Source organism: Bombina bombina, chromosome 1 (genome assembly GCF_027579735.1).
Source record: "Bombina bombina isolate aBomBom1 chromosome 1, aBomBom1.pri, whole genome shotgun sequence".
Taxonomy (NCBI): domain Eukaryota; kingdom Metazoa; phylum Chordata; class Amphibia; order Anura; family Bombinatoridae; genus Bombina; species Bombina bombina.
This window is the reverse complement of record NC_069499.1, coordinates 99,403,883-99,475,971: the sequence shown is the minus strand read 5'-3', so window position 1 is coordinate 99,475,971 and position 72,089 is coordinate 99,403,883. Positions and strand designations below refer to the sequence as shown.

At 39.0% G+C, this 72,089-nt stretch overlaps 1 long non-coding RNA gene across 1 annotated transcript; it reads left to right on the top strand.

The window, feature by feature from the left end:
• Window positions 1-41,388: 41,388 nt before the first annotated feature.
• LOC128636371 (uncharacterized) lies at window positions 41,389-61,505 on the top strand. Its single transcript, XR_008398695.1, has 2 exons — window positions 41,389-41,504; window positions 61,031-61,505. It is a non-coding gene; the product is annotated as an uncharacterized LOC128636371 (long non-coding RNA).
• The last annotated feature ends 10,584 nt before the right edge of the window (window positions 61,506-72,089 follow it).

Below are 72,089 nucleotides of genomic sequence, written 5' to 3'. Positions count from 1 at the left end.
CAGTTAGTTGTGCTCACCATTTTATGTCATAGAATCGAGTCTGGGACCAGTACATTTTTACCCACAGCCTTGACCTATGTTAATTGTTTCATTTTTCATATGCTCCATTACATGCTCTTATTATCTTTGGTTTGACGGTGCGAAATACTGCGCCACCCTATGCAACTCAGACAACCGATCTTTTAAATCACACAGTCTCCTCATGTAATTACTATTTAAAAAGCTCTATGATCACCTTAGCCCCCCATCATTAATAACTAGAATGGGAAAGGTGAGAATGAAAGAGGGAGTAAAGGAGAGGGAGACATAGCCGAGTATAGCATAACCTGAGGCATATCTGAGGTTATATGGATTGCAGAAACTTCCCCACACGAGGTCATTCGCCCCTCAGAAAGATTACATGCGCAAGCGACTAGGTAGTCTCATATATTTTATAACATAGTACTGATTATAAATAGATCCCAATAGAGATATAGAGTACTGACACTAGGTATGAGAAGAAAGGGATAGGTGTGTGAGACCAAAAGGGAACTGAGATGCCCAGCCCACTAGAAAGTGTATAGGATTCCTAATAGCGCACCTTAGATACTATAGTTAGGCTATGGACAGGACTTTATAAGGAATATGTCCCTGACTCGATAAGTAAAGCTGAAGATATGTTTTGTTTATTGTTTGTCGTGTTTACCTACAAAATATAGAATTCTTAAGTATAAACCAATTGCTGAGAGTATAAGGGTTACTACCCCCTTTGATTTGTATTACTTGTTAGTAGAGATTCACTCTACACTCTTTACTTTATTCTTATTTCGAACTATTTCTGTTCTTTCTTCCTCCCTGCCTGAGATAGGGATATTTGTCTTCACCCCACCCACATACCTACACTCTGAACCTTACCTACTGCCTATATCCCACACTGACCACACCCAATCTTCTATTTAGCTTGCCCACCTTTCCCGTCTTTACTTGACTTCTCCCCTCCCCCTTATCCTCGCCCCCCTTTTTTTTTTTTTTTTTTTCTTTCTCTTCCCTCTCCTTCATTCTATTACCCTCTCCCCCCCCTACCACCCCCTGATCAACGCCTCTCCCCTCCACACCCACTTGCCTTATTAGCCAAACTAGGTGGCCCTAGAGTGCTCGCTCGATACAATGAGAGGTCCCGGAAATCTTACCATAGACCTTATTACAATCAATGTCAAAGGACTTAACAGCCCTGGGAAGCGGTCAATTGTCACTAGGGACCTTCAGAGGATGGGCGGGGACGTTGTGTATGTTCAGGAGACGCACTTCTCTAAATTTAAAGAACCGAAATGGTATAATCAAAAATTCCCAGTAGCACACTTTGCATCTGGCCCATCTAAAAAAAACGGGGTGGGAATACTATTCGGGACTAGGGTACCTTTTCGGATGGAGCAGACAATAAAAGACCCTGAGGGTAGGTTTCTGATGCTAATTGGGACGCTATATGGAAAACATGTAACATTTGTTAACGCCTACTTACCTAATGTGGCACAGGATGTCTTTTTTAAAAAGCTAACAAATAATATCCTGGAAAACCAGAAGGGCATTGTCTTCCTAGGTGGAGACTTTAACGTTTCATTCTGTCCTACACTAGATACTTCAGACGGTCTATCAAGTACTAAGCACAAAATTGTGAAACAAATAACTAAATGCATGAGGGACCTGGTCCTCCACGATATATGGCGTACAATGCACCCATCTACCAAGAATTACTCATTCTATTCTCATCCACACAGGAAATACACGAGAATTGATTATATTCTCACGGATCCAGCAGGATTATCTATTACCACCAGCAGCAATATAGGGCAGATCACCTGGTCTGACCATGCTCCTGTGAGATGCACCATCGAATGGCCGGAAATGCCTGTCACCCCGTTTGTATGGCGCCTCGATGAGGCCTTGCTGGATGACCCATTATTAAAGCAGAAGTTAAACTGCGCCATTGAAGAATACTTCTGCATTAACTCAGAAGGTGACCTAGATGATAATTTGGTATGGGAGGCACATAAGTGTGTCATAAGAGGCGTCTTGATTAGACACACTTCGATCCTTCGAAGGGAACATAGACACCGATATAACATCCTTCTTCAAAAAGTTGAGCAAGCTGAAACTGCACATAAAGCAAGACCTGCAGACTGTGCATTGCAGGAGGACCTTGCTGAAGCCAGGGCAGCTCTTTTGACCCATATACAGGCTGAACAGCAATCTAAAGCCCTTAAGCTCCGACAGTATTACTTCGAACAAAGTAACAAAGCAGGCAAACTCCTAGCGCGAGCACTAGCACGCCAAAGACTGAAAACATATGTATATGAGATAACTGACTGCTCTGGTAACAAACACCAAGAAGGGTCGGCTATTGCTGACACCTTTGGAAGCTTTTACGAAACCCTATATAATCTGCATCCTACAGTCCAAGAGGAGCGGGATCAAACTCTTGGGGATCCCCAGGAGAGAGCCATACTAGACTACTTAAATGGAATAGAGATGCCTGGGCTGACACAGGCAGAGGCATCTAAGCTTGAGGCACCATTCACGATCAAAGAGATCCAATCAGCGATCAAGCTCCTGCCGGGAGGTAAAAGCCCCGGCCCAGATGGCTTTGGCATGCGCTACTACAAAGCATTCTCAGACAAACTAGCTCCACGCTTACTGAAGATATTCAATAAGCTGTCAGAAGGGACCTCACTGCCCGACTCTATGCTTGAAGCGCACCTCACAGTCATACATAAACCAGGAAAACCTGAGACCCAGCCTAGTAGCTACAGGCCAATCTCGCTCCTTAACTCGGACATTAAAATCCTGGCGAAGGTTATCGCTAATCGCATTTCTAAGCTCTTACCACAATTGGTCCACACGGACCAAGTGGGGTTTGTTCCGGGCAGAGAAGCCCGGGACAATATCCTTAGGGTAATACAACTGATATCCTTCGCCCATAACAACTCAGCTCCGTTGGCCCTTGTGTCAACGGACGCTGAAAAAGCATTTGACCGGGTCAATTGGTCATTTATGAGACATGCCTTGGCTAAACTGGGTTTTGGTAACGGCATTATACGCACAATTTTCTCGTTATACTCATCACCGAGTGCTAAGGTGCGAGTCAATGGGATGTTCTCTAAATCCTTTAAGATCACCAATGGGACGAGACAGGGGTGTCCCCTGTCTCCTCTACTATTCGCAATAGTGATGGAGACGCTGGCTTGCAAAATCCACAACAATCCTAATATCTCGGGATTAGTGGTCGGGCAAAAAGAGCACAAGTTAGCCATGTACGCGGACGACGTCCTTGTGATGTTATCTGATACGTCTGCCTCATTGTCAGCACTATTGGCAGAGTTCGCAGAATTTGGAAAAGTCTCGGACTTTCTGCTTAATCTGACCAAGTCCGAGATTATTAATATCTCCATACCAGTTGATACTTTCAAGGAGACATGCACGCTCTGCCCACTTAGTGTGACAAAACATCGTTTGAGATATCTCGGGATCATCCTGACACCAGTGGTCTCCGACATTGTCGACATAAATTACAAATTGCTTAGAGATGCAGTGAAAGAGGACCTGACGAAATGGAAAAACAAGTCCATCTCATGGATGGGCCGAATCCATGCGATCAAAATGAATGTTTTGCCTAGAGCTTTGTATATAATGCAGGCGGTACCTCTTTTATCGGCAATACCTCTTATCCACCAGATCCAATCGGAAATGGAGGCATATATATGGAATGGCATACGACCGAGAATCAGGAAAAAAACAATGTATCTGCCTAGAGACAGAGGGGGAGCTGGAGTTCCCCTGCTGAAAATGTACTTTAAAGCGATAAATGTACAACGACTGGCCCACTGGTGTCATAACAAACCAGACAAGGCATGGATCGACCTTGACTGCGAGATCTTACAAAGAGGCAACGTAGGCACCCTTGCGTGGGTCTCGACAGAGAACCGGATCTCATTGATCCATCAATACCCACTATTGGAAGACGTTTTTTGTGTGTGGGATTCTCTGGTTAAGCAAGATAAATATATCTCTACCAAACCATCGCCCGTAACCCCGGTTTATGAAAACCCAGACAACGCTTTAGCATACAGAACACATGCCCCGAGACGTAAATATACGTTAGCAGAAGCGGCGGTTTCTAATGCTTTCTGTGACGGGAAGATCAAGGCCCAAGAGAGCCTGCAGGAATGGGATCAATGGCTATTCTCCTCCTGGTTCAGAGTAGCACAGTTTCATCACTACGTTAATGGACAAAGTGATATGGCTGCTTTCACAAGAGAGAGAACGCCCTTTGAATCAATATGTACAATGGCTCAACCACCGGGCCATCTGGTTTCACGCCTGTACAAATTACTGTCAACAGGCGATGAAGAGACACTGCCCTCTTATACAGAGGCATGGCAAAAGGATCTTGACTTAAATATCACCACAACAGACTGGTTACAGATCTTCAATAAAGCTAAGAAAGCATCGGTTTCTATGAAACTACAAGAGATGCATTTTAAATTTTTAAGCCGATGGTACCTTACCCCACAAAGGCTGCATAAGATCTACCCACAGACAAATGGAGAGTGTTGGAGGGGCTGTGGAGAACAGGGATCAATCATGCACATATGGTGGACATGTCCACGAATAGGTGTATTTTGGGAGGCGGTCTTCCGAGAGTGCAGCCGACTCTTGCAAATGATCTTGCCCCCAAACCCACAATACCTGGTCTACCATGCCATGCCTAAGATGGTGCTAGAGGCGAAACGTGCTTTATTTCTTTTGCTGCTGAACTGCGCTAAGGGCCTAATTCCAAAGTATTGGAAATCAGTAACAGTGCCAAGCTTAAATGAATGGAAACATGGAGTTAGAGATCTGCTGGGTTTGGAAAGGTATCACTACCTTAGATCTGGGAAAATAGCCCTTCATGAACACATGGTCATGATATGGGAAGGCAAAAGCATATAATAGATCAAAATAGAGACCAATATTCTAATTGATACGCTGTTGCAGACCCTGGAGATGCACAACCTGACTCGCTATAGAGAACACATCCTAGATGAAAGAAGTTATGAGAACTAATAATGTAATATATATGTCACATTAGGTGATGGGAATAGCTTACCTACAAGGGTGAACCCCGCTCCTGCCCATATCCCTCACTCGCTCCCGCACATTCATGATTCCCTCCCTCCCCATCTCTTCCTTCCTCTCCCCCCCCCCCCCCCCCCTTTTTTTTTTTTTTTTTTCTCTCTCTCTTCTTCCCCCCTTCATCTTCCTCCTTTCTTCCTTCCTGATACTGTTTACATTCTGGGTATGACTTAATACCCAAGCTTAATTATAACTCTGAAAAGACTGATACGCTTAAAACTATAATGTATAATAATACACTGAAAGATGAGAACAATGTACCAGATATTTGAACCAAGAGCAATGTTGAAAATACTGTTAACGCACTGTTTACTTGACTGTAACTCAACTCAATGTTAAATATGCAACTCTTGTTTATTTGCCAAAGATTGTTGGTTATTTCTGTTTATGCTGGACATTCAATAAAGCTTTTCAAAAAAAAAAAAAAAAAAAACATCAGAAATTGTAAATATTATTTGTGCCAATAACCAAACTCTGAGTTATAACTCTATAGTTGCACAGATAAAACAACTAAGCATTAAGGATATGTGTTCAACAATACACAGGCTTTGAAATAAACTAAAATACAAACTGCTCTTTTAAATCTCTCAACTATACTTTAAACTGCAGTGACTATGCATATATTTGTGTTAAAATATTAATGTAATTAATAACCTTTAGATATATATATACTTTACCAAATAAACAAATTGATATCCAATATTTCTTAACAGGCACAATCTCACCTCAGAATACCAAAATTGGGGATATCTACATATGGAGAATAAAAGATAGCTGTTTGCTTAATAATAACCGTAGCAGTTACTCCTTCAGGATTTAGCAAAACAGTTTTCCAGTCAAAGTTAGCCAGCAGCAGCCTCCTTTTTCTCTCAATGCTTGGGGTTAAATCATCTGATCTCACCCCTCCCCTTTTTTGATTAGTACCCATCATTGGTGAGATTGGAAACGCCCCATGGAAGCTTGTCTCGGATTGGATATCTGGGATATCTTATCGGATTGGCCCTGGAAAATTTCATTTTTAACAGCCAAAAGGCCTTCTGGCTGTAATTCTTGCATCACAACACCGGGGGTCAGCATGACAACAACACAGCAATACATTTCTTTCATGTAATTAGCAAGAGTCCATGAGCTAGTGACGTATGGGATATACATTCCTACCAGGAGGGGCAAAGTTTCCCAAACCTTAAAATGCCTATAAATACACCCCTCACCACACCCACAAATCAGTTTTACAAACTTTGCCTCCTATGGAGGTGGTGAAGTAAGTTTGTGCTAGATTCTACGTTGATATGCGCTCCGCAGCAGGTTGGAGCCCGGTTTTCCTCTCAGCGTGCAGTGAATGTCAGAGGGATGTGAGGAGAGTATTGCCTATTTGAATGCAATGATCTCCTTCTACGGGGTCTATTTCATAGGTTCTCTGTTATCGGTCGTAGAGATTCATCTCTTACCTCCCTTTTCAGATCGACGATATACTCTTATATATATATATACCATTACCTCTGCTGATTTTCGTTTCAGTACTGGTTTGGCTTTCTACAACATGTAGATGAGTGTCCTGGGGTAAGTAAGTAAGCTTATTTTCTGTGACACTCTAAGCTATGGTTAGGCACTTTTTTATAAAGTTCTAAATATATGTATTCAAACATTTATTTGCCTTGACTCAGGATGTTCAACATTCCTTATTTTCAGACAGTCAGTTTCATATTTGGGATAATGCATTTGAATCAATCATTTTTTCTTACCTTAAAAAATTTGACTTTTTCCCTGTGGGCTGTTAGGCTCGCGGGGGCTGAAAATGCTTCATTTTATTGCGTCATTCTTGGCGCGGACTTTTTTGGCGCAAAATTTTTTTTCTGTTTCCGGCGTCATTTTTTTTTACGGAAGTTGCGTCATTTTTTTGACGTTTTTTTGCGTCAAAAGTGTCGGCGTTCCGGATGTGGCGTCATTTTTTGGCGCCAAAAGCATTTAGGCGCCAAATAATGTGGGCGTCTTATTTGGCGCTAAAAAATATGGGCGTCATTTTTGTCTCCACATTATTTAAGTCTCATTATTTATTGCTTCTGGTTGCTAGAAGCTTGTTCACTGGCATTTTTTTCCCATTCCTGAAACTGTCATTTAAGGAATTTGATCAATTTTGCTTTATATGTTGTTTTTTTCTATTACATATTGCAAGATGTTCCACGTTGCAACTGAGTCAGAAGATACTTCAGGAAAATCGCTGCCCGGTGCTGGAGCTACCAAGCTAAGTGTATCTGCTATAAACTTTTGGTATCTGTTTCTCCAGCTGTTGTTTGTATTGCATGTCATGACAAACTTGTTAATGCAGATAAAATTTCCTTTAGTACTGTTACATTACCTGTTGCTGTTCCGTCAACATCTAATTTTCAGAGTGTTCCTGATAACATAAGAGATTTTATTTTTAAAATCCATTAAGAAGGCTTTGTCTGTTATTTCTCCTTCTAGTATACATAAAAGTCTTTTAAAACTTCTCTTTTTTCAGATGAATTTTTAAATGATCATCATCATTCTAATACTGATAATGGTTCTTCTGGTTCAGAGGTTTCTGTCTCAGAGGTTGATGCTGATAAATCTTCGTATTTGTTCAAGATGGAATTTATTCGTTCTTTACTTAAAGAAGTATTAATTGCATTAGAAATAGAGGATTCTGGTCCCTTGATACTAAATCTAAACGTTTAAATAAGGTTTTTAAATCTCCTGTAGTTATTCCAGAAGTGTTTTCTCTCCCTGATGCTATTTCTGAAGTAATTTCCAGGGAATGGAATAATTTGGGTAATTCATTTACTCCTTCTGAAACGTTTTAAGCAATTATATTCTGTGCCATCTGACAGATTAGAGTTTTTGGGACAAAATCCCTAAGGTTAATGGGGCTGTCTCTACTCCTGCTATATTTTTAGCGGATGTTGCTGCAGCTTCAACTTTTTGGTTAGAAGCTTTAGCGCAACAAGTAACAGATCATAATTTTATAGCATTATTATTATTCTATAACATGCTAATAATTTTATTTGTGATACCATCTTTGATATCATTAGAGTTGATGTCAGGTATATGTCTCTAGCTATTTTAGCTAGAAGAGCTTTATGGCTTAAAACTTGGAATGCTGATATGTCTTCTAAGTCTACTTTGCTATCCCTTTCTTTCCAGGGTAATAAATTATTCGGTTCTCAGTTGGATTCTATTATCTCAACTGTTACTGGAGGGAAGGGAACTTTTTTACCAAAGGATAAAAAATCTAAGGTAAATTTAGGTCTAATAATCGTTTTCGTTCCTTTCCTCACAACAAGGAACAAAAGCCTGATCCTTCATCCTCAGGAGCGGTATCAGTTTGGAAACCATTTCCAGTTTGGAATATATCCAAGCCTTATAGAAACCCAAAGCCAGCTCCTAAGTACCCATGAAGGTGCGGCCCTCATTCCAGCTCAGCTGGTATGGGGCAGATCATGTTTTCTTCAAAGAAATTTGGATCAATTCCGTTCACAATCTCTGGTTTCAGAACATTGTTTCAGAAAGGTACAGAATTGGCTTCAAGTTAAGGCCTCCTGCAAAGAGATTTTTTTCTTTCCCGTGTCCCAGTAAACCCAGCAAAGGCTCAGCATTTCTGAAATGTGTTTCAGATCTAGAGTTGGCTGGAGTAATTATGCCAGTTCCAGTTCTGGAACAGGGGCTGGGGTTTTATTCTATCTCTTCATTGTACCAAAGAAGGTCAATTCCTTCAGACCAGTTCCGGATCTATCAATATTGAATCGTTATGTAAGGATACCAACATTCAAGATGGTAACTGTAGGACTATCCTGCCTTTTGTTTAGCAAGGGCATTATATGTCTACAATAGATTTACAGGATGCATATCTGCATATTCCGAATTCATCCAGATTACTTTTAGTTTCTGAGATTCTCTTTTTAGACAAGCATTACCAGTTTTGTGGCTCTACCGTTTGGCCTAGCATCAGCTCCAAGAATTTTTTCAAAGGTTCTCGGTGCCCTTCTGTCTGTAATCAGAGAACAGGGTATTGGTATTTCCTTATTTTGGACGATATCTTGGAACTTGCTCAGTCTTCACATTTTCGCAGAATCTCATACGAATCGACTTGTGTTGTTTCTTCAAGATCATGGTTGGAGGATCAATTTACCAAAAAGTTAATTGATTCCTCAGACAAGGGTAACCTTTTTAGGTTTCCAGATAGATTCAGTGTCTATGACTCTGTCTTTGTCAGACAAGAGACGTCTAACATTGATATCAGCTTGTCAAAACTTTCAGTCACATTCATTCCCTTTGGTAGCCTTATGCATGGAAATTTTAGGTCTTATGACTGCTGCATCGGATGCGATCTCCTTTGCTCGTTTTCACATGCGACCTCTTCAGCTCTGTATGCTGAACCAATGGTGCAGGGATTACACAAAGATATCTCAATTAATATCTTTAAACCGATTATACGACACTCTCTGACGTGGTGGACAGATCACCATCGTTTAGTTCAGGGGGCTTCTTTGTTCTTCCGACCTGGACTATAATCTCAACAGATGCAAGTCTTACAGGTTGGGGAGCTGTGTGGGGGTCTCTGACGGCACAGGGGGTTTGGCAATCTCAGGAGGTGAGATTACCGATCAATATTTTGGAACTCCGTGCAATTTTCAGAGCTCTTCAGTCTTGGCCTCTTCTGAAGAGAGAGTTGTTCATTTGTTTTCAGATAGACAATGTCACAACTGTGGCATACATCAATCATCAAGGAGGGACTCACAGTCCTCTGGCTATGAAAGAAGTATCTCGAATTCTGGTTTGGGCGGAATCCAGCTCCTGTCTAATCTCTGCGGTTCATATCCCAGGTATAGACAATTGGGAAGCGGATTATCTCAGTCGCCAAACGTTGCATCCGGGCGAATGGTCTCTTCACCCAGAGGTATTTCTTCTGATTGTTCAAATGTGGGAACTCCCAGAAATAGATCTGATGGCTTCTCATCTAAACAAGAAACTTCCCTGGTATCTGTCCAGATCCCGGGATCCTCAGGCGGAGGCAGTGGATGCATTATCACTTCCTTGGAAGTATCATCCTGCCTATATCTTTCCGCCTCTAGTTCTTCTTCCAAGAGTATTCTCCAAGATTCTAAAGGAATGCTCGTTTGTCCTGCTGGTAGCTCCAGCATGGCCTCACAGGTTTTGGTATGCGGATCTTGTCCGGATGGCCTCTTGCCAGCTGTGGACTCTTCCGTTAAGACAAGACCTTCTGTCGCAAGGTCCTTTCTTCCATCAGGATCTCAAATCCTTAAATTTTAAGGTATGGAGTTTGAACGCTTGATTCTTGGTCAAAGAGGTTTCTCTGACTCTGTGATTAATACTATGTGACAGGCTCGTAAATCTGTATCTAGAGAGATATATTATAGAGTCTGGAAGACTTATATTTCTTAGTGTCTTTCTCATCATTTTTCTTGGCATTCTTTTTGAATACCGAGAATTTTACAGTTTCTTCAGGATGGTTTAGATAAAGGTTTGTCCGCAAGTTCCTTGAAGGACAAATCTCTGCTCTTTCTGTTCTTTTTCACAGAAAGATTGCTAATCTTCCTGATATTCATTGTTTTGTACAAGCTTTGGTTCGTATAAAACCTGTCATTAAGTCAATTTCTCCTCCTTGGAGTTTGAATTTGGTTCTGGGGGCTCTTCAAGCTCCTCCTTTTGAACCCATGTATTCTTTGGTCATTAATTACTTTCTTGGAAAGTTTTGTTTCTTTTGGCCATCTCTTCTGCCAGAAGAGTCTCTGAATTATCTGCTCTTTCTTGTGAGTCTCCTTTTCTGATTTTTCATCAGGATAAGGCGGTGCTGCAAACTTCTTTTGAATTTTTTACCCAAGGTTGTGAATTCTAACAACATTAGTAGAGAAATTGTGGTTCCTTCATTATGTCCTAATCCTATGAATTCTAGGGAGAAATCATTGCATTCTTTGGATGCTGTTAGAGCTTTGTAATATTATGTTGAAGCTACTAAGTCTTTCCGAAAGACTTCTAGTCTATTTGTCATCTTTTCCGGTTCTAGAAAAGGCCAGAAAGCTTCTGCCATTTCTTTGGCATCTTGGTTGAAATCTTTATTTCATCATGCCTATGTCGAGTCGGGTAAAACTCCGCCTCGAAGGATTACAGCTCATTCTACTAGGTCAGTTTCTACTTCCTGGGCGTTTAGGAATGAGGCTTCAGTTGATCAGATTTGCAAAGCAGCAACTTGGTCCTCTTTGCATACTTTTACTAAATTCTACCATTTTGATGTGTTTTCTTCTTCTGAAGCAGTTTTTGGTAGAAAAGTACTTCAGGCAGCGGTTTCAGTTTGAATCTTCTGCTTATGTTTTCATTAAACTTTATTTTGGGTGTGGATTATTTTCAGCAGGAATTGGCTGTCTTTATTTTATCCCTCCCTCTCTAGTGACTCTTGCGTGGAAAGATCCACATCTTGGGTAGTCATTATCCCATACGTCACTAGCTCATGGACTCTTTATGAAAGAAAACATAATTTATGTAAGAACTTACCTGATAAATTCATTTCTTTCATATTAGCAAGAGTCCATGAGGCCCACCCTTTTTTGTGGTGGTTATGATTTTTTTGTATAAAGCACAATTATTCCAATTCCTTATTTTTTATGCTTTCGCACTTTTTTCTTATCACCCCACTTCTTGGCTATTCGTTAAACTGATTTGTGGGTGTGGTGAGGGGTGTATTTATAGGCATTTTAAGGTTTGGGAAACTTTGCCCCTCCTGGTAGGAATGTATATCCCATACGTCACTAGCTCATGGACTCTTGCTAATATGAAAGAAATTAATTTATCAGGTAAGTTCTTACATAACTTATGTTTTTAATAATTTCTAACATTTAAACATATTTCTTTAAAATGTGTAATAAATGCCATAATTTTCTTACATTAATAAGTTATATGTTCATTTGTACTGGGCTAGATCACAATATTTCTTATGATTATTTTGATATGAAATATAGTATGTTTTTAACATTATATTATATCAAAGCAATTATACTGCCAATTATTCCAAAATTAATAGCATTTAAAAATCCTGATATATATATATATATATATATATATATATATATTCATACAAATACAGCATGTTTCACATTCAGTGTACTTCTTCCTGAATATATAAATTGATGCCCATGACCAATTGTTGCCTGCAACACAAAGAAATAATTGTTAGAAATGATTAAACATTCATATATCTATTTGCAATGTTTATCAATCTCAGCAAATGTTTATCTAATATGAACGCTATCTGTCACTGCTTCTTAGGTCCACAAATATCTACATTCATATGCTTAAAAACACAGAGGCTAAGACATTTTATGCTTTTTGTTTGAAGTATGTTTTACTGGAATCTAAGTGCAAGTTATTTTAAACAGTGAAATTTGAAATTATAATGCAAGCCATGTGCTTTCACTGTGTGTTACCTTCCCCCAGCCGTATGTCTGCAGTACGTATATTCAAGTGTCAGAGATTCAGTGAGCCATTGTGTTGTTATCACATATGTCTGTTAGCATATGTTTCTTTTCAAGTCACAAAGATTTGGGTGAGAGATTTCAGAGGGCTTCTTAGCAATATTTTCCATTCAAAACACAGACTATTGACTCCAAATAACAAAGGGGTTTCCTGTAACTTAAATACTATGCTTATCTTTTAATTAGGATAAACATGTCTTCACCCAGCCAAAACCATTTGGCAGGGGGGGTTGTTTTATAGTGGAATAGAACTCATATCCAAAATTTATGAGACACAATATAGATGGTTTCAGAGTAGAAATAGGGGTCAGCGATCATCTGATAGGGATTTTAAATTCACGCCTCAGTGGGACATATTTTGGAAACAGTCCTCTGTTTTCAGATGTGGAATACATAGAATATACAGATGATTATCTTTGAGGCAATCTGTCTTTTCTCTGAAATGGTTGTTTAAATTAAGTACACCAAATGTTTTCTCTAAGATTACTTTGAAAACATTTCTTTGTTCTACAAGCAATCCATTTGATGAGTGAGGGAGGGGGCTGGTTTATATACAGTGTCACATAAAAGTGTTAAATTGGATGCGCCTATATTACGCTATAAGTGATAAACTGATAAAATATCAAATGTTTAGTGTCTAATACACAAATGTGTCACCTAAAAGGGCCGTGTCAGTGTAAACAAGTAAATGAAAATATATAAAACAAAATGCACAATAATGTTAAAGATACATTTCAGTTTTTGGCGTTAAGCACTTATTCCTGTAGAAATGTCCTTGTTCCAAGAAAAGAGAGGCTTTCACATTCAAAGAAGTATACTTTGACATCCCAGTGGAGGGTAACGAGAAAGCTGTGGCAGGCTGCTTCTTTAGAAAGTAGTTGGGGTACAATCCTGCAGGTTCAAAGATATAACAAAGAAAGAAGGCGCCACAATAGTGCAGGGTCAATGATGTTATGAAGATCCCCACTCTAAAATCCCGTACTTACAGAATCCAAAGCACTAATACAGTGCTATTCGTGCCTTCTGGGCTCTTACAGTCGCCCAGCAAACTGCTCAACGGTGTACTGTCCGCTCCTTGAGGATAACTTGACACTGTAGCAATCCGTTAGTATAATTATAGTATGCACAAAACTCACAAACTTCACCACTCCTCTAAATGGCAGGAAAGGCTGTAATTGGTGGCCAGTTACAGCCTTTACTGCCATTTAGAGGAGTGGTGAGGTTTGTGAGTTTTGTGCATACTATAATTATACTAACGGATTGCTACAGTGTCAAGTTATCCTCAAGGAGCGGACAGTACACCATTGAGCAGTTTGCTGGGCGACTGTAAGAGCCCAGAAGGCACGAATAGCACTGTATTAGTGCTTTGGATTCTGTAAGTACGGGATTTTGGAGTGGGGATTTTCATAACATCATTGACCCTGCACTATTGTGGCGCCTCCTTTCTTTGTTATATATTGTTATATCTTTATATACAGTGTCCATTTGCAGCTTTTAGAAACTAAATGAATTATTTGATGTACACAGCCACAGATCTATTGAATAATAATAAGTATACCTGTGTATGTCATCTAATAATATTTCAAATACCTTGACATCTTTTCATTTAGTAAGATCACTTACAGACTCTCTGTTGATTATATCTACATTCCCACTGGTGGAAAGTATATCTGGAAAAGAGCTCCCTGGGGCCAGACTCCAGGGTATGTCTTTAAGGACGGTCATAGACTCTCTGTTCTTGAAGATTAATTTGACGGATGTCAGGAAATCAAAAATTCTCTTATTATTGCTCACTTCTGTCCTCTATCCGTCCTTCAGTGGATCAGTGTATGGAGGTAAATGGTCTGATGGCTGCTTCCATGGACATTATTTCTTTTGCTCATTTCCATGTGAGACCTCTTCAGTTATGCATGCTCAGACAATGAAACGGAGACCACTCGAGTCTCTCACAAAGAATAGTTCTAGATCTCCTAACAAGAGACTCTCTTATTTTGGTGGATTTCGCAGGAACTTTTGTCTCAGGGTACATGTTTCCTGAGACCATCCTGGGTGATCGTGTCTTCAGATCCCAGTCTGTCAGGCTGGGGAGCAGATTGGGGTTCTTTAAAGACTCAGGGTATTTGGACCTGAGAAGAGTCTTTTCTCCCAATAATCATCTTGGATTTAAGAGCAATCTTCCATGCTCTAACAGCTGGCCTCAACTAGGTTCGGTCTGATTTATTAGATTTCGGTCGGAAAGCATCACCTCAGTGGCGTATATTAACCCCCATGGAGGAACTTGGAGTTCCTTAGCTATGAAGAAGGTAACCCCCATTCTCCAGTGGGCAGAGTCTCATGTTTGTCTTCTCTCTGTCATCCACATCCCAGGGGTGGACATGTAGGAAGCGGATTCCTGAGCAGGCAGACTTTTCATTCAGGGGAGTGGGCTCTCCTTCCGTTAGTATTCTCTAGGATATCCCTTAGGTGGGGGTTCCGGAGTTGGATCTGATAGAATCTCATCTAATCGCCAAGTCTCCAAGGTACGGGTCTAGATCTAGCGATTCTTAAGCAGCTCTGATCGATGCTATAGCGGCTCCTTGGGACTTTGATCTAGCATTCCGGTTCTCTCCATTTGACCTCAAGTTATAGCTCGTATCTATCAGGAAAGGGTGTCTGTGATTCTATAGCTCCTGCTTGACCTCGCAGGATCTGGTTTGCGGATCTGGTGAAGTTGCCCTTTGGAAGTTGTCTCTGCGGAAGAACCTTCTACTTCAGGGTCCCTTCCTCTGTAGCTGACTACTAGGAGATTGAACGCCTAGTATTAGTTAGGCGCGGTTCTTTGATCCCATTCTTCAAGTTTGTAATCCTGTTCTCTTAAGATATACCATAAGGTACGGCGTAAATAGTTTTTTTGGTGCAAATCTAAGTGTTTCTCTTGGAGTCGGGTGAGGATCCCCCGCATTTTATTTATTTTTCCGGGTGGCCTGGAGAAGGGGTTTGTCAGTCAGTGCTCTGAAAGGTCAGATTTTGTCACTGTCTATTTGTTTACATAAACGTTTGGCAGATCTGCCTGATGTTTAATCTCTTGTTCAGGCCTTGGTCAGAATCAGGCCTGTGTATAATCCTGTTGCTCTTCCATGGAGTCTTAACTTGTTCTTAGAGTTTTTTACATCAGTCTCTGTTTGAGCCTATACCTTCGGTTGATATTAAGTTGTTATCCTGGAAAGTTTTATTTTTCCTTGCTATTTCTTCTGCTTGTAGAGTCTCTGAACTTTCGGCTCTACAATGTTATTCTCCTTTCCTTTTTTTCATGCGGATAAGGGGTTCCTTTGTACTTAGTTGGGTTTTCTTCCTAAGGTAGTGTCGGATCGCAACATTAATCAAGAATTTGTTGTTCCTTCCTTTTGTCCTAACCCTTCTTCTGAGAAGGATCGTCTGTTGCATAACTGGGATTTTTGGCTATCTTCTGCCTTGTTCGTGTTTTTGCTGATAAGCGAAAGGGTCAGAAAGCCTCTTCTACTACTCTTTCTCTCTGGTTCAGAAGTGTTATTCGGTTAGCTTATGAGACAGCTGGACAATAGCCTCCTGAGAGAATTACGGCTCTTTCCACTAGGGCTCTCTCTTCTTTCTGGGCTTCAAAAATGAAGCTCCTGTGGAACAAATCTGCAAGGTGGCCACTTGGTCATCATTGCATGCATTTTCCAAAACCTATAGATTTGATCTTTTGCCTCGGCTGAGGCTTCCTTTGGGAGAAAGGTTCTTCAAGCGGTGATACCTTCTGTTTAGGTCTGCCTGTCTTGTTCTCCAACCCTTCCATTCTGTGTCCTCTAGCTTGGGTATTGGTTTCCACTAGTAATTAGAATGGATTTGTGGACTCTCCATGCCAATGGTAAAGAAAACAAAATGTATGCTTACCTGATAAATTATTTTCTTTCCTTGGCAGTCCACGACCCACCCTTAATTTGAGTTAAGACGGCTTTTTTTGTATAAACCTCAGGCACCTCTATACCCTTGTATACCTCAGGCACCCTTGTGGCATCTTCTTTTTCCATTTTCCTTCAGCCGAATGATAATGGATTATGGGTAATGGGAGTGACACTTAACAGTTCTGCTGGGATATTCTTTGCCTCCTCCTGCTGGCCAAGAGTTGAATTTCTATTAGTAATTAGAATGGATAAGTGGACTCTCCATGCCAAGGAAAGAAAATAATTTATCAGGTAAGCATACATTTTGTTATCTAAAGCTTCTTATAAGAAGTGGAGAATTCTTGGAATTCTGAAAGAATGTCAGGAAAACTACCAGGGAATGAAAACCTTCCAAATCTTCTGATAAGTCTTACTTGTTACAGGCTTTCAGCCTAAATCAAAATCTCCAATAACTTTTCAGAAAACTCTTTGTGTAAGGATTAAACTTTCAATCTCCAAGCCCATAAACGGAGAGCCCTTAGATTTTGAAAAACAGAAAGGAAAGCTTGAACACGATGGTTAAGCACAGAGGAAAAGACCAGGAGGAAGACAGTGCATCTGAACTCAGTCTGCATACCAAGTACTGCATGGAGAAGCTGGAGCAATCAGTCTAATGAACCCTCCTGCTTGATCTGAACTATGACTCTGGGAAGTAGAACCGTTAGATTGAAAAATGTAAGCAAAGTGAAAATTTCAAAAAGCTGCTATTGCATCCACAAACTCAGCATGGGGATCCCTGGATCAGGAGAAGTATCTAGGAAGTTTGTCGTTTAAATAAAAGGTCATAAGGTCTATCTCTGTAAGACGCAATTGATTCACACTTTGGTCGAAAGCTTCTTGAAGGGATTGTAATCTGCCTTCCAGATGTTCACTCTGGGGCAAGAATTGCAGAAATTGTAAAGAGATTGTTCTCTGTCCAAGACAAAATCTATGTGATTTCCTACATTGATAGTGAACTGTGAGTTCCCCCTTAAAGGGATAGTCTACACCAGAATTTTTATTGTTTAAAAAGATAAATAATCCCTTTATTACCCATTCCATAGTTTTGCATAACCAACATAGTTATATTAATATTCTTTTTACCTCTATGATTACTTTGTATCTAAGCATCTGGAAACTGCCCCCTTATTCTTTTGACAGACTTGCACTTTAGCCAATCAGTGCTGACTCCTAGGTAACTCCACGTGTGTGAGCACAGTGTTATCTATATGACACACATGAACTAACACCCTCTAGTGGTGAAAAACTGTCAAAATTGATTCAGATAAAAGGCAGCCTTCAAGGTCTAATACATTAGCATATAAACCTCCTAAATTTAGCTTTCAACTAAGAATACCAAGAGAACAAAGCAAAATTGGTGATAAAAGTAAATTGGAAAGTTGTTTAGGATTGCATGCCCTATCTGAATAATGAAAGTTTATTTTGGACTAGACTGGTCCTTTAATGATTTACAGCTGTGACATTATCTGACTAAAATAAGTCTCTCTTTGAGGAGACACTAACAGTAGAGCCAAAAAACACACATGAAGTTCCAGAAAGATTATTTGTAACCTTGCCTCCTGAAGATAACAAACACCCTGCACTCCTCTGTAACCCAAGAGACTGGTATCGGTAGAAGTTATTGTTCAAATGGGATGAATAAAGAGCACACCCCGAGAAAACAGTTGATTTATCCATCTGGATATCGATTGTCTCACAGTGATATCCTAAAGGAGATAGCTGGTTGTCATTCCTGCTCCATTGCTAGCATCCAAGTTTTCTGCAACTTGTACCTGTGGTGAGCTTTCCTAACCCTAGTTCCTCTCCTCCTTTGTTATCCCCTTGCATGTAAGCCTATGAGCCCAGCTGTTTGTATATCACCTTCATAAGAGCTTACTACAACAGAGCAACTCTCTGCAGGGCCCTCTACCCATTTGTTCTATATAAATGTTATCTTGTATACCGCCTATGTTTATAGCGCTGCAAACTTTATGGAATATTGATCCTGCAAACCATGTGTGTGAAGAAACAACAGAAGTTTGTTTGAAAGAGATACAGCTGAAGGTAAATATGAAGCCAGAGCAAAAAAACAATCAGGTATAGAATCACTGAAATACCCTGATCTCTTGCCGCTGACAAAAAAAAGTTCCCAGAACCTTGAAAAAAAAAAAATCTTGAAGCTGTGGCTCGTCCAAAAAGAAAGAGCCACAAACTGTAAATGTTTGTCCAGTAAGGCAAAATTTAGGAACCAGTGGAGGATATGCATATGAAGGAAAGTATCCTACAAATCTATTGTATATATAGATTGAGCCTGATGGACTAGGGCAAAATGATACAATTAGTTTCCATTTTGAAAGTAGGAAAGTCTAATAAACCTGGTTAAAGATAGAAACCAGAAGAAGCTTAAAAGTTTCCTTTTTTGTACAATGAAAAGATTGGAATAAAATTCTTGACCATGTTTTGAATCTGTGACCTGAATAAAGACTCCCATAAGTACCAGATTGAGGATAGTTTGAAAGAAAGCATCTGCTTTCACATGGTCTATTGGAACATAAGACAGTAGAGATCCCTCCGATAAATTCTGAGTGAAATCTATTCTGTAACCCTGTTAAACTACACCCTGTTCCAAATTATTATGCCAATGATATCTTTCTCATTTACCTAAATAATTGATGTAAACAACAGTCAGCATAATTCTCATGTTATCAACTATTAAGAGTACAATTCAAATTTTATTGAACAAACCTCCTAATCATAACAGTATTTTTTTTGAAAATAAAAAACTTACAATGCACTGTTCCGAATTATTACGCACAGTAAGTTTCAAAACACTTTATAGGTTGTAAAGAACTGATCATTGTTATTTGTTGTGTTTGCAGCATATTTACTGAAATCAAAAGCTATTTCAATCAAACTTTGAACAACATTTAAACTTTTTAAACATTTTAACAGGTCACGTTACATTTTAACATAGGACCCCTTATTTGATAGCAGCTTCACAAGTCTTGCATCCATTGAACTTGTGAGTTTTTGGACAGTTTCTGCTTGAATTTGTTTGCAAGATGTCAGAATAGCCATCCAGAACTGCTGTTTGGATGTAAACTGCCTCCCACCCTCATAGATCTTTTGCTTGAGGATGCTCCAAAGGTTCTCAATAGGATTGAGGTCAGGGGAGGATGGAGGCCACACCATGACTTTCTCTCCTTTTATCCCCATAGCAGCCATTGATGCAGAGGTATTCTTTGCAGCATGAGATGGTGCATCTTCATGCATGAAGATGATTTTATTACGGAAAGCATAGTTCTTCCTTCTGTACCAGGGAAGGAAGTGGTCAGTCAGGAACTCCACATACTTTGCAGAGGTCATCTTTACACCTTCGGGGACCCTAAAGTGGCCGACCAGCTCTCTTCCCATGAATCCGGCCCAAAACATGACTCCACCACTGCCTTGCTGACGTCACAGCCTTGTTGGAACAGGGTGGCCGTCCACCAACCATCCACTACTCCATCCATCTGGACCATCCAGGGTTGCACGGCACTCATCAGTGAACAGGACTGTTTGAAAATTAGTCTTCATGTATTTTTCTGCCCAATGCAGCCATTTCTGCTTGTGAGCATTGGTTAGTGGTTGCCGAATGGAAGGTTTATGCACAGTTGCAAGACTCTGGAGGACTCTACACCTTGATGTCCGTGGGACTCCAGAGGCACCAGCAGCTTCAAAAATCTGTTTTCTGCTATGTAATGGTATTTTAGCAGCTGCTCTCTTTATCCGATGCATGGATCTGGCAGAAATCTTCCTCAATGTGCCTTTAACTGCACAAACCTGTATGTGCTCTGAATCAGCCACAAATCTCTTAATAGTGCGATGATTACGCTTAAGTTTTCGTGAAATATCTAATGTTTTCATACCTCGTTTAAGACATTGAACTATTTCACTCTTTTTGGCAGCAGAGAGATCCTTTTTCTTCCCCATATTGCTTGAAAATGGTGCTCTGCTTAATAATGTGGAACACCCTCCTTTAGTAGTTTTTCCTTTAATTGGGCTCACCTGGCAATCTTATTATCACAGGTGTCCGAGATTGTTTTTAGTGATCAAAAGAGCCCTGAGACACAATGCCATCTATGAGTTAAACTGAAAAAAAAAAAAAAATATTTGTGACATTAAAATAGAATTTGCATAATAATTTGGAACAGGGTGTAGACCATGACCATACTTTCTGAAAAGGCTAAAAGTGATGCTAAACCTTATGCCATTTGGAACTAGACAAAACAGAGTAAAAAGCCTTTCTCCTCTTCTAATCACGTTGAAGATTCAATTCTCAATCCAGATCTAATTCAGGTAAGGTGCACATTAAACTGATAGTAAAGTTTGTTCAAACGCTATGCTGCGTATGAACCATCTTTCCAAATTAATGGCACTTTCATCCATAACTTTCATGTAATATGCTCTTGTATCGGATGCTTTATGTTTAGATGAGATGGGTTTAGAGAGGTGAGCTGGGGGTCTATTCAGACACTGACAAATCAGAACTTGAATACTTAGGGTCATATAGATGTTCCTATAGAAAACCCACTACAACCAATTCATTTTTGTAATAGAGTTGAAAAGGGCCCTCAACTGCACCCCATGTATCACTGGTACTTTATTTTCTGATATAGGTGCTTAGCACTGCTTACGGGCTGCATATATGGCCCGGAGGCAAATTATGCATAAGGAGGAGCTTGTTGCCTCAGAATGGTTTATATACAATTAGAGTATATATATATATATATATATATATATATATATATATATATATAGAGAGAGAGAGAGAGAGAGAGACAGAGAGAGAGATAGTAATACATTTGAAATTATTAAATTACTCAATATATATTCATAACCAGGTGTCCTGGGAAGAAATAATCTGGAATATTGTGGTGCAGGTGGAGACATAGGCCCCTAGTTATCAAGCCGTCAACCGCAAATATGCTGGAATTCCGCAGCGTATTTGTGGCGAGGCTGATTCGCCTTAGTTATCAAGCCCTACACACCGGCAAAAGTAGAATTTAGTGACGTAAGCTTTGATCCGCCGGACTCAGTCTGACACAGATCGATTCTTACTTCACTGCAGATGTTCCGCACACAAGTTCGGCACAATCTGACTACTTTTGCTAGTTATCAAAAAACTAGCAGTTACGCTCGGCACTTTTCCGGCCCAGCGTACCTGGTTTTCAATCCGCCGCCCTGGAGGTGGCAGATCCCATAGGAATCAATGGGAGTCTGACCATAGCGAAAGTTCATGTTCGCTGCTGCCCGACATCCCTTTGATTCCTATGGGAAGTGTGTACACCTAACACCTAACACCCTAACATGTACCCCGAGTCTAAACACCCCTAATCTGCCCCCCTACACCGCCGCCACCTATAATAAATTTATCAACCCCTATCCTGCCCCCCTACACTGACGCAACCTATAATAAAATTATTAACCCCTAAACCTAAGTCTAACACTAACCCTAACACCACCCTATCTTAAATACATCTAAATAAATATAACTCTTATTAAATTAATTATTCCTATTTAAAACTAAATACTTACCTATAAAATAAACCCTAATATAGCTACAATATTACTAATAATTATATTATAGCTATTTAGGATTTATTTTTATTTTACAGGCAAATTTTAATTTATTTTAACTAGGTACAATAGCTATTAAATAGTTATTAACTATTTAATAGCTACCTAGATAAAATAAAGACAAATTTACCTGTAAAATAAGGTAACACCTAACACTAAACTATCATTAACTAAATTATTCCTATTTAAAACTAAATACTTACCTGTAAAATAAACCCTAATATAGCTACAATGCAATTAACAATTACATTGTAGCTATTTTAGGATTTATATTTATTTTACAGGTAACTTTGTATTTATTTTAACTAGGTAGAATAGTTATTAAATAGTTATTAACTATTTAATAACTACCTAGCTAAAAGAAATACAAAATTACCTGTAAAATAAATCCTAACCTAAGTTATAATTAAACCTAACACTACACTATCATTTAATAAAATAAATTAATTAACTACAAATACCTACAATTAAATAAACTAACTAAAGTACAAAAAATAAAAAAAACTAAGTTACAAAAAATAAAAAAATATTACAAGATTTTTAAGCTAATTACACCTAATCTAAGCCCCCTAATTAAATAACAAAGCCCCCAAAATAAAAAAATGCCCTACCCTATTCTAAATTATGAAAGTTAACAGCTCTATTACCTTACCAGCCCTTAAAAGGGCCTTTCGCGGGGCATGCCCCAAAGAAATCAGCTCTTTTGCATGTTAAAAAAAATACAACCCCCCTCAAAATTAAAACCCACCACCCACATACCCCTACTCTAACCCACCCAATCCCCCCTTAAAAAAACCTAACACTACCCCCCTGAAGATCATCCTACCTTTAGCCGTCTTCAGCCAGCCGACCACCGATGGAACAGAAGAGGACATCCGCAGCGGCCGAAGTCTTCATCCAAGGGGCACTGAAGAGGTCTTCCATCCGATAGAAGTCTTCATCCAGACGGGGTCTTCAATCTTCATCCATCCGGAGCGGAGCGGAGTGGAGCCATCTTCAAAGCAGCCGACGCAGAGCCATCTTCATCCACCAACGCCTACTCGCCGAATGAATATTCCTTTAATTGACGTCATCCAAGATGGCGTCCCTCGAATACCAATTGGCTGATAGGATTCTATCAGCCAATCGGAATTAAGGTAGGAAAAATCTGATTGGCTGATCCAATCAGCCAATCAGATTGAGCTTGCATTCTATTGGCTGATTGGATCAGCCAATCAGATTTTTCCTACCTTAATTCTGATTAGCTGATAGAATCCTATCAGCCAATCGGAATTCGAGGGACGCCATCTTGGATGATGTCACTTAAAGGAATATTCATTCGGCAAGTAGGCATCGGTAGATGAAGATGGCTCCGCGTCGGCTGCTTTGAAGATGGCTCCGTTTCACTCCGGATGGATGAAGATTGAAGATGCCGCCTGGATGAAGACTTCTATCGGATGGAAGACCTCTTCAGCGCCCCTTGGATGAAGACTTCGGCCGCTGCGGATGTCCTCTTCTGTTCCATCGGTGGTCGGCTGGCTGAAGACGGGTAAAGGTAGGATGATCTTCAGGGGGGATAGTGTTTTTTTAAGGGGGGATTGGGTGGGTTAGAGCAAGGGGTATGTGGGTGGTGGTTTTTAATGTTGGGGGGGTTGTATTTTTTGTAACATGCAAAAGAGCTGATTTCTTTGGGGCATACCCCGCAAAAGGCCCTTTTAAGGGCTGGTAAGGTAATAGAGCTGTTAACTTTCGTAATTTAGAATAGGGTAGGGCATTTTTTTATTTTGGGGGGCTTTGTTATTTTATTAGGGGGCTTAGATTAGGTGTAATTAGCTTAAAAATCTTGTAATATTTTTTTATTTTTGTAACTTAGTTTTTTTATTTTTTGTACTTTAGTTAGTTTATTTAATTGTATTTAATTGTAGGTATTTGTAGTTAATTAATTTAATTTATTTAATGATAGTGTAGTGTTAGGTTTAATTGTAACTTAGGTTAGGATTTATTTTACAGGTAATTTTGTATTTCTTTTAGCTAGGTAGTTATTAAATAGTTAATAACTATTTAATAACTATTGTACCTAGTTAAAATAAATACAAAGTTACCTGTAAAATAAATATAAATCCTAAAATAGCTACAATGTAATTATTAATTACATTGTAGCTATCTTAGGGTTTATTTTATAGGTAAGTATTTATTTTTAAATAGGAGTAACTAATTTAATAAGAGTGATATTTATTTAGATTTATTTAATTAATTAATATTTACGTTAGAGGGGTGTTAGGGTTAGACTTAGGTTTAGGGGTTAATAATTTTATTATAGGTTGCGGCGGTATAGGGGGGGGCAGGATAGGGGTTAATACATTTTTTATAGGTGGCGACGGTGTAGGGGGGGCAGATTAGGGGTTAATAAATTTAATATAGGTTGCGGCGGGGTCCGGGAGTGGTGGTTTAGGGGCTAAACAATTTATTTAGTTGCGGCGGGGTACGGGATCGGCAGGATAGGGGTTAATAAATTTATTATAGGTGGCGGCGGTATGGGGGGGCAGGATAGGATTTAATAGGTATTATGTAGGTGGCGGCGGATTCCGCTGCTCATCGCCCTGTACTTGGTGCGCAGCTTTTTGACAGCTTTTTTGATAACTTTGGCGAACTTATTCAGGTCCGCTGCGGCGATGGTAGGCGAGCTTAGGCTGGCGTATTGGGCCGGCGAAGGCAGGTAAGTAGACACGTTGATAACTAGAGGCCATAATATCATATGATCATATGTAATGTTGTACATTAACTTACCCCAGATTGATGATCTTCTCCTGGCTGTCTTCAAATTTGCTGCCCTGCGTTGTGACACGTGTGTGTCTTGCACTCTCTTCCTCTCTGTCCTGTGTTGGTGGCTGGTCATCATCGTCATGCTCCTCCTTCTTCATCTATGGTCACATTCCTCCTAGTGGTGCATGATGGTATGGTATGGTGGAGGGGGGCGGGGGGGCATATGGCATGCACAGCACACTGTTTAGTATTAGGTACTTTAGGTAGTTTAGGTACTGCTGTGTACCAGCCCTGAGTAAGTTTCTGCCTGCCTCGTGGTGTCACCCCCTGTAAGTGTCACCAAGCTGTGGTCTCCACACTCTTCACCCCCCACAGTGATGCCACTGCTGACTAAAGTAATGTTCCCAAATAACACTATATTCAAAATGCTGTCTGTATTAAGCTGTTCAAAGCCAGCAGTGAGTGAGCTAATTACAAGTCTCCATCCTCTGTGACAAGCACACTCTCACACATTAGTAAAACACTGATAGTGGGTGTGAATAGAACTGACCATTAGTAAAACACTGATAGTGAGGTGTGAATTGAACTGACCATTAGTAAAACACTGATAGTGGGTGTGAATAGCACTGACCATTAGTAAAACACTGATAGTGAGGTGTGAATTGCACTGACCATTAGTAAAACACTGATAGTGAGGTGTGAATAGCACTGATCATTAGTAAAACACTGATAGTGAGGTGTGAATAGCACTGACCATTAGTAAAACACTGATAGTGAGGTGTGAATAGCACTGACCATTAGTAAAACACTGATAGTGAGGTGTGAATAGCACTGACCATTAGTAAAACACTGATAGTGAGGTGTGAATATCACTGACCATTAGTAAAACACTGATAGTGAGGTGTGAATTGAACTGACCATTAGTAAAACACTGATAGTGAGGTGTGAGTAGCACTGACCATTAGTAAAACACTGATAGTGAGGTGTGAATAGCACTGACCATTAGTAAAACACTGATAGTGAGATGAATAGCTCTGACCATTAGTAAAACACTGATAGTAAGGTGTGAATAGCACTGACCATTAGTAAAACACTGATAGTGAGGTGTGAGTAGCACTGACCATTAGTAAAACACTGATAGTAAGGTGTGAATATCACTGACCATTAGTAAAACACTGATAGTAAGGTGTGAATAGCACTGACCATTAGTAAAACACTGATAGTGGGGTGTGAATAGCACTGACCATTAGTAAAACACTGATAGTGAGGTGTGAATACAACTGACCATTAGTAAAACACTGATAGTGGGGTGTGAATAGCACTGACCATTAGTAAAACACTGATAGTAAGGTGTGAATAGCACTGACCATTAGTAAAACACTGATAGTGGGGTTTGAATAGAACTGACCTACCATACTGACCCATCACTGCTATCATGAACCTCAATGTTTCTGCTCCATCTGTGCTTTTGCTTTTAGCTGGATGAAGAAAACGATTAATCCATGTCCTGTTAAGTAGACTTGTCTGAATTAATAAAACAAGAGTTAATGGTATTGTGAGTTCGATTTCCTTACATTTAGTGTGTCCAATTCATGGACAAATTACTTTGCCAGGTAGAAAGTAAGCATCAAGTGAATAAACCTCTTCTACCAGTATAAATATATAAATAAATCATATTTTTTTTCTTTAATAATCCTGTTTCTTTCAAAATCTAAAGAAAATTCTGCCAAAAACAAACTACAGGTAAAACAATTTCTCACTCATACAAAGTCATTCCTACATATACTTCTCATCTTCAGTGTTCCAGTACAGGAGATAAAAGACAAACATTTCCCAGATATATTTATGTAGGTACAAAATGCTGGCAATTTGCTTGTTTCCAACCCTTTGAGCATTGACTTAATGCCAATTCCACCTGCTGATGAGAACTCTGAACAGAGCATTGAGAACTGTTCAAAACCTACACTCAGCCAGCATTTTTTTTTCAAAGGAATCGCTCTTTGTATCTAGAGAACCTGCTGATTTGCTGCTGATAGATTTTTCTTCACAGTAGTGTGAATATTATACCAGCAGCAGCTATCTGAAATCATTCCCATATTTTAACCTATAAATCCAGCATGAAATAGTTCCTTGATAAAACCTGCAATGTCTGACCATAATAATGCATTCTCAAAATTCTGTGCTAGATTGAAAGGAGTTCTTTCATTTTTTATTGCTTACAATAGATTAAAATGTTGGTATAGCGAACTCCTAGCTAATTGCAATATTCTTTTTTGTTTTTATGGAAATTTATAAAGGTCAGAGATGTAGCAGAATTATCTAATTTTTCATTATTCTAAAATGATAATCAAATGGCTGCTCAGAGTTTTATTTTCTAAAGCTCTCTGAGCGTGTCAGATTTTCTAAGAAATCTTGGCAGTACTTTGAACCCCCCTGTGTTAAAGGGACATGAAACCCCACATTTTTATTTGATGATTCCTCTAGAGCATTAGATGTTAAACAACTTTCCAGTTTACTTCTGTTATCAAATTTTCTTGGTATCTTTTGTTGAAAGAGCAGCAATACACTACTGGGAGCTAGCTGAACACATCAGGTGAGCCAAAGAATAGAAGCACATGTGTGCATTCACCAATCAGCAGCTAGTGCGTTACTGCTCCTGAGCCTACCTCGATATGTCTTTCAACAAAAGAAACCAAGAGAATGCAGCAAGTATGATATAATAGAAGTAAATTGTGTTGAATGTTATTTAAAATTATATGCTCTATCTCAGTGATGGTGAACCGTGGCGCTCCAGATGCTTCGGAACTACATTTCCCATGATGCTGGACTGGACTGGACTTTAAAGTGCCTAAGCATCATGGGAAATGTAGTTCTGAAACATGGAGTGCCTTCTTTAAAGGCAATTTTTACCTTGAGAACAGTGTGTTTTGCAAAGGGATTTTACCTGTTTTTAAGTATGTGAGGGTGTTGCATACATTACAATGCACAATATCATAATTTAAAAACCATATCATACTAATAATTAAAGAATTAAAATAAAATTATGCAGTAAAAATTGTGTTGCTCGTTTGCATTAAAAATCTTAACAAATTAATTTATCTTGTGTTATACAATTTTATAATTTGAGTATCGTTTCAGAAATGACGACGAAATGTTATACAAAAATTGTATTTAATGAAAAAAATTATAATTTGTATTGAAATTATGCCGAAAAAAAAAATAATTTAAGGCGCACAGTAGAAATTATAATACTACACTGCAGATGCAAAATACACTGAAATTTGTATTTATAATATGAAATTCAAAAGGTATTATTTTCAAAAAAGTAGCTTCCCCACCTCAGCTAGAGGACTGAACAGAAGCGTTCCATGGGTGTAGCTGAAATTTCTCCACCAGGTCTGGAGTATTCTCTAAACATTCTCTCTGCAGTTCTCGCTGTTTTTTCTCAGAAACTAAAAGGTGGTGAGATTGTGTCAAAATAAACAAAACACTTATCAGCTTTATAGAATACACCTGCATATGAAAATAGAAGTGATTGGTAGATATTATACTCCTGAAAAAGAGTAATCTGTTTTGTTGTAGAATTTAATTTTTAGTGCACCCCCTGCTCTACACAGCAAAGTTTCTCTTGCCAGCAAAAGCTCCATTACTTTCTTTGTTAGACATCATGCAACTCGCTTGACCCCTCCACCCCATCTAACTTTAGGTCATTCTCCTTACTTCCCTTTGCCTCCAAATTATTGGAACGAGAAGTCTATAATCACCAAACTCAATTTCTCTCACTCCTTATTTGACCCACTACAATCAGGTTTCCACCATAAATATTCAACAAAACCTGCTGTTACTAAAGTAATAAATGATCTGCTATCAGCTAAAGCAAAGAGACACTACTCCCTACTAACACCTCTGGATCTAACTGCTGCTTTTGACACAGTTGACAAATCCTACATTTATTTGGCATCCAAGACATAGCTCTCTCCTGGTTTGCTTTATATTTCTCAAAACTCTTGTTTACAAGATCCGTTGCCTCTCTCAATTGGGAACTTGGGCCCAATGCTTTTTCTCTGTATACGTCCTCCCTTGGAAAGTACCAATATATGCTGATGATACCCACATCTATCTTTTGTCTCCTGATATCTTTCCCTATTTATTCAACCAGATTGACAACTGTCTCTCTGCAATTTCCTCTTGGATGTCCTCCCACTATCTCCAAGTCAATCTGTCTAAAACTGATGTGCTTCTTATTCCCCACATCCAACACTGTACATTTCTCTGACAGTTGGATACTCTATTCTCAACACCTCACCCCATGTCCGCTGTCTTGGGGTCACACTTAACTCTGAACTCACATTTACTCCACATATACAAGACCCGGTAACTAGGTACCACCACCCTTAGGCTTATTGGGGCATAGTTGGCGCAGGGCCCAAAAGCTATTTCTTCTATTTATTTAGGTACTAGTAGGTCCCAGCTGCCGGCATATTTTTTCACTCATCCCACATATTTTAATCTAGGACTATTTTTATTCTAGAAATAGATTTCACACCACCGTATATATTATTATATTATTGGTGGATAAAAATTTAATTTAATTTTTGAACCTCTCTTTTATTCAAACTCAAATTGATATCAAGTCCAGATGGATTCCCTCTTGGCCATTCGGCAAGATATCCTTATAGATATAAATTTAAATGTTAAATCTAAGAATTTAGAAGACATTGCAGAAGACACTGTAGATATTCAATCTATATTTAAAGATTTAGAGAAACTATTGATATCTGAAGTGAAATTTAATGCTGTGATATCTTTTCTCAAGAAGTGTCTCGAGTTGTCTCGAGTTGGATATTATTCCTAAGGGATTAATTACCCATAAGGAATGTACCTTTCCTCTATCAGAATCTATTTCTGAAAATTGGAAACTAGTCCTAATAAATACCTCTAGACAACTTATGAAATTAATCATAGAATATATCTCTAGCTTCAGAAATGGACAGAGATATTAAAGAAAATTAAGAGATCTTATTAAATTTAGGACGTTTAGGACAGGAATCCAAAGAGATTACTGAAAAGAAGGACCTCCTGATAAAGAAAGTAACAAAAACACGAGAGGATGTTATATTAAAGAAAACTAAGAAATTACAAAGAGAATTAGAAAACAGGGCCGACAGGGAAGCAGGTGAGATTACTAGTGGAAACAATGACACTGCTGACACAGCCATTGAGAGTCCAGCAATAGCCAATGCACCTATATCTAACAATAAAGATTGGCAAAATATCCCCAAACAAGAATACAACACTTATTCCAACATACGTGGTCAACACAAAAGGAATAACTACCACTCATATAATACTAGGGATCATTATACATACGATAGAAATTTTACAAGACAGCCATATTTGAAAAGAGATGAATGGAGGCGACCTAGAGACCATAATAATTTCAAAAAATTCCGAATATAGAGGATACTGTGGAAATATGAGGTGGAGAGATGATTAATCACCAGATAAAAGAGGAAGATACTGGCAGAATAAAAAAAACCATACCCAAGGATGGGATGCCAGGAATGAATATAGATATGGCAACAACTATGATCCACCGAGGAGACAACACTATGAAGAAAGCCCCTACCAAAGGGAACATTATGGGAGACCATACTACCAATATAGCAGCAACTCAGCTACAGAGGAATATAAAGGAGCTAACCCAAGACACGATTGGGATCATAGGGAGTCATACAGAACTCCAGTATGGAAAGAGATGAATATGAGGAATAACAATGGACGACCGAATATATCCCCACAGGTTCATTTTGGAAGAGAATATAAGAGGACTCAACCTCATAATAAAAGAATAGAAACAGGGTTCAAGCATCACTCCAGAACAGATGTAATTGAGTCACCGTCTTTTTTAGGATGGGACCCACTACACAACGGAGAAAGATTCCCGACACAGCAGAAGAATGTGGAATGGGAAGAGCCAACAACATCAAAATCAGGAAGAAAACCCATAGAGGGAGGAGAGGGGGGACCAAAATAAACAAGATAAGAAGGACCAACAACCCTGACGATGAAATAATAGCTGATTCAGAAGATGAAGGCAAAGGAGCCAAAAAGAGATCTAACAGTATTTTTAATTTAAGCTCACATGAATTAACAAAGGAAGAAACCTCAATTCTGAATTTTGGTCTATCATTCGCCCCGAGTAGAAGCCTAGACAAATTCCAAACTTTTGTGAACACAAAAGAATTTGTCCGGAAGCTGACCCTGAAACGTTTTTTCTCGAAAGCCACAATGGATAGACAAAGTCGAACAACTGATGCTGAAAAAATAGACATATACGCCCACACCAGCCTGAAACCCAAATCAGGCTTCTACCTGACACAAAGCAAGGGGGCAGCTATCGAAGCCTTCAACACGATCGTGTGTAAAGAGATAAAAGACTTGCAACAGAAGAAACTAAAGATTAAGAACCACAATCTTACCAACAGATCAATACTATTAAAAAGCTAGAAAGCAACTATGAGGTGGTTATCAAGCCTGCGGACAAGGGAGGAGGGATTGTCATTATGAACGAGAGAGATTACAGACTTGAAAATGAAAGAATCCTCGGAGACAAAAACATATACCAGAAGTTACCATCAAACCCAGTGGAAGTCTACAGACAGGAACTCTTACGAAATCTGAAAGAAGCTAAGGATATGGGGATTTTAAATGATAAGGAGTTCAGCTATATTAACATAAGCTACCCTATAACTCCAATCATATATCATCTACCAAAAATCCACAAATCCCTTCAGAATCCACCAGGGAGACCCATAATATCTGGGATAGGCTCCCTGAGCAGTAACTTATCAGAGTATGTGGACTTAAAATTACAAAAATACGTCAAACAGCTTCCCTCCTATTTAAAGGATTCAACCCAGGTATTGAACCTTTTGGAGCAAATAGATTGGGAAGACGGATACATCCTGGCAACATGTGATGTCACATCGCTGTACACGTGTATCCCGCACGAGCAAGGGATTGAGGTGGTTGAATTTTTTCTAGGAAAAGACCCTGAAGTACCCACAGAACAGATGGAATTCATCTTGAGTAGTATCAGATACATTTTGGATCATAATTACTTTTGTAATAATGGAACATACTACAAACAAATCTGTGGGACAGCAATGGGGACCAGATTCGCGCCAAGCTATGCGAACCTCTACATGGGCAAATGGGAACGCATATTTTGGGATTCCTGCCCAGCTAGCGCGGACCTGGTCCTCTACCGTCGTTATATCGACTACATTTTAATCATATGGAAGGGGACAAAGGCAGACCTTGACTTTACGATTGAAGTCATGAACAAGAATGTAAACAATTTGAAATTTACGTATGAATCAAGTGTTACTGAGATAGTGTTCCTGGATTTGAAAATTACTGTGAATAAAGGAAAGATAGAAACTTCAACACACTTCAAGACCGTAGACAGCAACAATTATATACACAGAACAAGCTGTCACCATGACCAATCGAATATCCCCAAAGGGCAGCTGCTAAGAATAAGAAAGAACTGCTCCACCCAGGAAGGATGGGAAAAACAATCCCAAATGATAAAAGCTAAATTTCTAGAAAGAGGCTATTCTGAAAGTCTATTGGAAGATAAAATCCAAGAAGTGGGCAACATAGAACGCACAGAGTTAACCAAATACAGGAAGAGAGCTGAACGACCTAAAGATGAACCCAATGGATTACTTGACGTACCAATGATCACTGAATACAGTGCAAACAAAAATATTATAGAAAACATTTTTAACAAACATTGGTCAATCCTTAAAGAAGATGACATAATTGGGGAAAGACTACCTCCAAAACCTAGATTCATCTACAGAAGGACCAAAAATCTGAAAAGTATAATAGCACCGAGTATGCAGAAAAAGAAAAAACTAGGAGTGACAGATGTTTTGGGAAGAAAGATAAAAGGCTTTTTTCCATGCCCATCTTGTAAGGCATGTAAACATGGAATTAAAGCCTCAGAATTTAAGTGCAATAACACCGGAGAAATCTTCAAGATCTATGACATGATTAGGTGTCATGATAAAGGGGTTATATACATGTTACAGTGCCCATGTGGACTACAATATGTAGGCCAAACGTCACGGTACCTTAAAGACAGGATACGTGAACACCTATTATCCATTGAAAAATGTAGCAAGGAAACACCACTATATAAACATTTTACAACTAAACATAACGGAAATGTGAAAGACCTTAAGTTTTTGGGCATACAGAAGGTCAATAAAAGGTGGAGGGGAGGTAATTTCGAGAAAAATTTACTGACAACTGAATCCAAATGGATTTTCAATCTGGATTGCCTCTATCCTAAAGGGCTGAATAATAAAGAAGATCTGTCCCACCTTCTGAAGATGATATAACAATCCCATTGTATTTTAGGGGCCCATTAAAAACATCAAAAATGAGTCTCTCATCTTTAAACCTCATATGAAACCGTCTGGAAGAAAATCACCTTCCTAAATCATCCTCTTAGCATCCATATATTGACATATTTTGAGAAAGTTTTCAATATATGGTCTAAAGAATAGCCTTTTTGATAAGGAGATTCCGAAGAGTATTACATATGTGACCCCCATCTATACAAAGCCGTCTAGAAGTAAATTCTCCTCCTAGCACTAACACACTTTGAGAAGGTTTTATATATGGTTTAAAGAATAGCCTGTATAACAAGGAGATTCCTAAAAACATTACATATGTGACCTCCATTTCTCATCTCCAATAGCCCATTCTGTTGCCCAGTCTTACTATGCGATATACTTCAGAATTGCCTTATTCTATTGACATCAGCAACATCCTATAGTTTTAAATATAACTGCCAACCCTGTTGCTTTTGGAATTATTTTGTGTTGCCCTCTATAATAAGCTATAGCCCTCTGATTCAGCTAATATTGGGGTTTATCCTGAATGAAATTAAGTAAACACATATGTGGAAGTGACAATATAGACTAATATCTAACTTATTTGATTGGTTTAAATCTAATCGTTGAAACTCATTCGCAAGATTCTATCTATTCCTTTAAATCCTGGCACAAGGGCCAACATCGCTGTTCTTTCACTTACTGGTTGACACACATCACAATTAGAAACACTGAGCTCTAAGATTAATTCCATTGTCCGGTACTGATATTTAATCGGACTTTTAATCAAATGTACGTATTTCAGTCTATTAAGTGAAATACTTCTATTAAGCGACATACCTTCATTTCTACATTGGATATATAAATGACAATTATGGCAAAGGTTCATTTGTATATTTAGTTTGGATGTCAAAAATCCTTGTCTTATCACTACTAGAGACATCGATCTCCCACTCCTATATGTAATTAGGTGTACATACTCCTCTCTTGGAATTGACAACCTCCTTACCTGTTTCAACCTAGGTAATAATATTTGTCCTTATATTACATACACACCGTCAGAGACACTGATATACACACAGAAAGGATGTACACACTTCTCTTTTGGAATTTATAAACCTCCCTACCCTCCTATATCAAGTTGCTAATACCTGTTCTCACACTGTATATCTAGGCACTTTTATATACATCATTAGAGACATTGATCCCTAAGACCGATTTTATCGACCAATGGTGTTATGTTATTGGATGTATATCCTCATCTCTTGGTATCGATTTACGTCCGTAACATATATAACAAACTTAATTAAAAGGCCCTCTCAGAACACATTACGAGTATCTTTAAAATCACAAATATGGATTATATAAATTCTCAAAAAAATGGTTTAGGAGTATGTAAATATATTTTCCACCTACAGTAGTCTGTCTAACTGCAAGAGCAAGCAAACATAAATCCACGATCTTGCGTTGCAGTAAAGAAAATAGTATATTGATCCAGTTCCTCATTCACTTTATCTAAACTATGGGGGTGGTACAGGGCTTCTTCTCTATATTAAATGTTGAAGGTAATATTATCCCCCTAGTCTTTAGTTATATTTAGATTTCCAATTCTAGACGCCCATTGTGACGTCATGACCAATCAGATGGTCAATATCACCGATATAACTAAGTCCGGTTATGTTAAGATCACTACTTCTCGGATTTACAGAAAGATTGTCTGGATTTATATCTACTAAGACAAAACTGGTAAATATCATAACGACTAAGTTCCTCTTTTATGACAGGGGACCAAGTCTTCACATCTATAGTAAACACAAAGGGGAGGATTATCCCTCTAGCATATAGCAATATTTTTCCCTCAGACGCCCACTGTGACGTCACGACCAATCAGATGGTCCAAATTACGGACATAACGAAGTCCGGTTAATTTAGAAAATTGATTGAAAAAGATTGAAGCTTTTCGAAATTATAATCAAGAATAAACAAGATAAAAGTTTGTTTATAGATAAGATAAAATAAATAAGGGTTGGAACGGTTCAAGTTCCAAGAGACCCGACCGGAAGTGACGTCACAATATACGGAGAAGCAACATAATGATGACTACAGGGCATGATCTTCTACTAACGCTATGCAAATTAAACAAAAAGATTTTTAACATCAAAATATAACTGTTGAACTGTTCGCATTGTTATTATTATCATATATGATTTTATTATCTCTGTCTAAATAAACGAAACATTGATACACTTCCGGTCTTTGGGCTATATAAGGCTACCAATCTTACCTAAAAATCAGTCTTGATAAAGGCCTATCACGCGTTGACTGATTGGTAAGCCTATTTCCTCCATTATTACTATTGTGGAAACGTCATTGCGCTATGTTGTTGTTCTTTATTTTTCTATAGGTTTATATCGGATTACTAGATTCTTGGAATTCCTTTTTACACTCTACTTACCCCGAGAACTTCTGAGCTGCATTAATTTGACACCACTTTCTGACACAATTTTCGTTATTTGTTTATGTACTTTCACTGTTGTGTGATTTGGATATCTTTGATTCACTTTTTTTCATTGCTGGATTTACATTAAATATTTATTTTTTAATCACATTTTTTACCACTTCGGATTTTTTATTACCTGGATCTTATAAATTCTTGACTTTCTGATCTGACCACACCTTTGATGAACTTTAGCTATTAGACTTTTTATACCTAAGAAGATTTTTTTTTTTATGGACTTTACCTATTAGACTTTTTATACCTAAGATGATTTTTTAGATTTTTTTCTCATTCAGTGTTTCAATGTTTTTAACTTTTTCACATTTTTTTCATTTTTTCTTTCACTTTACCCCTCTGTGGATTGTAACACTTACTGTCATTATTTATCACGATTGTCATTTTTGAGTGTTATACCATTGCAATCCGATTAATATACGGCTAGATTTAGAGTTTTGTTGGTAACGACCCGCGTAGCTAACGCTGGCTTTTTTTCCCCGCACCTTTTCACAGAAGGGCTGCGTTAGGCTCCAAAAAGGGAGCATAGAGCATAATTTACCGCCACTGCAACTCTCAATACCAGCGGTGCTTACGGACGCGGCCAGCTTAAAAAACGTGCTCGTGCACGATTTTCCCATAGGAAACAATGGGGCAGTTTGAGCTGAAAAAAAACCTAACACCTGCAAAAAAGCAGCGTTCAGCTCCTAACGCAGCCCCATTGTTTCCTATGGGAAAATACTTCCTAAGTCTGCACCTAACACCCTAACATGAACCCCGAGTCTAAACACGCCTAACCTTACACTTATTAACCCCTAATCTGCCGCCCCCGCTATCGCTGACCCCTGCATATTTTTTTAACCCCTAATTTGCCGCTCCGTACACCACCGCAACCTACATTATCCCTATGTACCCCTAATCTGCTGCCCCTAACACCGCCGACCCCTATATTATATTTATTAACCCCTAATCTGCCCCCCCAACGTCGCCTCCACCTACCTACAATTATTAACCCCTAATCTGCCGACCGGACCTCGACGCTACTCTAATAAATGTATTAACCCCTAAAGCTAAGTCTAACCCTAACCCTAACACCCCCTAAGTTAAATATAATTTAAATATAATTTAAATCTAACAAAATAAATTAACTCTTATTAAATAAATTATTCCTATTTAAAGCTAAATACTTACCTGTAAAATAAATCCTATTATAGCTACAATATAAATTATAATTACATTGTAGCTATTTTAGGATTAATATTTATTTTACAGGCAACTTTTTTTTATTTTAACCAGGTACAATGTTCAAATAATTACAAAATTACCTGTAAAATAAATCCTAACCTAAGTTACAATTAAACCTAACACTACACTAAATAAAAAAATATTTACAAACATTAGAAAAATATTACAACAATTTTAAGCTAATTACACCTACTCTAAGCCCCCTAATAAAATAACAAAGCCCCCCAAAATAAAAAAAATGCCCTACCCTATTCTAAAATAGAAATAGAAAAGCTCTTTTACCTTACCAGCCCTTAAAAGGGACTTTTGCGGGGCATGCCCCAAAGAATTCAGCTCTTTTGCCTGGAAAAAAAAACATACAATACCCCCTCCCAACATTAAAACCCACCACCCACATACCCCTAATCTAACCCAAACCCCCCTTAAATAAACCTAACACTAATCCCCTGAAGATCTTCCTACCTTATCTTCACCATGCCGGGTATCACCGATCGGTCCAGGCTCCGATGTCTTGATCCAAGCCCAAGCGGGGGCTGAAGACGTCCATCCTCTGGCTGAAGTCTTGATCCAAGCCCAAGCGGGGGCTGAAGACGTCCATCCTCCGGCTGAAGTCTTGATCCAAGCGGCGGCTGAAGAAGTCCATCATCGGGCAGAAGTCTTCATCCTATCCGGACAGAAGAGGAGATCCGGACCGGTAGACATCTTCATCTAAATGGCATCTTCTTCTTCCATCCGACGATGAGCGGCTCCATCTTCAAGACCTCCGGCGCGGATCCATCCTCTTCTTCCGAAGGTCCTAAAAAAGAATGAAGGTTCCTTTAAGGGATGTCATCCAAGATGGTGTCCCTCAAATTCCGATTGGCTGATAGGATTCTATCAGCCAATCGGAATTAAGGTAGAAAAAATCCGATTGGCTGATTGAATCAGCCAATCAGATTCAAGTTCAATCCGATTGGCTGATTGGATCAGCCAATCAAATTGAGCTCGCATTCTATTGGCTGATCGGAACAGCCAATAGAATGTGAGCTCAATCTGATTGGCTGATTGGATCAGCCAATCAGATTGAACTTGAATCTGATTGGCTGATTCCATCAGCCAATCAGAATTTTCCTACCTTAATTCCGATTGGCTGATAGAATCCTATCAGCCAGTCGGAATTTGAGGGATGCTATCTTGGATGACGTCCCTTAAAGGAACCTTCATTCTGTTTTAGGACGTCGGAAGAAGAGGATGGATCTGCGCCAGAGGTCTTGAAGATGGAGCAGCTCGTCGCCGGATGGAAGAAGATAGAAGATGCCGCTTGGATGAAGATGTCTACCGGTGCGGATCTCCTCTTCTGCCCGGATAGGATGAAGACTTCTGCCCGATGATGGACTTCTTCAGCCGTCGCTTGGATCAAGACTTCAGCCGGAGGATGGACGTCTTCAGCCCCCGCTTGGGCTTGGATCAAGACATCGGAGCCTGGACCGATCGGTGATACCCGGCGTGGTGAAGATAAGGTAGGAAGATCTACAGGGGCTTAGTGTTAGGTTTATTTAAGGGGGGTTTGGGTTAGATTAGGGGTATGTGGGTGGTGGGTTGTAATGTTGGGGGGGTATTGTATGTTTTTTTACAGGCAAAAGAGCTGAATTCTTTGGGGCATGCCCTGCAAAGGGCCCTTTTAAGGACTGGTAAGGTAAAAGAGCTTTTCTATTTTTATTTTAGAATAGGGTAGGACATTTTTTTATTTTGGGGGGCTTTGTTATTTTATTAGGGGGCTTAGAGTAGGTGTAATTAGCTTAAAATTGTTGTAATATTTTTCTAATGTTTGTAAATATTTTTTTATTTTTTGTAACTTAGTTCTTTTTTATTTTTTGTACTTTAGTTAGTTTATTTAATTGTATTTATTTGTAGGTATTGTATTTAATTAATTTATTGATAGTGTAGTGTTAGGTTTAATTGTAGATAATTGTAGGTATTTTATTTAATTAATTTATTGATAGTGTAGTGTTAGGTTTAATTGTAACTTAGGTTAGGATTTATTTTACAGGTAATTTTGTAATTATTTGAACTAGGTAACTATTAAATAGTTATTAACTATTTAATAGCTATTGTACCTGGTTAAAATAAATACAAAGTTGCCTGTAAAATAAATATTAATCCTAAAATAGCTACAATATAATTATAATTTATATTGTAGCTATATTAGGATTTATTTTACAGGTAAGTATTTAGCTTTAAATAGGAATAATTTATTTAATAAGAGTTAATTTATTTAGTTAGATTTAAATTATATTTAACTTAGGGGGGGTGTTAGGGTTAGACTTAGCTTTAGGGGTTAATACATTTATTAGAGTAGCAGCGAGGTCCGGTCGGCAGATTAGGGGTTATAATTGTAGGTAGGTGGAGGCGACATTGGGGGCGGCAGATTAGGGGTTAATAAATATAATATAGGGGTCGGCGGTGTTAGGGGCAGCATATTAGGGGTTCATAGGGATAACATAGGTGGCGGAGGTGTGCGGTCGGCAGATTAGGGGTTAAAAAATTTTAATAGAGTGGCGGCGATGTGGGGGGACCTCGGTTTAGGGGTGCATAGGTAGTTTATGGGTGTTAGTGTACTTTAGAGCACAGTAGTTAAGAGCTTTATTAACCGGCGTTAGCCCAGAAAGCTCTTAACTCCTGGCTTTTTGCTGCGGCTGGAGTTTTGTCGTTAGATTTCTAAGGGTCACTTCAGCCAAGACTCTAAATACCTGCGTTAGAAAGATCCCATTGAAAAGATAGGATACGCAAATGGCGTAGGGGGATCTGCGGTATGGAAAAGTCACGGCTGCAAAGTGAGCGTTAGACCCTTTCCTGACTGACTATAAATACCAGCGGTAGCCCAAAACCAGCGTTAGGAGCCTCTAACGCTGGTTTTGACGGCTAACGCCAAACTCTAAATCTAGGCGATATTGTTTTTATCTTATTGTTTTTAATATATAGTAATACATTTTTTTATTCTGCATTGTTTTAAATTCTTCATGGATCCATGAATCTATAATATATAATGTGTACATTGAGATGTTGATTTGAATTGTTTATATTAAAGTTTTAAGCTTTGACCTTCTAAGCAAGACTGCTTGATCATCACTATTGCTCATTCCCCTTTGCCTCCGTTAGATAGGCGCCTGGGGGACTCCACACTAATTTACCTTACTCAAGAAACTACAAAAATAATAATTAATTCCTTCATTTTGTGACATATTAACTACTGCAATCTACTTCTAATTGGCCTTCCCAAACACTGCCTCTCCCCCTCCAGTATATTATGAATGCTTCAGCGATTCATCCACCTAAGTCACCGATCTACATCAGCTGCTCACCTCTGCCAGTCTTTACACTGGTTACCCATACCATTTAGAATATAATTCAAAGTATTAACCCTAACCTATAAAGCATTTAACAACCTTGCTCCCAATTATATTTCTCTCATATCTAAATACTCCCTGATACGTCCTCTTTGATCAACCTCTGACTTATGTCTCTCTACTCCTATAACATCTATGTCCCTCTCTTGCCTCCAAGACTTCTCATGTGCTGCTCCTGTCCTCATGAACTCCACCAGACTGTCTTCAACCTTGTATAGCTTTAGACATTCTTTGAAAACCCAACAATTCAGAGAGGCTTACCATCTCTCCTCTGCTTTTCATCCTAACCAAAATAAATCTTAAGGTGCCTTAACTCACTACTGCTACTACAACCCACATGACAAGCTACCCCGAACCATATGTCTATGTACCCTCAACCTGTAGACTGTAAGCTCTTCGGAGTAGGGTCCTCTTCCTCCTGTACTAGGTCTGTTTAGTCTTTTATGTTTTTATATCTTATCACAAACCCTTGTCATTATATACCCCTTACTCTCTACCCAGCACTACAGATTGTTTTTATACAAATAAATGATAACATTAATAATAATTGTAATAATAACTCACAGGGACAGCCCTTTTAGAGAGTTTCTTGAAGGCTGCTCCTGCGAGTGGTTTTAATAATTGGGCCCCTAGTCTTAAAAATATTAGAAAATGGTACAATGAAATGGAAATATTCCAAAAATTATTTTAGTTCCACAATTACCTGCTGTCTCTTACTCCTGTAAACTTCCATTGTGTCATACCTCCAGTGTTTTTCACCGTTTGTTTACATTTGTATGCTTTATCCTATTATTATGCCTATTGTCACTGTAGCATCATCTTTTGGCACTTTTTAGGTATTTCAGATTGCTGTTTATCTATGGCTTCTCACCTGGATTCTGAACATATTTCCCTATTCTGTCTTCCTATGTATGACTTCTCCCTGCCTGACTATACCACCTGTCTCATACCCAGCCATCTGCAACCTTCGGTCTCTCTGCTGATTAAAATGCCTGTGCTGCTAATTTCTGCCCTGCAACATCTGACAACTGGTGGGTCATGTCAAGGCTCTATTCTGGGTGCTGGGTTAATGTTTCTCAAAATTCTAACTAAGCATTTGAATCTTACTCCTCGTTTAACATTTACCACTGGGCTTTACATAGTGTAGAAAGGCAGAATTCAAAGCTGATATATTGCACTCAGAATAATTCTAATGAAAACCACATAAAATCAGGAAACAGCAAATTATATATTCTAAAATGTTTCAAGATTTTCATTGTTTTCCATTCAGCCTATGTATAACACAAGTCACAACTTTAATATATACTGTATATTCTGTTTTGTTCATGTGCTAATCAAATATGCATTTTATTTGCATACTGTAACAGAGTATGTTCTAACCAAAAGCAGAACAGATTGAACAAAAACACTCTTGCATCATTTGGCATTCAGACAAGCAATATGCTAAACTACCCTAATATTCTCCATCTGCAAATGTGGTGCCTCTTTTTTTATACTTTTTAGGGAATAATTATAATTATTATTATTAGTATTAGATCTGATATCAGTAAAATAAACTCACTCCTCTATTACACTATTCTTTTTCTTTAATATTGTGAGACAAAATATCTGGGATAATTGTCATTTAAATTAAGCCAAAAGGAATAAGGGATGAACTTTCTACTACACTTCTGGCACCTTTTAGAACATCTCACTTGCAAATCCAAAGATGGGAAAAAGGTGTTGATTCTGAAAGGCTAAGCAGTAACAAAAATACTTTGAATTGCAGCATTTTACTGGTTACTCCCCTGCTTCTTAACCCCTTGCGCCAATTAGACGTAGGTTCTTCGTCACACAGTACTTTGCCCAGTTTACTGTGACTACCTACGTCCAACACAAAGGCGCATGCTGTGGTCCCCGCTGTCAAATTAGACAGCAGAGACTGCAGCTGGGGGCGGAAGGCATCTGCCTTCATATGGTAAAGGAGCACTGATTGCAAGGAGGTGGAGGGAAGGTCGGGGTTCCCTACACTGCGGAAAAAAATGTATTATGAATGGAAAGGGAGGGATGGGGCTAGCTACCATTAAGAAACATGGCGGATAGCAGTGGGAGGGTTAAAGAGCTTTATTTTTGGAAGGGGGGAATCAGGAAGGTGGGAGGGAGAGGAAGGATCCGTACACTACAAAAAAAAATAATAAGAGCCCTAAATTGCGTACTAGTAGTCTTCCAGTACCTAAGATGGTGGCGACCAGTGTGTGTGTGTGAGGGGAATAGGGTTGTTTGGGAGCCTTCTTATTGACAAAAACCGATGGCAAAGCCATGCATGCCTCCTATTTCTGAACAAAGGGGATTACAGAGAAGCTTTTACAACAATTTGTCTTATGACTGCAGTGGTTGTATGTAAATAATTTCAGTGAGAAACACAAAGTTTGCAAAAAAGTAAACTTTTTTGTTTATTTGATCGTATTCGGAGGCCAAATAGTTGCATCAAATATACCAAAATGGACCGAGATCAATACCTTGGGTTGTCTAGGTAAATAAAAGAAAAAAACAAAGGCTCTATTTCTGTTTAAACGGATTGATAACAAAAATGCTAAAAATTCCCTGGTACTTTTGGCAGGATTTTTCTAAAATTCCCGGTAGTGAAGGGGTTAAAAAAAATCTGATAATGTACTGTGCACATGGAGACAGGAGATCAGGAGGGGTCCCTGGTACAACACTAGGCTGTTGCAATTGCTACCCAAACACCAGCAGTGCAGCAATTATGCAGAAAGGAATAGGATATTGCTGTTGACCTCCATTTTTACTTTAAATGTACATTTTGTTTGGCTAAATGTCTTGAACTCTTTGTGTGTATGTATGAGAGAGTGTGTGTATGTATGAATGTGTGTGAGCTTGTGTATGTATGTGTGTGAGTGTGTGTGCATGAATGTGTGTGCTTGTGTATGTGTGTGTATGCATGAGTATGTGTGTATGCATGAGTGTGTTTGCTTGTGTATGTGTGTGCTTGTGTATGTATTTGCATGTGTGTATGCATGAGTGTGTGTGCTTGTGTGTGTATGGATGAGTGTGTGTGCTTGTGTATGTGTGCGTGTGTGTATGCATGAGTGTGTGTGCTTGTGTATGTACGTGTGTGTATATATGTGTGCGTGTGTATGTATGTGTGTGTGCTTATGTGTGCAGGAGCATGTGTGCTTGTGTGTGTGAATGTGCGTGTCTGTATACATGAGTGTGTGTGCTTGTGTATGTGTGTGTGCATGTGTATCTGCATGTGTGTGTGTGCTTTTGTATGTATGTTTGTGTGCATGAGTGTGTGTGCCTGTGTATGTATGAGTGTGTGTGCTTGTGTATGTATGTTTGTGTGCATGACTGTGTGTGCTTGTGTATGTGTGTGTGTATGCATGAGTGTGTGTGCTTGTGTATGTATGTTTGTGTGCATGAGTGTGTGTGTATGCATGAGTGTGTGTGTATGTATGTTTATGTGCATGAGTGTGTATGCTTGGGTATGTGTGTGTATGCATGAGTGTGTGTGCTTGTGTGTATGCATGAGTGTGTATGCTTGTGTATGTGTGTGTGTGAATGCATGAGTGTGTGTGTGTGTATGTATGTTTGTGTGCATGAGTGTGTATTCCTGTGTATGTGTGTGTGCAAGAGTGTGTGTGCTTATGTATGTGTGTGTATGCATGAGTGTGTGTGCTTGTGTATGTATGTTTGTGCGCATGAGTGTGTGTGCTTGTGTATGTGTGTGTGTGGATGAGTGTGTGTGCTTATGTATGTGTGTGTATGCATGAGTGTGTGTGCTTGTGTATGTATGTTTGTGCGCATGTGTGTGTGTGCATGAGTGTGTGTGCTTCTGTATGTGTGTGTATGCATGAGTGTGTGTGTATGTATGTTTGTGTGCATAAGTGTGTATGCTTGTGTATGTGTGTGTGTGCATGAGTGTGTGTGCTTTTGTATGTGTGTGTATGCATGAGTGTGTGTGCTTGTGTATGTATGTTTGGGTGCATGAGTGTGTGTGTATGTATGAGTGTGTGTGCTTGTGTATGTATGTTTATGTGCATGAGTGTGTATGCTTGGGTATGTGTGTGTATGCATGAGTGTGTGTGCTTGTGTATGTATGCTTGTGTGCATGAGTGTGTATGCTTGGGTATGTGTGTGTATGCATGAGTGTGTGTGCTTGTGTATGTGTGTGTCTGCATGAGTGTGTATGCTTGTGTATGTGTGTGTATGCATGAGTGTGTGTGCTTGTGTATGTGTATGTATGCTTGTGTGCATGAGTGTGTATGCTTGGGTATGTGTGTGTATGCATGAGTGTGTGTGCTTGTGTATGTGTGTGTCTGCATGAGTGTGTATGCTTGTGTATGTGTGTGTATGCATGAGTGTATGTGCTTGTGTATGTGTATGTATGTTTGTGTGCATGAGTGTGTATGCTTGTGTATGTGTGTGTCTGCATGAGTGTGTATGCTTGTGTATGTGTGTGTATGCATGAGTGTATGTGCTTGTGTATGTGTATGTATGTTTATGTGCATGAGTGTGTATGCTTGTGTATGTGTGTGTATGCATGAGTGTGTGTGCTTGTGTATGTATGTTTGTGTGCATGAGTGTGTATGCTTGTGTGAGTAACTTTTTTCTGTATTTTGCATAATGTGAGGGTACACACTTCTCAATTAAATTAGAGGGAAGATAGCAGGCAGGGCACACACAGTGCATGGACGTTGCTCATTGCCACATGGAAGGTACATGGATTTAGACAAGTATAACTGTTAGTAATTAGTAATGGCCATGAAAGTTGAACTTACCCCCTGTCTGATAAGAGGTTTATTTCGGACTATATTATAATAATAGGGATCAGTTTTCCAATGTAAAAAGGGGTCTCGGCTGAAAAAAAGTTTCAGAAGCTATGGGTTATTCAGTTTCCAGGCACAGACACTTGTGCACTCACAAATGTTAACCTCAAGATGGCAGTGGCAGCTTTATATTTAGATTTAACTTTGGATAGTTGTATTCTGTTCCCTTTTGATGGGTAGATTACGAGTGGAGTGCTGTCTGTTGCACGCGAGCGATATCGGCTTAATCGCGGCGTTTTCGAGTGTCGTAGATAGTGCGCATATTACAAGTTGACAGTAAACGCATTCACTCAAGCGCAATTAAATTTAACGCACGCATAACGCATACCATCTAATAAAAATTATTTTAAAAAATTGCATTAAAAAGTTATAAGGGCCCAAAGATATGAAGTCTCAGGTGTTAGAAAAAAAAAAAGGAACTGCAAAGGGCTTTAACATAGAGATCCATACATATACATGTCTAAATATGTATATGTATGTATGTGTGTGTATATATATATATATGTGTGTGTGTGTGTATATATATATGTATATGTGTGTGTGTATATATATATATATATATATATATATATGTATATGTGTGTGTGTTTGTATATATATATATGTATACGTGTGTGTGTGTGTTTATATATATATATATATATATATATATATATATATACAGTATATATATATATAAATATGTGTGTGTGTATGTATATATATATATATATATATGTGTGTATATTTATATATACAGTATATATATATATATATATATATATATATATATAATTTACCACTTAAAGAGATAGGGTTCAATATAAAATAATATGAGCGAAAGCAAGACAAGGTTGCACAGGGTAACACATTTAAACCAAACGTTTATTAAAGAGGTGGTAAAGACACCAGGTCTGCCTTCCCCAAATTCACAATATTAAATACCAGATAAAATGTGAAGCAGATAATAGCACGTCATAATTACATTAATATCAACCATATTCCCAATACTAGCATGTATTTAAAAGCTGGCCAGCAAACAGTCCGTATGATAATCCGGGCTCTTAGTGTAATAAACACGCTCTGGTAAACTTGATACAAGTACCGTCTCTTTACTCTGCTCCTATCCGGGCACTTAAGTGTGAATACACGCTCCGGTGACAAGATGTAAGTCCGATCTCTAATAAACAAAGCAGGACTGAAAAATGATTCCCAGCTATACAGCGTAATCACAACACAATGCTCATGGGGTAATACCTATTGAAATACTTCTACCGCACAACTTACCTACACCTTCTGGGATTTATGATTCACGAGGTGAATGCCATTCTGCTTCAATGTACCTCCATGATCCTGTATTCATGTGTTGCAAATACCGATGCGGGTCTTCACTTGCTTGCCGGTAACGGTGGATGTAGTGAACAAGTGCAATCAGAGCCGCTTCACCTGATGGCGTTCTGCACGCTACAAAGTTACCATCCAAACATTACGCGTTTCGCCCCTCCCCTTTCTGGGTTGGACTTGAGGCTTTGTCAGATGTATGATGTCACCACACCTAGTGGTGTTTAAATACCAAATCTGATACATTGTTGCAAATCCCTTATTGTTACATCTTAAAGGGATCCAGCGCCATTCTGACCTTTATCTGGTAGTCTATATTCTACCTTAACATACATTATAAAGCACTTTAGAGGTGACACCAATCTGTGGCCTAAACTATTTACAATGATGATAACAACATATTAATATTATACATATTTAAAACCAATGTGTACATGGGACATTTACACATCTAATGCCACTTGTCACATATTCCACAAAATTTGTAAATATACTTTACATTATTCTTCACATTTAAGCTAAGGATTCATAAAAAACGGGCATATTCTATTTTTTCATTGAGGCTAATAGGGGACAAAGTATTTAATCTGTACATCCAGCGTTACTCATGCTGGAGTAATATTTGATCAATGTTGCCCCCTCTCCTCCTAGGCCTAATATGTTCAATTCCTAGCACTTTTAATTGGGTCAATGTATAAAAGACAGGTTGGTGCACAACCAATTTTTGCACTGAATATTCAGACAAGACCTACTATATAAATGAACAAATTGTATGTAATACTAAGAATGTAATTTACCTTCTACATTGTTCGTGTCCCAAATTTTACGTTGAGAAAACAACACGTGAATTGAAAGCCAGAGTTAGGGACCACAGGGATAGTATTAAAGATAACGATCAAGATAGCCCTGTGGCCAGACATTTCCAAATGCTCCATAATTTTGACTTTGCCCAATTAAAAGTGCTAGGATTATCATACGGACTGTTTGTTGGCCAGCTTTTAAATACATGCTAGTATTTGGGAATATGGTTGATATTAATGTAATTGTGATGTGCTATTATCTGCTTCACATTTTATCTGGTATTTAATATTGTGAATTTGGGGAAGGCAGACCTGGTGTCTTTACCACCTCTTTAATAAACGTTTGGTTTAAATGTGTTACCCTGTGCAACCTTGTCTTGCTTTGGTTCATATTATTTTATATAGAACCCTATCTCTTTAAGTGGTAAATAATTATTTGAGACTGTTAGCACACGTGCATAACACTAGATATATATATATATTTCTTTCATGTAATTGGCAAGAGTCCATGAGCTAGTGACGTATGGGATATACAATCCTACCAGGAGGGACAAAGTTTCCCAAACCTCAAAATGCCTATAAATACACCCCTCACCACACCCACAATTCAGTTTTTAAAAACTTTGCCTCCTATGGAGGTGGTGAAGTAAGTTTGTGCTAAGATTTCTAGGTTGATATGCGCTTCTCAGCATTTTGAAGCCCGATTCCTCTCAGAGTACAGTGAATGTCAGCGGGATGTGAAGGGAGTATCACCTTTTGAATACAATGGTTTTCTTCACGGGAGATCTATTTCATAGGTTCTCTGTTATCGGTCATAGAGATTCATCTCCTATCTTCCTTTTCAGATCGACAATATACTCTCATATTCCATTACCTCTACTGATAAACGTTTCCGTACTGGTTTGGTTATCTGCTATATGTGCATGGGTGTCTTTTGGTAAGTATGTTTTCATTACTTAAGACACTCTCAGCTATGGTTGTAAAGTTCTAAATATATGTATTGTGCTTATATTTGCCATGATTCAGGTTTCAGTATATTTCCTTTTGCAGACTGTCAGTTTCATATTTGTGAAATGCATTTTTTAGGAAAAATTTATTTCTTACCTGGGGTATAGTCTTTTTTCAATTGACTGTCATTTTAAATTCGAGGGCAGAATTAGGCTCGCGAGGGCGCAAAATAACAAAGTCTATTGCGTCATTTTTGGTGCGAGATTTTTTGGTGCGAAGTTACGTTCGATTACGCAAATTTGTCATTTCCGGTGTCTTAGTCGACGCCGGGTCCTTTTCCAGGGTTGCATCTTCATTGACGCGACTGTGTCATTTCCGGATGTTGTTAGCGCACAAATTTTTTTTTCTGTTTGTTGTGCATCATACTTGCCGCCAAATATTTTCATTATTTAAAACCCCATTCCTATATGCCCCTTGCCTTTTTTCTCTATCAGAGGGCTATGCTGTTTGCATTTTTTTCCCATTCCTGAAACTGCCATATAAGGAAATTGATAATTTTGCTTTATATGTTGTTTTTTTCTCTTACATTTGCAAGATGTCTCAATCTGATCCTGTCTCAGAAATCACTGTTGGAACCCTGCTGCCTGATAACAGTTCTACCAAAGCTAAGTACATTTGTTGTAAACTTGTGCAGATTATATCTCCAGCTGTGGTTTTTAATTGTTTTCATGATAAACTTTTACATGCAGAGAATGTGTCCATCAGTAATAGTACATTGCCTGTAGCTGTTCCTTTAACATCTAATGTACAAGATATACCTGTGAATTTAAAATAATTTATTGCGGATTCTATTCAGAAGGCTTTGTCTGCCATCCCGTCTTCTAATAAATATAAAAGGTCTTTTAAAACTTCTCATAAAGTTGATGAAATTTCAAATGACCGATAACATACTGAATTATTCTCCTCTGATGAGGATCTATCTGATTCAGAAGATCGTTCCTCAGATATTGACACTGACAAATCTACTTATTTATTTAAAATGGAGTATATTCGTTCTTTGTTAAAGAAGTGTTGATTACATTGGATATTGAGGAAACTAGTCCTCTTGATATTAAATCTAGTAAACGTTTTAATTCTGTTTATAAACCTCCTGTGGTTATTCCAGAGGTTTTTCCAGTTCCTGATGCTATTTCTGATATGATTTCTAAGCAATGGAATAGGCCTGGTACTTTTTTTTATTCCTTCTTCAAGGTTTAATTTTTTTTATCCTTTGCCAGCAGTTACATTGGAGTTTTGCGAAAAGATCCCCAATGTGATGGGGCTATCTCTACTCTTGCTAAACGTACTACTATTCCTTTTGGAATATATTACTTATTTTAAAGATCCTTTAGATAGGAAACTTGAATCTTATCTAAGGAAAGCCTATTTATATTCAGGTCATCTTCTCAAGCCTGTAATTTCTTTGGATGATGTTGCATCTGCATCAATTTTTTTGGTTGGAAAATTTAGCGCAACAGGAATTGGATTCTGATTTGTCTAGCATTGTTCACGTGCTTCAACATGCTAATCATTTTATTTGTGATACCATTTTTGTCTTTAGCTATTTTAGCTAGAAGAGCTTTGTGGCTTAAATCTTGGAATGCTGCTGACATGACTTCTAAGTCCAGATTGCTATATCTTTATTTCCAAGGTAAATTGGAATAAATTCAAGCCATTTAATAAACCAAAGTCAGCCCCCAAATCTGCATGAAGGTGTGGCCTTCATTCCAGCTTAGCTGGTAGGGGGCAGATTAAGATTTTTCAAGGATGTTGGGACAAATTCTGTCCAAAATCAATGGATTCTGAGTATTGTCTGTCAGGGGTACCGAATAGGATTCAGAGTAAGACCTCCTGTGAGAAGATATTTTCTCTCATGAATCCCAGCAAATCCAGTAAGGGTTATGCTTTCCTGAAGTGTGTTTCAGACCTGGAGTTTTCAGGGGTAATCTTGCCAGTTCCATTTCAGGAACAGGGTCTGGGGTTTTATTCAAATCTATTAATTGTCCCAAAGAAAGAAAATTCATTCAGACCAATTCTGGATCTGAACATTTTGAATTGTTATGTAAGAGTATCAACTTTCAAGATGGTGACTATAAGGACTGTTCTGCCTTTTGTTCAGCAAGGGCATTATATGTCCACCATAGATTTACAGGATGCATATCTTCATATTCCGATTCATCCAGATCATTATCAGTTTCTGAGATTCTGTTTTCTAGACAAGCATTACCAATTTGTCGCTCTTCCTTTTGGCCTAGCGACAGCTACAAGAATCTTTTCAAAGGTTCTCGGTGCCTTAATCTCTGTAATCAGAGTGCGGGGTATTGCAGTGTTTCTTTATTTGGACGATATCTTAGTACTAGCTCAGTCTTTATATTCTGCAGAATCTCACACGAATCAACTAGTGTTGTTTGTTCGAAAACATGGTTGGAGGATCAATTTACCAAAAAGTTCTTTGATTCCTCAGACAAGGGTCACCTTTTTAGGTTTCCAGATAGATTCAGTGTCCATGACTCTGTCGCTAACAGACAAGAGACGTTTGAAATTGGTTTCAACCTATCGGAACCTTCAGTCTCAGTCGTTCCCTTCAGTAGCTATGTGCATGGAAGTTTTAGGTCTCATGACTACAGCATCAAACGCGATCCCCTTTGCTCGTTTTAATATGAGACCTCTCCAGCTTTGTATGCTGAACCAATGGTGCAGGGATTATACAAGGATATGGTTAATAAGAGTTGGACCAAGCGCTCCAAATGTAACCTCTAGCTTTGTAAAGAGGCCTCCTAGCCGGCCAAATGAAGAATAAGACTAGTGATGTGGTGTGCAAAGCGCCTGAAGCAAAGGCTGAGTTTAGGTCCCTAAACTAGATGAGATTGATCTCTGAGAAGTATTGAAGTATAGATAAAAAAGTATTTAATACAATAAAAGTACACAATACATACAATAAAAACACGCTAAAAACAGATAATAAACTAGGTAAATCACAATTGGTTATAATTATGGATCCATAATCTCTATGTACAGAGGTTAGACAAACATGAGTGAAACATGTAGTAGGATATCCGTAACGCATATGTAAAAAAGGATGATGGCGTTAATAAAGTCCAACAATAGTGTCCAAGTGAAGCGAAGGAGTGGATTTGAGTTAATAATGTACAGGTTAAAAGTGATAGAAATAAGTGTCCAAAATATCAATCAAACAACAACTAATTTTGTGTGAAGCAAAAATTGGAAAAAAAAAGAGTAAAGATATTGTGAAGTGACAGTGATAGTGGAAAATTGATGGAAGTAGTCCTCCAATAGGATCCTGGTGGTGCTCTATATCCTCCTATACGATTCTGAGTGTCCTTTTGCCCTTTATTGGCCAATTCATTTCATGTGACCGGTGACTTTACTGGTCCCTTAGCTGAATGGGAACGAGCTGGGAACGAGCTGCTACCTAAGGGACTAAGGGCGGAAGCATCAGAACCTGTGTGTTCTGTCGAGAACTCCAATCTGTCGAAAACTGCAATCTGACGTCACTTCCGGTATATAACTCTGCCAGCCCAGCTCAGCTCAAAGTAGTCTAGCTGCAGACACTGTGATTTATCTCGTTTATTATGTTTTTATCGTGTTTTTATTGTATGTATTGTGTACTTTTATTGTATTAAATACTTTTTTATCTATACCTCAATACTTCTCAGAGATTAACCTCATCTATTTTAGGGACCTAACCTCTGCCTTTGCTTTAGGCGCTTTGCACACCACATCATGATACAAGGATATCTCAATTAATATGCTTAAATCCCAGGGTTCGACTATCTCTGTCTTGGTGGTTAGATCACCATTGTATAGTTCTAGGGGCCTCTTTTGTTTGTCCAACCTGGACTGTGATCACAACAAATGCGAGTTGTTTAGGTTGGGGAGCTGTTTGTGGATCTCTGACAGTACAAGGGGTTTGGAAATCTCAAGAGGCGAGATTATCAATCAATATTTTGATTACTTTTTGGTGGAAATGTTGTTTTCTTTTTTCAAGGCTTTTGTTATAATCTGTCAATATTTATTCTTACCTTTTGTTTCTCTGCATATATCACTCTGTTTTAGTGCTGTAGCTTTTTTTCCTTGTCCTCATTTTACACCCATGTTCTTTTAAAATCACCTTTCTTTAATTAGCTAGGGAGCATTTAGGAGACTTGATTGATTTATTGATTTTCTCCTTTTTGTAAAAAACTGGAAACTATCGCCAAAATATAGGTAATTTCTAAATCTTTGCCCATACCCTGGGTAATCCTTACCAGTGAGACCCTCTCTCCAGAGGGGAATGGACAAAACTGTCCACTCCCCCAGTTACCTTTAATAAGGTAACATAGGCAAGTCACCCCTTCCTACTAGTGATGTCCGGCCAAATCAGTGGAACAGGCAAAAGTGGGGAGCCTGGTGAGTATTACTCAGGGTATGGGCCAAGATATAGAAATTGTCTATATATTGGGATAATTTAGAGTTATTTTGGCCCACCTGGTAATACCAGAGAGACAAATACAAAGCAGTAAAAGAAAGAAAGGATGGGAAAGCAATAATGAGGCATAGATACTTAAAATACTACAATATAAACAAAATCTATTAAGTCAAAACCGAAGACAAGATCTTTTGACCAAATGCAGCAGACATTTGAAGACTTTCAGACTTCTGCCTGACAAATCTCCTCTGACGTGGCATCCGCTTGAAGTGCCCAGGAAGTTGAAACTGCCCTAGTAGAATGTGCCTTAAGCCGCTATGGCACCTGTTCCCCTTTTTGTGTGAAAGCTCTGGAAATTGTTTGGACATCCATCCAGAAATTGTAAAACGTGAAGGAGCTTGACCTTGGCAAGGTCTCTTGGGAATTAAAAAAAGTCTGTCTTTCTTACGAATGTCCTGAGTTCTTGTTGCGTAAATGTGAAGACATCTCACTACGCCCAAAAGATACAATGGCTTCCCCTGAGAATCCTGCTGTCCTGGACAAAATTAAGGAAGCACTATGTCCTGATTCTTATGGAAATCAGACACCACCTTAGGAAGAAACTCTGGAACCGTTGTAAGAACAATCTAATCCTGGTAAAACACAATGAATGTCTCTTTAACTGAAAGAGCTTGAAGTTCAGATACTCGCCGTGCAGAAGTGATGGCCACTAAAAAGACAATCTTTAAGTAAATAACCACAGGGGGACTTCTTATAAAGGTTCAAATGGTGAATCCAGAAGAGAATCCAAAACAAGAGGAAGATCCCAAGATGATACAGATGATCTGACAGAAGAATGGATATGGGCCGATGCTTGAAAGAACTGAATTATTAAAGGATCCTGAGCCCACTTGACCCCTGAAATAGCAGAAATTGCAGATACCTGGGCCTTAAGGGTCCTAGCACTTAGAACTTGAATAAACCCATCATGTAGAAAGTTGAGCACGTGGGAAATATGAAAGATTGCTGTTAAAATGTCATGCATAATCATCAATGAAGAAAATGTGTGCCAAATTCTATAATAGGCCTTAGAAGTTGATCCCTTCCTGGAATAAAGCAGGGTCTGGATAACAGGCGCTGACATTTTTTTGTTTTTTCAAATCAGCTTAATTTCTATATTCAAAAGGGTTTTGATTACAAGGAGTGGAGACACAGCTCCTCTTGTATATACACTGACTGATTTATTTTTAAATAACTGTAATATATTATTCTCACCACACGTCTGGTTTCAAAAAGTCCATAAGTCTTTCTTTTTGGTGCGGTTGTGAGTTATTCTTTTGGTTTAAGAAAATAAACAACAAACAAACAATAATAACAATAACTAAACTTAGCTAAAGCGGTGTCAGGGTTTTTTCCCTGATCTGTTTGCCATGTGCTGCTGGCAGCCATTTTACTCACCTCTCTTCCTGACTCTGGTGCATACTGTGTGATGCTGCTCATTTCCTGCACTTCCTTTTATGGCCAGACTGGTGTACATCATCCGTGTGAGACAGGATGCAGTCTCAGAATTGTGACGTAATCACTTATTATTTAAAGGGCCTCTGTTCAGTATGCTTTGCACTTGCGTTGTCTCAGACCTGTTTGTGAGAGCTCCTGTGTATTACCTGGCTGTCTGACATCCCTCCTGGTTCCTGATCCCTGGCTTGTTCCTGACTCTGCTGTTCTCCTTGTTCCTGATTCCGGCTCGTCTGACTATTCGTTTCGCTCCTGACTCAGCTCGTCTGACTACCAGTTCTGGTTTTGATTCCTGGCTTGTTATTTGACTTGTGGACTTTTTATTATTTTTTGCTATTAATAAAGGTGTGATTATTTTTGCACTTCTTGTCTCAGTCTGATTCCTGGCACCCTGGCAAGCGCACACAAATCATAAATGTTATTTCATGAAAAATTTGGCTGGAGCGCCAGTACATTGCTTCCCCGTGCAGGTCATGTATTTGGACTCGTTCTGGTATCTCTCTTCCCTTTTTTCAGCATATTGGTATAATGTGAGGTTATTTCTGCAAATATGTTTATTGTATTTTGTTTTAAGTAATGACTTTCCTCCATTTCTATCAATTCTGAAGTTTTTTGTATCCACATATATTTGTGGGGGACTTCTTTACTTTTCCAGTTCTTTGCTATTAGAAATTTAACACTATTTGTCATTATGGTGAATAATTTTAGGTTTGGTTTGTGGTTTACAGGAGGTGGTTTATTCAAAAGCCAGATCAAGGGGTCCAGTGGGAATTGGGAGTCTAAAATTTGTTCAATTTCCGCGATAACTTGTCTCCAAAAGGTTTGGATAGCTAAGTACCACTACCACATATGTGCCATATCACTTACCACATGCCCACATCTCCAGAATTTGTTATCTGACTTATGGAACAGTTTGTGGAGCCTGCGAGGTGTATAATACCATGTAGTATTTTGAGGTTTAGTTCTACAATGCTAGAGGAAATAGATGTCTTCATAGTATGTTGGAATATTTGTGAACAAGTCTGAGGAAGCATTATCTTACCTAGATCCCTCTCCAAGGCCTCCATATAACCCAGTACCTGTCCAGGTTGTGTGTGAGTCAGTATTTTGTAAATTTTTGAGATAGTGTGTCTCGGGGTTGGTGTGAATAAAAGTTCAAAGTTAGTAAGAGGTCTAATCATGTTCTTGGAGCGTGGGTTTTGGGTAAGGAAGTGGTGTGTTCTGTAGTAAGTGTACCAGTTTGTGAAGCAAGTAAGTCCCTGAGTCACCAGAATCTCCTGTTTTTTAACCTTCTCGTTATCTATGAGGGAGTATATAGGTAGGTCGTTTAGCTTTTCATATGGTATATTTTGTATTGCGGTTAAGTCCATATTGACAGGCGCTGGCATTTTTAACTGCTGTAGTCGGGAGACCTCAGCAACCATGCCACCAATCTTAGATGTTGGGGACCCAGATGAAACGCTGGACCTTGAATCAACATGTCCCAGGAGACTGGAAGATGCTATGGAGGTTGAACTGCTAGCCTGTGAATCAGAGGAAATCAATGCCTTCGGGCCAAAAAGGAAGAATGACAATGAAGGCTGTTGACTCTTGTAGAATCCTCTTTAGAAGATGTAGAATGAGAGGAACTGGAGAAAAAACATAAATGAGACTGAACGGCCACTCCTGGAGAAATGCATCCACCCCTAAGGCTAGAGGTGTTGGAGTTTGACTGAATAACCTTGGTAGTTGATGATCAGCAGCAGAGGCCATAAGGTCGATTTCTGGAAAACCCCATTTGTTAACAATCTTCTGGAACAGCCAACTGTTCAACTACCATTCCACAAGAGCTTTGTCATGTCCTGCCTGTCTTACCAGTACTGTTGCTGTTTCTTTAAGAAGCTTTCTTTTGCAAGACCATATGTTGGATGCTTTGTGCCTTTAAGAGACAGCTTTGTTCATGTTCCATTAGATTACTGCATCTGTCAATCACCTTTCTGTGGGAGTTTCATTCACTGCTGAGATTGCTGTCTGTCTAATTGGTTTCACCTGGGTCCTTTATAAGGCTTGTTCAGAGACATATTCCTTGCATTAGCATAGGTTATCACTTTCTGTGCAACTTCCAAATTCTTATCTCTGATATTTGGATTTCTACAGCCTTTGTCTGCATTTTTATTTGTAACCTGGCCTGGATCATTCATTTAGTTTTCATCTTGTTTCCAAGATTTGCAAGTACCTGATTCCTGTGAGTTTACCTTCTTCAGTTCTAACTACTTTGCATCTGATTCCTGTATTTGTGCACAAGCTCTGCAAGTGGACATATATCAGCTCTCCAACATATAACGCTGCTGCATAAGGTACTTGTATCACTCTGCATAAAGTGGATATCTATGTCATTTTCAACTTGTCTCAACTCCCTACAATCTGCTGTATTATATTCTGCTGACTGCTTCAGTTTGAACTGTACTACTCACAGTCTCAGTGTCTACACTGCATTCAAGAAATCATCTGTGCTTGAAATTCACTTTGCAGCTCTTAAACTGCATTCCAGTGTCAAACGCAGTCCTGTTTACTGCATCCTTGAACTTTCTGTTTGCAACTCCTCTACAATAAATCATTGTCAACACTCATAATGTTTTCTGCAGCCTTTTTCTGTTTCTAACATATTTTTAGTTACTGTATATATATTTCAGCAAGTTTACATACATTCTGTATTGTTTCCAGTCTACTGATCTGAGCTGCAACTTTTTCATTCACCATCCTGTAACCTGACCCACAGCTCAGAGCCAGGTGTGTTCATATCTTACCACTGCACTGAGGGTCTGCTTTCTACAGATCTACAGATCGTGACAAGCTTGAATTCTACCCTGAAACATTGCTTCAACATTCTCTGTTCCTGGAACATGAATTGCTGAAAGAAGCTGGATGTGGAGCTGAGCCCAATTGGAAATTGGAGAAATATCTTTCAGAGCCCTCTGGCTTCTTGTTCCACCTTGAAACTAGAAGTAAGCCATGGTTGTCCTGTTGTCTGAGAGAATCTTTACATCCTTTCCCCTAAGTTGCCTCTGGAAGGCATGAAATGCTAGAAGAACTGCTCTTATCTCCAGAAGATTTGATGGAAGAGACTGGACCTGACTGATTACAGGTGGCCCTCGGTTTAAAACTTTTCAATATGCACCGTTTCAGAATAATAACCTTTTTTTCAGTCATGTGACTGCTATTGAAAAGCATTGAAAAGCAGTGCATTGATTAAAATAGCCAGTAGGTGGAGCTGCCCGCTTGTGTTGCAACAAAGATATGCAAGCCAAGCACACAAGTAGGCTGAAATTAATTAGTGTAGCTAGCTAGACCTGAGCTTTTAAGCAGCTTTCAAAGGAACAATATCTTCCTGTCTATAAATCAGTCCAGATTGGAATGCATAGAAAGAACTGTTTGAAATGCAAGTAAAGTCTGTGTTGTGTGATTATTTTATTAGGTTTATAATGCTGTTTAGCAAATGTTTTTGTTAATTTAACTTAGTTTAATTATATATTTTGTGTTGTGTGATTATTTTATTAGATTTATAATGATGTTTAGCATTTAAAGTCTTCATTTCAAAGCTTTAAAAATAATGTATTAGGTGTTACTTATGACAATTTTGAGAGGGGCCTGGAACCTAACTCCCTCACTTCCCATTGACTTACTTTATAAACTGGGTTTCAATTTACAACGGTTTTGATTTACAACCATTCCTTCTGGAACCTAACCCCGGCGTAAAATGAGGGCTACCTGTACTTCACAAGCATGAACAGCCAGTGAATTTAAATATTTCCACATTTGGGCATACGTCAGGATGGCATCTGGTGACAATTACTTCAGAATGACTCCAGGACGTTTAAAAGTAGGTTTAAAGCTGTGTAAGCATCTGAATATAGTTTCTGGCCACTTTGAAATGGTCGCCAAACTCCACCCACTGATGACATCACAATCTAATCTACATATGAGCGCTCTACTGAATAGTATTGACAGTATGCTGAATCCAACTAGTGAGGCTTTTGTGATTGGACACCATATGCAGCTCAGCTCGTGACATTATCAGTGGGCAGAGTTTGGCGTCCATTTCAAAGTGTCCAGAAATGAAATTATTTTTAAAATAACTTTTTTTACTGTTTCTGCTGCATAATATAGAAAGGGGAGGCTATCTCTAGCTTAATCTAAGGTAAGACTTTAAAAAGACTTAGGTGTAGATTGTCCCTTTAAGTGCGATCTCCAGAGATGTGGAACTGCTATGGGCGCTAATTTTGTGCACTCATATGCTAAACTATATTTAGGTATGTAGAATATTTTATGCACTCATATGCTAAACTATATTTAGGTATGTGGGACCTATTCTACATTTAAACCCTTTAGGCATAATATTGTCTATTTTAGCAGGTATATTCATGATCTGATTATTTGGGATGGCGATCCAAATACAGTTGAGGATTTGTATCAATATGTGTCATAAAATTATAATTTACTATTAAACAAAGTGAAATATCACTACATTTCCTCGATGTCACTGTATGATTAGAAAAAATTACTAATGAATTAAATGTTCAGTTATTTCGCAAACCTACATTAGGCAACACAATCTTAGGGTATCATTCCTGTCATCCTCCTCATCCTTTAAAATCCATACAAAAATGCCAGAATATTTAAGTAAAATGTAAGTTCTCCAATATGGAGGACAATGAACAATGTGCACAGGATATAATATTAAAGGCTACAAGTCAGGGGCTTCTCAAAGAATAAGTATATACTATATAACACAACAGTCTTAAAGGGTCAGTGTATTCTAAAGTGTATCTCTCTTTAATGTGCTCCCGAAGATCCATTTTACCTGCTGGAGTGTATTATATATTTTACAACTAGCTCCTTTACCTTTAGTTTGTCATTTGAAATAGCAGCCTGTTGTATCTCCAACAAGGGAGCACACCAAATTTAATTTAACATGGCGATTGGGCGCGCTGTGAGTAGACAGTGATGTGAAGTTGAAATAAAAAGCAGAGCAGAAAAGGATTGCAATGAAGTTAAGGTAAATAAACTTTTGCAGGCCCATTTATCAAGCTCCGTATGGAGCTTGAAGGGCCGTGTTTCTGGCGAGTCTTCAGACTCGCCAGAAACACAAGTTATGAAGCAGCGGTCTAAAGACCGCTGCTTCATAACCCTGTCTGCCTGCTCTGAGCAGGCGGACAGGAACCGCCGGAAATCAACCCGATTGAATACGATCGGGTTGATTGACAGCTCCCTGCTGGCGGCCGATTGGCCGCGAGTCAGCAGGGGGCGGCGTTGCACCAGCAGCTCTTGTGAGCTGCTGGTGCAATGTTAAATGTGGAGAGCGTATTGTTCTCCGCATTTAGCGAGGTCTTGCGGACCTGATCCGCAGTGTCGGATCAGGTCCGCAAGCCCTTTGATAAATGGGCCCCATAGAGGGTTACATTTTTTTCACAGGTACCGCTATCCGAATGTTACATAATTCTGCACATAATACAGAATTATGCAACATTAATGGCTAAGTTTTCTGTCCGTTTAAGTACTGATCATAGAAAAGCTATGTAAACAGGGATTTTTTTGGTTGGGTGAACTGGGCACTAATAGGGGCAGGGAGTGTTGGAATGTAATGGTTTACCTGAGCATGATGGAAGGCACGCTATGCTGAGTAGGAGTCTGGCATGGAAGTTTCATGGGTGCACTAAACCAAAGTTACTGTGAATTGCTGGAACTCAGGGCTGCACTAAGATGCATCGGGTTAGCAAGATGTTAAGTACAGGGTGCGCTCTTCAGCTTAGGGAGGGTCCCACAAAGCTCAGGTAAGCCCTGAATACTATATGAAAGTATGTTCCAAACTCACAATGGAGATGTAGTGGCACCAAGCAAATTAAAGACAGTGTAGCACAAATAAAGTGTTGAACTTAGAAGACCAGAAAGGACCTGCCTTTTCACTTGTCCATATGCCAAAGGCACGCACCCGGGCAGATGAATTTGAAATGAGCGAGGGTGCGCTCCCAAGGACTATATATTTATATTTTAAACCTGTCCTTACGCTTCCCTAGCAGGACAGATTTTCAGGATATCTGAACTGGAGCACATGTGAAATAATCAGCAAACTAGTAAACATGTAGACTGTAAGCTCTTTAGAGCAGGGCCCTTTTCCTCCTGTACTAGATTTGTTTAGTCTGGTATGTTTTTGTATTTTATCACAAATCCTTGCATTGTTTACCCCTACCTCTTTACCCAGCGCTACAAAATTTTGCAGCGCTATACAAATAAATGATGATGATGATAATAATAATATTAAACATGGTTATTAACCTGCTCTCACCCAAGGCATTCCTGAAAATCTGGACTGTTAGGAAGTATCTATCTATCAATCTATCTATCTATCTATCTATCTATCTATCTATCTATCTATCTATCTAAAACCAGCTGTCCTTGGTGTTAAAACTACTGACTTCCTTCATGTCCCTGTTTCCTGCAGACAGAATTAAAAGCCAGTAATTCTAACACCTGTAGATATTTTGGCTTTATTAACATTGAATAAAAAAAAAGAGAATCGGTCATTTTGAACGCAGTAATTGTAATCTGCACTTATACTTGTACATTAAAATGATGTGTGCATGTCCCTTTAATATCTCTTGTTAAATAGTACACTTTCTATCATCATTACACAATATCTCTCTGTCTCCTGCCTTTTTCATCAGCCCCAGTCACCTACACCTCTGCTTGACGCATCGCTCTGGTGTTGCATTGCTCACGACCCAGTAGACAGGCTTGCCGCGCTTGTAGACCACGGACTGATTTTCAGGAAGGTTTATGAAGCACAAACCACACTTCAGCTTTCCTTTTCAATTATCTAGAATCTTCCAGTGTGACAAATAGTTTCTGCAGGGTCACAGCAGAGGGAAGAGAGAAATGGGCGATGTTAGATTAATTTCCAGAGAAAGTAATGATGTCAAACTTTATACAGCATTTCCCTACTCTGCTGGGTTTGAAAGTACATTTAAAAAAAAAGAAAAAAGTATTTTGTACAGAACAATTTTTACTTTTTCTCACAATACAAAGAATGTTTAACTTCCATATTATTGTGACCCCCCCCCCCCCCTCCGTGGCATCTTTAAAGGGAGATGAAAATTAATCTTTTATGATTCAAATAAAGCATTTATCTCTATTATCAAATTGACTTTGTTTTCTTGGTGTCTTGTCGAAAATCATACCTAGGTAGGCTTAGAAGCAGCAATGGTGATTGGTGGCTACATCCATATGCCTCTTGTTATTGGATTACCAGATGTGTTCAGCTAGCTCACAGAAGCACATTGCTGCTCTGGAGCTGACTTTAACTATGGGGTCTATCACAATCTTTCGGCTCAGGCCTTTTCGGCTCCTTATCTGTCTGAAAAGGGCACTTTCCGATTCAACGCAATCACAATATAGTGGTATGTGTTTGTGGTTAGGAAGGTAAATGCAATGTAAGTGATAGGGTTCTCGGTAAAGAGCAGTGGGTCTGTCGGTACGATGAGGTGTTTGACAGTTTAGGGGTTAAGTACAGTTGGGGACTGTGGTTAAGTGAGGTGGTTTTTCAGTGGTTTAGGGGTTGAGTGCAAAGGTGTGCAGTTGGGGGTTGTGGTTAAGTGACATGGTGTTTCAGTGGTTTAGGGGTTGAGTTCAGAGGTGCGCAGTTGGGGGTTGTGGTTAAGTGAGGTGGTGTTTCAGTGGTTTAGCGGTTAAGTGCAGATGTGTGCATTTGTGGACTGTGGTTAAATGAAGTGGTGTTTCAGTGGTGAGGTGGCGTTTCATTGGTTAAAGGGTAAAGTGCAGAGGTGGGCAGTTGGGGACTGTGGTTAAGTGAGATGGTGTTTCAGTGGTTTTGGGGTTGAGTGCAGATGTGCGCAGTTGGGGGTTGTGGTTAAGTGAGGTGGTGTTTCAGTGGTTTAGCGGTTAAGTGCAGTTGTAGACTGTGGTTAAGTGACATGGTGTTTCAGTGGTGAGGTCTTGTTTCAGTGGTTAAGGGGTTAAGTGTGGAGATGGGCAGTTGGGTACTGTAATTGTTAGGTGGTGTTTCAGTGGTTAAGGGGTTAAGTGTGGAGATGGGCAGTTGGGGACTGTGGTTAAGTGTGGCAGTGTTGCAATGGATTAGGGGTTAAGTGGGGAGATGGGTTAGGGGGTTAAGATTTTTTTTAATTGAAAGACTAATGAATTAGTTTAGTTAATGTATCCACTTTGTATATCTGTGAAACAAAATTAAACTTTTCCCCAATCATTTATTCATACGGTGCATTAGATTCAGATTGCATATATCGTCTTTTCAAACAGGTTTTCTTTGCAGTTTTCAAGCTTATACATCATGTTTTCTATTACACATACATAACACTTTTTGCACAACACAGAGATACACTGTCATGCACATAGCTCTCTCACATAGCTCTCTTGCACTAACACACAGCTAGGACACAGCAAAGGCTGACCCATCCATGCTAATTAGTATAAACAATTATGCAGCTTAACACAGAAACTATAACTGCTAGGTTTGATTAAAAATGATCTTAATCATAGGAACTTTATTTCTATAGCTATTCTTTATTTCCTACATCAACCTGAATCTCAAAAGTACCATTCACTCTGGTAAAATCTCAGCTGCAGCCTGCATTCCTATGTATCGATCAGCATGCAATCTGACAGGTGTACTGGGAAAGTTGCTTTTGCTCACATGTATAATAAAATATGTTGAGTCTAGTGGAATGTGTAAGTATTTGATAACAATTGGACACTTTTGCCATGTGGACAGAGACACTGCCTACAGTACCTGTCTTTCCTGTTTTAAAGCATTCTTGCTAGGGTACTCAATGAATGGCTGTGAGACCTCTGTTCCTTAGATTGAGCATCACAATAAATACTCTTCTTGGGTCCAATTTTTACATAAATGGAACCATTAATAAACTCTCCAGACCTGAAAGTCAAATGAAAACATTAGGATACTGCTGACTTGACCCCGGAAACTAACAATTTTAAAATATATAGTTATTCTCAGAAAACCCCTCTTGTTTAAGGTCTAGTTGCTGACATACATCACTTGTCTGAAGAAACGTCCAACTAAATTTAGTTTTCCTAGAATATATTTTTCCCCTGATTGAAATCTGAATGGTTTTTGACCTCGTACCTCCCAAAATGACAGCCAAAATTCTGCACATATGCCACAAACAAGGTAAAATAATTGTCTGTTTGGCTTTGTAAGGGATCTTTAACAACGCCATAAAGAACAGGTGAAAATATTGTTGGATCAGTGACAAGTCACAAAAGGGGTGCAGTAACAAGATCAAGCAACATATCTCAATATTCACAATTCTCCTATATGTGTAGTTTTGTTACAGGCCCATCATGACCCTAATATATCTATCTCCTTCAGCCTGATTTGAAATATATTCCTGCCCCAGAACTCCAAGAAAATGCAAATATTTTACACTCAGCTGTTCAATCTGCCATCTGCAAACTAACAGCCTGATTTGAAATATATCCCTGTCCCAGAACTTCAAGAAAATACAAAGATTTTACTCTTAGCTGTTCAATCTGCCCTCTGCAAACTAACAACCTGATTTGAAATATATTCCTGCCCCAGAACTCCAAGAAAATACAAACGGCCAGATTACGAGTTTTGCGTTATGAGTGGTGCGGTACTAACTTGCACGTTATTCTCACCGCTCACTTACCTACAGCGCTTGTATTACAGGTTTTACAAACCCGGCGTTAAAAGGTAAGAAGTGAGCGTAGAGCAAAATTGAGCTCCATACCGCACTTCCATACCAGCGCTGCTTAAGTCAGCGGTAAACTGGTTGTACGTGCTTGTGCACGACTTCCTCATAGACATTAATGGGGAGAGCTGGCTGAGAGAAAGTCTAACACCTGCAATAAAGCAGCGTAAAGCTTAGTAATGCAGCCCCATTGATTCCTATGGGGAAACTAAATTTATGTTTACACCTAACACCCTAACATGAACTCTGAGTCTAAACACCCCTAATCTTACACTTATTAACTAGGTGCCTACCCTGACATCGCCGACACCTGTATTATACTTATTAACCCCAAATCTGCTGCTCCAGACATCGCAGCCACTATAATAAACATATTAACCCCCTAAACTGCTGTACTCCTGCCTTGCAAACATTAGTTAAATATTATTAACCCCTAATCTGCTGTCCCTAACATCACCACCACCTACCTACATTTATTAAATCCTAATCTGCCGCCCCCAACGTTGCCGCCACTATACTAAATTTATTAACCCCTAAATCTAAGTCTAACCCTAACCCTAACACCCCCTAACAAATATAATTAAAATAAATCTAAATAAAACTTACAATTAATAACTAAATACTTACCTATAAAATAAACCATAAGCTAGCTACAATATAACTAATAATTACATTGTATCTAGCTTAGGGTTTAGTTTTATTTTACAGGCAAGTTTGTATTTATTTTAACTAGGTAGAACCAGGTAACTATTTACTAACTACTTAGTTAAAATAAATACAAATTTACCTGTTAAATAAATTAAATACAATTACCTAAATTACAAAAAACTCCCCCACTATATTGCAGAAAATAAAAAACAAATTACAAGATATTTAAACTAATTACACCTAATCTAATAGCTATCAAAATAAAAAAGCCCCCAAAATAAAAAAAACCCTAGCCTAAACTAAACTACCAATAGACCTTAAATGGGCCTTTTGCGGGGCATTGCCTCAAAGAAATCAGCTCTTTTACCTGAAAAATATAAACACCCCCCCCACAGTAAAACTCACCACCGACACAACCAACCCCCCAAATAAAACCCTAACTAAAAAAAACCAAAGCTCCCCATTGCCCTGAAAAGGGCATTTGGATGGGCATTGCCCTTAAAAGGGCATTTAGCTCTATTGCCGCCCAAAGCCCTAACCTAAAAATAAAACCCACCCAATAAACTCTTAAAAAAACCTAACACTAACTCCTGAAGATCCACTTACAGTTTTGAAGATCCAACATCCATCCTCAACGAAGCCGGGAGAAGTCCTCAACGAAGCTGGGAGAAGTCTTCATCCAAGCCGGGAGATGTGGTCCTCCAGACGGGCAGAAGTCTTCATCCAGACCGCATCTTCTATCTTCATCCATCCGGCGCGGAGCGGCTCCATCTTCAAGACATCCGACGCGGAGCATCCTCTTCTTCCGACGACTACCCGACGAATGAAGGATCCTTTAAGTGACGTCATCCAAGATGGCGTCCCTTAGATTTCGATTGGCTGATAGAATTCTATCAGTCAATTGGAATTAAGGTTGAAAAAATCCTATTGGTTGATGCAATCAGCCAATAGGATTGAACTTCAATACTATTGGCTGATCCAATCAGCCAATAGGATTGAGCTCTCATTCTATTGGCTGATTGGAACAGCATATAGAATGCAAGCTCAATCCTATTGGCTGATTTCTATCAGCCAATCGGAATCTAAGGGACGCCATCTTGGATGACGTCACTTAAAGGAACCTTCATTCATCAGGTAGTCGTCGGAAGAAGAGGATGCTCTGCGTCGAATGTCTTGAAGATGGAGCCGCTCCACACCGGATGGATGAAGATAGAAGATGCCGTCTGGATGAAGACTTCTGCACGTCTGGAGGAAAACTTCTCCCAGCTTGGATGAAGACTTCTCCCGGCTTTGTTGAGGACTTCTCCCGGCTTCATTGAGGATGGATGTCGGATCTTCAAAACTGTAAGTGGATCTTCAGGAGTTAGTGTTAGGTTTTTTTTAAGGGTTTATTGGGTGTGTTTTATTTTTAGGTTAGGTCTTTGGGCCACAATAGAACTAAATGCCCTTTTAAGGACAATGCCCATCCAAATGCCCTTTTCAGGGCAATGGGGAGCTTAGTTTTTTTTAGTTAGGGTTTTATTTGGGGGGGTTGGTTGTGTGGGTGGTGGGTTTTGCTGTTGGGGGGGTTGTTATTATTTATTTTTTCAGGTAAAAGAGCTGATTTCTTTGGGGCAATGCCAACGCAAAAGGCCCTTTTAAGGGCTATTGGTAGTTTAGTTTAGGCTAGGGGTTCTTTTTTATTTTTGGGGGGGCTTTTTTATTTTCATAGGGCTATTAGATTAGGTGTAATTACTTTAAATATCTTGTAATTAGTTTTTTTATTTTCTGTAATTTAGTGTTTTTTTTTGTAATTTAGGTAATTGTATTTAATTTATTTAATTGTATTTAATTTAGGTAAATTATTTAATTGTAGTGTAGTGTTAGGAGTTAGTTATTGCATCAGCCAATAGGATTTTTTCTACTTTAATTCCGATTGGCTGATAGAATTCTATCAGCCATTCAGAATCTAAGAGACGCCATCTAGATGACGTCACTTAAAGGTACCTTAATTCGTCTTTAGTCATTGGATGAAGAGGATGCTCCACGTCAGATGTCTTGAAGATGGATCCGCTCCGCGCCGGATGGATGAAGATAGAAGATGCCATCTGGATGAAGACTTCAACCCGTCTGGAGGACCACTTCACCCGGCTTGGATGAAGACTTCTCCCAGCTTCGTTGAGGACTTCGGCCCGGCTTGGAAGAAGACTTCTCCTGGTAAGTCGGTCTTCAGGGGGTTAGTGTTAGGTTTTTTAAGGGTGTATTGAGTGGGTTTTATTTTTAGGTTAGGGACTCTGGGCGTGCAAAAGAGCTAACTGCCCTTTTAAGGGCAATGCCCATCCAAATGCCCTTTTCTTTCATGTAATTAACAAGAGTCCATGAGCTAGTGACGTATGGGATATACATTCCTACCAGGAGGGGCAAAGTTTCCCAAACCTTAAAATGCCTATAAATACACCCCTCACCACACCCACAAATCAGTTTTACAAACTTTGCCTCCAAGGGAGGTGGTGAAGTAAGTTTGTGCTAGATTCTACGTTGATATGCGCTCCGCAGCAAGTTGGAGCCCGGTTTTCCTCTCAGCGTGCAGTGAATGTCAGAGGGATGTGAGGAGAGTATTGCCTATTGAATGCAGTGATCTCCTTCTACGGGGTCTATTTCATAAGGTTCTCTGTTATCGGTCGTAGAGATTCATCTCTTACCTCCCTTTTCAGATCGACGATATACTCTTATATTTACCATTTCCTCTACTGATTCTCGTTTCAGTACTGGTTTGGCTTTCTACAAACATGTAGATGAGTGTCCTGGGGTAAGTAAGTCTTATTTTCTGTGACACTCTAAGCTATGGTTGGGCACTTTATTTATAAAGTTCTAAATATATGTATTCAAACATTTATTTGCCTTGACTCAGAATGTTCAACTTTCCTTATTTCCAGACAGTCAGTTTCATATTTGGGATTATGCTTTAAATTATCATATTTTGTCTTACCTCAAAAATTTGACTTTTTTCCCTGTGGGCTGTTAGGCTCGCGGGGGCTGAAAATGCTTCATTTTATTGCGTCATTTTTGGCGCGGATTTTTTTGGCGCAAAAATTCATTTCCGTTTCCGGCGTCATACGTGTCGCCGGAAGTTGCGTCATTTTTTGACGTTATTTTGCGCCAAAAATGTCGGCGTTCCGGATGTGGCGTCATTTTTGGCGCCAAAAGCATTTAGGCGCCAAATAATGTGGGCGTCTTATTTGGCGCCAAAAAATATGGGCGTCGCTTTTGTCTCCACATTATTTCAGTCTCATTTTCATTTGCTTCTGGTTGCTAGAAGCTTGATGTTTGGCATTTTTTTCCCATTCCTGAAACTGTCTTATAAGGAATTTGATTTATTTTGCTTTATATGTTGTTTTTTCTCTTACATATTGCAAGATGTCTCACGTTGCATCTGAGCCAGAAGATACTACAGGAAAACCACTGCCTGCTGGATCTACCAAAGCTAAGTGTATCTGCTGTAAACTTTTGGTAGCTATTTCTCCAGCTGTTGTTTGTATTAATTGTCATGACAAACTTGTTAAAGCAGATAATATTTCCTTTAGTGATGTACCATTGCCTGTTGCAGTTCCCTCAACATCTAAGGTGCAGAATGTTCCTGATAACATAAGAGATTTTGTTTCTGAATCCATAAAGAAGGCTTTGTCTGTTATTTCTCCTTCTAGTAAACGTAAAAAGTCTTTTAAATCTTCTCTCTCTACAGATGAATTTTTAAATGAACACCATCATTCTGATTCTTTGGACTCTTCTAGTTCAGAGGATTCTGTCTCAGAGATTGATGCTGATAAATCTTCATATTTATTTAAGATGGAATTTATTCGCTCTTTACTTAAAGAAGTACTAATTGCTTTAGAAATAGAGGATTCTAGTCCTCTTGATACTAATTCTATACGTTTGGATAAGGTTTTTAAAGCTCCTGCGGTTATTCCAGAAGTCTTTCCTGTTCCTAATGCTATTTCTGCAGTAATTGCTAAGGAATGGGATAAATTGGGTAATTCATTTACTCCTTCTAAACGTTTTAAGCAATTATATCCTGTTCCGCCTGACAGGTTAGAATTTTGGGACAAAATCCCTAAAGTTGATGGGGCTATTTCTACCCTTGCTAAACGTACTACCATTCCTACGTCAGATGGTACCTCGTTTAAGGATCCTTTAGATAGAAAAATTGAATCTTTTCTAAGAAAAGCTTATCTATGTTCAGGTAATCTTCTTAGACCTGCTATATCATTGGCTGATGTTGCTGCAGCTTCAACTTTTTGGTTGGAAACTCTAGCGCAACAAGTAACAAATCGTGATTCTCATGATATTATTATTCTTCTCCAGCATGCTAATAATTTCATCTGTGATGCCATTTTTGATATTATTAGAGTTGATGTTAGATTTATGTCTCTGGCTATCTTAGCCAGAAGAGCTTTATGGCTTAAGACTTGGAATGCTGATATGGCTTCTAAATCAACTCTACTTTCCATTTCTTTCCAGGGAAACAAATTATTTGGTTCTCAGTTGGATTCTATTATTTCAACTGTTACTGGTGGGAAAGGAACTTTTTTACCACAGGATAAAAAATCTAAAGGTAAAAACAGGGCTAACAATCGTTTTCGTTCCTTTCGTTTCAACAAAGAACAAAAGCCTGATCCTTCGTCCTCAGGAGCAGTTTCAGTTTGGAAACCATCTCCAGTCTGGAATAAATCCAAGCCTGCTAGAAAGGCAAAGCCTGCTTCTAAGTTCACATGAAGGTACGGCCCTCATTCCAGTTCAGCTGGTAGGGGGCAGGTTACGTTTTTTCAAAGAAATTTGGATCAAATCTGTTCACAATCTTTGGATTCAGAACATTGTTTCAGAAGGGTACAGAATTGGTTTCAAGATGAGACCTCCTGCAAAGAGATTTTTTCTTTCCCATGTCCCAGTAAATCCAGTGAAAGCTCAAGCATTTCTGAATTGTGTTTCAGATCTAGAGTTGGCTGGAGTAATTATGCCAGTTCCAGTTCCGGAACAGGGGATGGGGTTTTATTCAAATCTCTTCATTGTACCAAAGAAGGAGAATTCCTTCAGACCAGTTCTGGATCTAAAATTATTGAATCGTTATGTAAGGATACCAACGTTCAAGATGGTAACTGTAAGGACTATATTGCCTTTTGTTCAGCAAGGGAATTATATGTCCACAATAGATTTACAGGATGCATATCTGCATATTCCGATTCATCCAGATCATTATCAGTTCCTGAGATTCTCTTTTTTAGACAAGCATTACCAATTTGTGGCTCTACCGTTTGGCCTTGCTACAGCTCCAAGAATTTTCACAAAGATTCTCGGTGCCCTTCTGTCTGTAATCAGAGAACAGGGTATTGTGGTATTTCCTTATTTGGACGATATCTTGGTACTTGCTCCGTCTTTACATTTAGCAGAGTCTCATACGAATCGACTTGTGTTGTTTTTTCAAGATCATGGTTGGAGGATCAATTTACCAAAAAGTTCTTTGATTCCTCAAACAAGGGTAACCTTTCTGGGTTTCCAGATAGATTCAGTGTCCATGACTCTGTCTTTAACAGACAAGAGACGTCTAAAATTGATTACAGCTTGTCGAAACCTTCAGTCACAATCATTCCCTTCGGTAGCCTTATGCATGGAAATTCTAGGTCTTATGACTGCTGCATCGGACGCGATCCCCTTTGCTCGTTTTCACATGCGACCTCTTCAGCTCTGTATGCTGAACCAATGGTGCAGGGATTACACGAAGATATCTCAATTAATATCTTTAAAACCGATTGTTCGACACTCTCTAACGTGGTGGACAAATCACCATCGTTTAATTCAGGGGGCTTCTTTTGTTCTTCCGACCTGGACTGTAATTTCAACAGATGCAAGTCTCACAGGTTGGGGAGCTGTGTGGGGATCTCTGACGGCACAAGGAGTTTGGGAATCTCAGGAGGTGAGATTACCAATCAATATTTTGGAACTCCGTGCAATTTTCAGAGCTCTTCAGTTTTGGCCTCTTCTGAAGAGAGAATCGTTCATTTGTTTTCAGACAGACAATGTCACAACTGTGGCATACATCAATCATCAAGGAGGGACTCACAGTCCTCTGGCTATGAAAGAAGTATCTCGAATTTTGGTTTGGGCGGAATCCAGCTCCTGTCTAATCTCTGCGGTTCATATCCCAGGTGTAGACAATTGGGAAGCGGATTATCTCAGTCGCCAAACGTTGCATCCGGGCGAATGGTCTCTTCACCCAGAGGTATTTCTTCAGATTGTTCAATTGTGGGGGCTCCCAGAGATAGATCTGATGGCCTCTCATCTAAACAAGAAACTTCCCAGGTATCTGTCCAGATCCCGGGATCCTCAGGCGGAGGCAGTGGATGCATTATCACTTCCTTGGAAGTATCATCCTGCCTATATCTTTCCGCCTCTAGTTCTTCTTCCAAGAGTAATCTCCAAGATTCTGAGGGAATGCTCGTTTGTTCTGCTAATAGCTCCGGCATGGCCTCACAGGTTTTGGTATGCGGATCTTGTCCGGATGGCATCTTGCCAGCCATGGACTCTTCCGTTAAGACCAGACCTTCTGTCACAAGGTCCTTTTTTCCATCCGGATCTGAAATCCTTAAATTTAAAGGTATGGAGATTGAACGCTTGATTCTTGGTCATAGAGGTTTCTCTGACTCCGTGATTAATACTATGTTACAGGCTCGTAAATCTGTATCTCGAGAGATATATTATAGAGTCTGGAAGACTTATATTTCATGGTGTCTTTCTCATCATTTTTCTTGGCATTCTTTTAGAATACCGAGAATTTTACAATTTCTTCAGGATGGTTTGGATAAGGGTTTGTCCGCAAGTTCTTTGAAAGGACAAATCTCTGCTCTTTCTGTTCTTTTTCACAGAAAGATTGCTATTCTTCCTGATATTCATTGTTTTGTACAAGCTTTGGTACGTATAAAACCTGTCATTAAGTCAATTTCTCCTCCTTGGAGTTTGAATTTGGTTCTGGGAGCTCTTCAAGCTCCTCCGTTTGAACCTATGCATTCATTGGACATTAAATTACTTTCTTGGAAAGTTTTGTTCCTTTTGGCCATCTCTTCTGCTAGAAGAGTTTCTGAATTATCTGCTCTTTCGTGTGAGTCTCCTTTTCTGATTTTTCATCAGGATAAGGCGGTGTTGCGAACTTCTTTTGAATTTTTACCTAAAGTTGTGAATTCCAACAACATTAGTAGAGAAATTGTGGTTCCTTCATTATGTCCTAATCCTAAGAATTCTAAGGAGAAATCATTGCATTCTTTGGATGTTGTTAGAGCTTTGAAATATTATGTTGAAGCTACGAAATCTTTCCGTAAGACTTCTAGTCTATTTGTTATCT